Source organism: Pogona vitticeps, chromosome 2, assembly GCF_051106095.1.
Source record: "Pogona vitticeps strain Pit_001003342236 chromosome 2, PviZW2.1, whole genome shotgun sequence".
Classification (NCBI taxonomy): domain Eukaryota; kingdom Metazoa; phylum Chordata; class Lepidosauria; order Squamata; family Agamidae; genus Pogona; species Pogona vitticeps.
The window spans coordinates 78,113,838-78,185,926 of NC_135784.1; the positions used below are offsets into that span (position 1 = coordinate 78,113,838).

Here is a 72,089-nt window from a genome sequence, read left to right on the forward strand (position 1 = left end):
TGGCAGCATTTATGCAAGATTTCGCACAGGATTCTTCCCTAGTCTTACTTGGGAAGTCCTTGGGTATGGGACACTCCCAGCCAAGAACTAACCAGACTTTCATAATCAGACAAGAGTGATGTCTTCAGGGTGCCAAGAGGCCTTGATTTATTATACTGTATCTGATTCACAAAGCATATCTGTGTCAGGGTGCTGCATCCATGCCGAGGTTGGAGATGATGTACCTTTACAGACTGGTCATGCACACACTTGGTAAATTTTTATGGGGACATATCAAATACAGGTCCACACTATAGAATGTACGAAACCATCTTAAAGACCTATTCACTAAGGATCTATTAGTCATGATCAGCACATTTGGAGAAGAGCCACTGGCCCCCTCTGCTCTTTGTTATCTCCTTCTCCACAGGGACAGCTACCTGTCTCCTATTGATCCTATTGAAACTCCTGTTGATATGTAGGATCTCCACATGAAGAAGATCCCAAATTATCCAGGTAGTGAATGAACAAGGATTAAACCTCCAATGGATCAGAGAAGAAGATATCAACTTATGCCTTACTTAACAAGTGAACACCTTGAGAAAAACTGTGCCAGTTATATATTTACTGGAAATAACAGATATCAAAGTCTTTACGAAGTTTGTTTGTGTCATATATTGATTCCAAGAGCTTACTGTGATCATTCTTGTCTGAGAGTAAAGCCCTGTTAAGACATTTCTCTGAAACGATGCAGAAGGATTGTGCCCCACATGAGTTTAATGAAAGGACTGAAAGAGTGGCAGAGGAGAACTTAGGTTGTTAGTTTTATTTTTCCAGAATTTATACATTTTATTATGTTTGGAATAGAATAATAACAATGATGGAAATTGTGATTCTAAATGGGGAGAAAGTGAAATTGGCAAGTTTGCTCATCTGGGCTCATAGCTTTCACTGCTTAACCTTTAAAAGTCTGAGTTTGATTCCCTGTGCCTTCAACCAGGCTAATGCAAAATGGAGACTGCTGCTTATTTGGGGGGCAGGTTTAAAATGATTCTCTCTGTAGTGGCAATAGCTGCACCTACTGGAATTGAGCCATTGCTAATGGGGGATGATATTTTTCAGTTCATTGTGTAAGAATTTACCAAAATTCTCAGATCACACTTTTGGGAAGGAACGTATATGAGTTTTTAAAAAGATGGCTTGGAAGAGCAAGTGAAACTGACTGATTTCCCTTACTGTATCCTACCTCACCCCTGTGCTATAATGGCACAAGGGCGGGGCCAGCAAGTGTGATCCTTAACCTGTTTCCCTTTAGATGCGCTGAGAAGTATATCTGGACAGGGCATGAGGGGCAGGTCCACAATGACACAGTCAGAACCTGTGGGAGAGGTTGCAATTCCAGCCCCTCTATCCAGGCTCAGATGTGTGATGCTCAAGTCTCCCTGAGGAGCATATGGCATTTGGGCATGGAGTTCCACAGGCCACAAATCTGCCACTTTATGCTGAGGCACGTCCTCAACCTTCAGCAGTGCATAGCATCTGCACCTTGAACAAGCCTGACTCTTAAGGAACACTTTACTTTACTCAGTACTTTGCAAGTACTTCAACATGGGCTTTGTGATTCCTTAGAACTCACAACAGCTCATTTAAATAGGACTATGGTAGCTAATCAATGACCTTTCCCACTCTTCTGGATTTAGTCAAACCTTGCTGGTTCAAGAGACTAGTCCTCAGTAAGGATTTTTAATTATTTTTTATTAAGAAAATATAGTTTCATAGAAACAGTTTGTTTGCTTAAGCTTAGCAAAAAGACATGTTCAAAAGATTACCATAGTTAAATAAAACAATTACTCCCCATTAAAATAATAAACACTATGAAGCTGAGCTAAGATGGGATAACCCTACCTCCTTCTTTCTTACCATGCTATATTCTGTACCATTCAATCCATCAAGTTACATAACTCAATCCATCATGAATTTCTCTTAGGAAAAAAGTCCTCTCAAACATAACACATTGTCCATTTTTCTATATTCCTTGGACCTCCTTCTCCATGGCTATAAACCAATTAACTCAAAGAGGCATAACTGTCCACTCTGCCTCCAATTGTCATGGAGATTCAGGTGTGTTATCTCCATTCCAGTTAGACAGGAATTTGCTGGGTCTTCGCACTGGTGCCTCTTCGACCTTGCACTCTTATCAGGATTCACTCTGTACCAGCCTGGCTGTAAATTAAGGAAAACAGCCTCTCAGCCTTTACCACATTCCCATGTCTTCAACTCCTTTCATTTTGGAAACCTAGCTGACTCCATTTTCTCTCCTCCTCATTGACTACAAGTCCCACTCTCCTTCAATAATATCATAAGGTGAAGCTCTAAACAGGGCTGTTATGTTTTACCTCCCAAGAGTATAAAGCAGGTTCTACAACGTATATGGCCCTCCAAAGGATGCTGGACTGCCACTCTGGCTGCTCTCCGTTGACTATATTGGCTAGGTCTCATGGGAGCTGTAGTCCAGCGACACCTAGGACTCTACATTTTCCACACTTGGCATAAAGCTTTGCTTCTTAGGCAAAGACTAAAATCATTCAGCATGTGGTTTTCCCCCCTTTCTCTGCTGCCTGCCTGGAGATGCTGTGTCTTCACTTTTAGAAAGCTGAACGCTGCTAAGAACAAAAGAGCAAGAAGAATAGCGTGGAGAAGCAGAAGTTTCTAACTTACTAGATGCCTGCAAGCATTGTCCCCAGACATCTGTACTGGATTTAGAGATCGCTGAGCTACCCTCACCGTGTTATGGGTGATTAGAAACAAGGTGTTGGACTCTGTAACTATTTAGTCATTGACTGTCTGTTTACTAAAACACCTGTGAATCATTTATGCATGCTTTATCAATGATTTATAGAGGGAACCTTATGGAATTAAGTGGCAATGCCTAGGCTAACTAACATCTTCAGAATCCTTTTACACTTACCGAAGGTCTATGCTCAAAATGCAGTCCTCACAAAGATCTGTCTGTCATGATAAGCTTATTATGAAGGTACGAAAATATGGCTGCATTTAATCCATGTGCCATTTAAGCCAATTAAAAGAGTGGAGCAAGAAAACATCCAACAGAAGCAGATAAGATTGAAATCTAGTAAGATCTAACTAGGGTAATTTATTATTTATTGATTCATAAATCAAATAATCTCTGCCTTTCTTTCAAAACTAGGGCTTCCCAAGAAGATGAACTGGGAAAGGTACAAACACACACATTAGCATTTGGTTAGAGACATTGTAATAGTTAACACACTGACGAAGAACAATGTATAAGCACAATAGTAAAAGTTCTACAGCCCCACATGTTAAAAGCCCTGTGCTCAGCAACTGGTCAGTGGCTAAAAACCCAGTTAAATGTGGTAGTGGTGGGTGAGAGAAAGAAGGCCAGGGTCGTCTCCATGAGAAGGAATTTCCACAGTCTGAAAAGTAGCCACCAAGGTAAACCAGTACAGTGGACCCTTGACTTACAGACGGCTTGACTTACAGACTTTTTGAGTTACAGACTTCTCTGGTTGCAAAATTTAGGTTTGACTTGCAGACTGAGATTTGACTTACAGACCAGAAAAAAACCAAAATGGAACAAAAACGGCCAGTTACGGGATTAATCGGTTTTCAATGCACTGTAGGTCAATGGAGACTTGACCTACAGACTTTTTGACTTGAGAACCGCCTTCCAATACGGATTAAATTCTCGAGTCAAGACCCCACTGTACTAGTGCACTGCATGGGAGTTGTACATGACACCTTGCATGGTTTCATTTACAACCCAAAAGTGCAAGCAGAACCTTCAGAGCTGGAAGATAAGCCGAACTGCCTCCACTGCTGTTGTCCACTGGTGGATACAGGCAGTGTCACTGATCAGGTGACAACATTGTTTCCCCCTATAAAAAGGATACCACGGAATGCTCAGTGAAATTTTTTAAAAAAAATACATCAAAGGGTCTCAGTGCCCCACAGATAACTTAGTCTGGAGGCACACAGATAAGATGGAAGGGACACAAGAGTTATTTATTTGATGTTTATTAAATGACTGGCTTTTCCAGCAATAAAGTACTAGAAATAGCATACAATAAAAATCTGAAATTCAGCACATTAAAACTAAGCTAAAGCACTCATCTGAAATAAGTACACAAAAAATATTAATGAACCCAAATACAGCAGAGAATTAAACAGCCCCAAACCGCCAAGCTCAGCAAAACCCTTTGCAAACAGGAAGGTTTCCAAACAGCAGCAAAAATTAAAGGAAAAACGAAGAGCTAGAAGTTTGAAAGTCTGCCTAATACAACAGTGAACTCTCCAGTCTTTAGCTTCTCAGTTCTCATCACAGGGAAAGAAGTAGAGAACAAGACTTGTTCAAAAGAACTCAGCAAGTCAAGAGCAGAGAGATGTATATGTTATCGGCTACACATAGGGTACAGCTACATTAGTGACACCCCTCCCCTTCTCACCCCCCCACCTTCTGCTTTCTCTTTTCCAATAGCTCTTACCCAACTACTGCTTCTGTTTGCTTGCAAATGGGCCTTAATGCTGGGGTTTTATGCACACACAGAGGGAGGTGTGTGGAGTGCCATATTTCAGCCCCATGTTTCTCCTTCTTTTTTCTTTTTTAAAAAAATTATTTTTGGTAAGTCACTTACATAGCACTGCAGTGTTTTGTCACTGAAGAACCCCGAATGACCCTTTGGTTCTCTTCATTTCCGAAATAAATGTTCAACTTTTTTAAAAAAATTACTGCCTACTGTATTATTGTGTTATGTATTTTTCATTGACAAAAGTGGAGCAATGTCAACTTTGCAACTTTGCAATGCCAACTGGCAGGCAATAATGATGTGTAAAGTTGTAGCTGCACAGCCAAGATATTATCTTCAGCCCTGTGCATTATAGTGCTTAAGTAATGTAATGCAATAGCGGGAAAGTATCTTCTAAAAATAAAAAACATAAAACAAAAAAAATCCAAAATAAGGAGGGTGCCATCTCTAATCATAGCCAGACCACACTCACCTCTACACATCACTACTGACATGTAGGAAGAACATACTCCCACCCAATCCCACACCAGAGCAATCTAGGTAATCATACAGCAAAAAAAAGTGTGCTTATTTTGATTGATCGTGATCATTCCAAATAAACAGTAGGGTCCAACCCTAGACCAACCTGGGACACATTGGTTCCTGTTAGGGATGGGCTCGAACATTCTAACCAGAACATCATGTAGTCAATGTTTTTTAGAGCAATCTCAACTGTTCCCTTGGGAGCTACAAAGCAGGAGAACACTCCAGTGTAATCGGTTTCATAGAGACAGACCAGGGAAGTGTCCCTGTCTTGTTAATGATGGCAAAAAAGTAGAATGATATGGAACGAGAGAAGTTCATTCTACTGGATTACGCCACTAAATCATTAGTCAGCTGGGAGAAAAAGCAAATACTAAGTGGGGAAGATCTGTATCACAGCTGGCAGGTTAGGGTGAGGGTCAGACTAGGAATCCTCTTAAGGCATTTCAAGTAGAGATACTTTCTCAAGTCATGAAGGATGTCTGTCACAGCATGTGATTTTTCCCATCTCCATTTAGCATCCTTTCTCTAGTGGTTAGAAGTTAAAACACAGGTTTAATTTGCAAACTGTTGTGGCGCATCTCGTTGGGGAAATCCTGTTATGATGGGGGAAGCAGGTTAATCAGAAGAAATATACATTCCTCTTGGTGATTATTTTGGCATTCAGAGATAATGATTTGGGGAGCAGGGCTTGAATTCCCTGTCTCCCAAACCCAAGCACATCCATCTATCCACTGTTTCATTTCGTCCTTCCACAGATTCCAGCACAGCAGGATCACAGCACAGAAGAGTGGTTCCCAGGCCACTGCTGATACGTGTATGGCTAACCCAGGTTTATCTGAAAGAGTTGTACTAAGGCATAATAACCAGGTCTTTGTCTGTTCAGAAATATGGTCGAGAACCACAGTAAGTAAGTAAGTAAGTAAGTAAGTAAGTAAGTAAGTAAGTAAGTAAGTAAGTAAGTAAGTAAGTAAGTAAGTAAGTAAGTAAGTAAGTAAGTAAGTAAGTATCAGCTGCTGCTTTTCTTCTTAACCAGGGCACAAAATACAGTGGAACAGCAGCTGTGCACCATTAACTGAACTGATCATGAGAATGCTGTATGTTTATGGAAAGACAAGCACGACAACTCCTATGGGGTAGAGTCTCCACTTCCAGCAGAGAATTATACCTGATTTTGATCACGTGGGGAAGCCAGACAGTGGCACAATGGAATGGCTCAACTCAGCAAGTTAAAAAAAAAAGACATAGGAAAGAAAACCGAGTCAGCAAAACATGGGGTTGCAAAGTTTACAGACATTGAGTTTGGCTATTTTTAAAAAATATTATTTTATTCCACTTTGTAGGTCCTTATATGATGGACTTTCACTTCTTGCATTGACCCAGCCAGTCTTACCCATCCAGGGAATTGTAACTGGAGTATTTACAGTTTATTTCAATGTTGGAAATGGCAGCATTTCAAAAGTTTTCTTCAGGCAGAAAATAGGCCAGGAAAACACTGATCAAGGCAGAAAAAGGAGCGGTTTTAAAGAGAAAAGTCAGCTGAATTGAGGTGACAGATGGTTAAAAGTTGCAACAGGAAGAGGTAAAGACTGAAGAAAGCCAACAGAGAGGAAAATGAAGCTTTGATGGGGAATTAGTTGTGGTGGAAGTAGAAGCACCTGCCACCCACGGTGCCATGAATAGAGAGTGGCACCTCAGAGCTGAAACAGAATCAAGGGAAAGCTAATAAGCATGTCATACAAAATGGAGGTGGCAATAAATCTTCCAAGTGAGGACTCAAAATGGCAAGGTGGTTTGTGCTTAGCTGCAGTGCTCTCTGCTATCTAGAACTAGGGCTCTGAATTATGCTCACTTAGTGCTGTTCTTCTCACCATTCAAAGACCAAGTGTGGGCACACCAAAGGAAGAGAAAGAAAGAACGAACGAACGAAATGCTGTAAAATAAATAAGAGAACTCCTTGGCTCTTCAGGAAGAGGCTGTGCTTCAATAAAGGCAAGGCAATTACCTAATTAAAGGACACTGGGCATCTGTAATGGCTGTGAAATGAGACTTCTATGATGCGTTGATGTTCCGATAATAAAATCAGCCAGTATGTTCCACAGAGCTACGTTGTTGGGGAGGCCTCTTTTTCACCTACAATGTGGGACAAAGCCATTATCCTACCGGAGGAGGAAACATAATTTCTCGGTAGACGGTGTTCCTGCTGTCAGCTCCAGGGAAAGGAATGAAAAAGAAGAAATAGAGACTACATAGTAAACTGCTGGCTGTTCCAATAAACATCACTTTATATGTTACCCTCTGGAGGCAATACAGGGAACAGGGAGAGCAAGTAAGCTGGTTCTGAATTCTGGATTTCTTTGAATGCATATGTGTATGCAATTGTAAAGCTGTAGAATGAACGTGACCAATATATATGTATTCCTGGATACACAAGTCATATGGGTTCACAGGCTGCAGTAGCCAGGATGACCTCTCAACAACAGAGGCGATGGCAGACATAATGTACGCAACAATGCAGTAGAGTCCCTGTTCATAATACTTCCAATACAGTTTAGGGCAATCCCAAACATGGCACTGACGTCCAGAATGGAAAGAGAACTTGTGATGTTATAGGCTTTAGTCACATGCCTGACATAAATGCTTTCCTGACATATTTCCAGCTTGTTGGCAACAAGACAAGTCTTACACCAGTTTCATTAAGATGCAGTTTAAATTTAAGGTGAATAACAGAAACAAGTGGGTGTTTCCTCACGGAAATAGATCTCCCAGCCTCTGCTGCATTGGGTGGTATGCTCCCTGTGCTGTGTGTTAATGTGGGTTAGAACATGGACAGGACATGTTGAAATAAAAGCAGGGCAGATTTTGAACTCTGTAGTGAAATGTCATGTGTGAAGAACGCTTCTTAGTTAAATCTAAAACTGACCAGCGTTTGTCCCCTCAGCAGGAGCAATGGCAAGGCCCCTGACAGAGACCTCTTGACAGTATTGTGGCTCCCAACTCAGCCTCTTTGCACTCCCCTCCTCAGGGCCAAGCGACACATCGGGCAGGAGACTGGACATTCTCCCTTCATTCAAGCGCAGGTAGAGGCATGAGCATTATTTAACCTTTATCCTCACATAATTTCTTTCCCAGCCTAAAACTATTCCACCCACCCTTGCATCTGCTGTTAGCACCACAGGAAAACAACAGACAACAGTGCTGTTAACAGCATAATTTGTCCTTCAGTCCTGATAAAAACACATGCCGCCTTCCTTGCCTTATCCTTTCAGGGTCTCTCGGTCTCTCTCTCTCTCTCTCTCTCTTTGCCTCAGCTCATTGTCTCGGAGCTGATGACAAAACTGGCTGGCAATCGTTTGGCTGATCAAGCTGCTTGAGATGGAGAAGCTTCATCCTTCTCATTTTCTCTCTAGGCAGGGTATCCTCTTGCTCATCCTTAACAGCTGAAAATAGGAAACTTTATTGCTTTAAAAAAAAAAAAGAAGAAGGCTTTACACTGCAGTCAGAGCAAAAATGTGAATTGCTTCCAAGGGATTGGTTCACCAGCATGCCACTTAACTAGAGCTCTGGAAAAAAGTTCCTTTTCTGTACTACCACTTCCCAAATTCACTAAAGCTTAGCAAGATGTTGGCTTGGTTTTTAAGAATGACAGCTGCAGGGATTCTGCAGTCTGTATCATTAGTAGGCATGCTGACTCTAGGATCTTGCGAGCTATCATTAATTTAAATGTGATTTTTCTGTGCTGTGTTCAGATCTCAGTGCTAGAGATAATACTGAAAAATCTTGCTGCTCCGTAAAGACTAACAAATGTGTGATATACAAAATAAATGCAAGAAGCATATTGTTTAATTTTAGAATCACACTGCATATCATGCTCAAGCTATAAAACTCTTTTCTAGATATGATTAGGACAAGCAAGCATATTATGTGTCGACCTGCCAAGAGAAAGGCATCCTGTCAGTCTTTTGTTGTAAGCCCCAAATGTTCTTGAGACTGTCTCTGTCATTTCCTTCCTTCCTTCCTTCCTTCCTTCCTTCCTTCCTTCCTTCCTTCCTTCCTTCCTTCCTTCCTTCCTTCCTTCCTTCCTTCCTTCCTTCCTTCCTTCCTTCCTCTAGCTGGCTCTCCCTCAACAGAAATCTTTAGCAGAAGCTGGACAGCCAACTGTCGACGGGTGATCTAGGCCCAAATTTCTTCAGTCAAGGATTAGACAGCTGGATGGCTTGCTGCGCCTCCCCCCATCACAACTCCACATCTCTACTACCTTATTGTGAGGACTATGACTGCGTCATCTTTGTGAAGATGTATCATGTCCAGTAAATATGCAAAAATATGCAAAAGTGTCAACTGCTCCAAAATGGCTGCTTCTGAATTAGGTAGCAATTCAGTACAAACCAACAACTAGTGGTAACACAACAGTAAGAAAACAGTGCCATTTTTTTCAGTAGGTGGGCAGGCAGGTCTGAGATGGTAGTGTTGCCAAAGGTCTGGCTGTAAAGAGAAGGAGCTTATCAATTGTTGTGGGGAAATGCAGGCGTCAACATGCAGGCGTCAACATGGAGGAAGAAAAAAAGGTTTGTGCCCCATTGCAGGATGAGATACAAAGAGGGCCACTGAGTTAAAAAAAAAAAAGACAATCAAGCTAGCCAGAAGGCATGAAAGGAAAGTGATGGTGGTTACATGCAGAGACAAAGGAACTGTGCTGAATGGTTTTATAGGTGAAAGCTATCAGCAGCTCCTCTGCCTATATTGATGCAGGCAGGAGCCTGAGAGGGAGCAGCAGCAGCAGCTTTGGCTTCTATAAAGTCTGGAGCCACTAATGAAGGCACCTCAGTAGAAAATCTGGATAAGGGGGAAAGCTTTGCCTTAATGAAGATGACAGGTGGTAGTGCCCACAGCTTGCAACTTCCTGCCTTCTCCAGCACCTCTTAAGAAAGTGCGGAGGATGGAATCTGGGCTGGTCATTTATATCTCATTCGCAGCAGTCTTTAACAGGACCTTGGGTCATTGAAACCCAGGCCTGACAACCACCCCTCCCTGCTCTGTGCCTCCCTGTCACATGCCTGTCAAGGGAGCAGCAAATGATCTGCCCTGGCCTTAGCTGTAGCTCCTTTCAGACACCCAGGACGGATGGTGGCTGAAGCGAATCAATAGCGAGGAGAGAAAGCTCGGCTGGCTCATCGCTTTTCGTTAATGGTTGAGAGGCCGAATGGAGAGGCTGGAAGCCCAAGCAATTAACTTGCTTTTAATTGTGTCAGACCATGTGTTACTCGTTTCTCTCCAGCCTGAGACAGACATCAAGATGATGCAGAAGTTATGAATATAAGTGTCTGCAGGGATGAGCCCTCGTCTCAGACTCAGCTGACAGTGGTGTGCGTCTGGTTTCTGAGGGGGAAATGGCATGTCTGGAAATCTGAAGAAGGGCATGAAAGGAAGAAAACAGGCAGGAGCTACAGCCCTGCCCAACCTACATAGCTTACACTTACACACACACACACACACACACACACACACACACACACACACACACACACACACACACACACACACACACACACACACACACACACAAAATGTGGCTTGGGGAGGACTGTATATACATGAGAGATGTCACCTCAGATTTTCTCTATGTAGAGAGAGACTCATTGTTTCTAGCACATCGGCAGCTTGGCCTCTGCACCTGACCTGAGCCTTCTTGTCTTCCAATATGAGACATACTACTCAGTAAAGCAAAGGACAGACGCTTTCAAGTCACACCTGTGGTGTATAAAGCTTCCATCACAATACATGTGCTAGTCCTTTCAAGGGGCTACAAGACTTCTCATTAGTTCTGCTGCAGCAACACAGACTGATAGTCTGAAAATTGTTTCAAAGCACCAAATGTGTCCAAGACCTCAGGAGTCTCCTTTTTGGACCCACTGCCATGCTTCCACATTAGCTGCTGCATTACAGAGTTTCTGTGTCTCTATAGCAGATGGAGAAGGAGGGAGAACGAAAGTAGCATCATTCATTTCTTCAGTCCTCATAAAGGTATAAGTAGAATCTTTGATGTATGTCTACATAAAATATGAGTAACATCTATATGATCAAGCACTACAGTGTGAAAAAGGGACGTAGTGGCGCTGTGGGCTAAACCGCAGAAGCCTGTGCTGCAGGGTCAGAAGACCAAGCAGTCGTAAGATCGAATCCACGCGACGGAGTGAGTGCCCGTCGCTTGTCCCAGCTCCCGCCAACCTAGTGGTTCGAAAGCATGCAAATGCGAGTAGATAAATAGGGACCACCTCGGTGGGAAGGTAACAGCGTTCCGTGTCTAGTCATGCTGGCCACGTGACCACAGAGGATTGTCTGCGGACAAATGCTGGCTCTATGGCTTGGAAACGGGGATGAGCACCGGCCCCTAGAGTCGAACACGACTGGACAAAAATTGTCAAGGGGAACCTTTACCTTTACCTTACTATATTGTGATGTCACATTCCATTATTGGTGAGTCTCTATTGAGCACTATAAACATGACTAGCTATTATGGTATTGGTATGCCGTCGTACTCATGTATATATGGGATCAGTATCTGCTGATTCATTTATCAATGTTCTGAAAATATTAAAAATATCAAAAGAAAAATCCTAGAAATATATTTCTAAAGATGTAGTTACCAGAACTGGCCAGTAAAGGGAGAAAGAGATCACACTGTGTATAGTGTTCGCTATTCAAATAGTGTTTGTTATAATCCATGGAATATCACTCCATACAGTTTATTCCAAAGGATTACTGCCAAATTAGTGGGTGCATGCTGAGCTCAGCAGTAACTAGTTTCAAATAGTTAGTTACAAATGTATTCCTTAAAAAAAACCCTACAGTGTAATTATACAACTTTGCCGTTGTAACAAGGAGGACAACTCCCATTCTGCATAATTTTTTTAAAAAAATATTTTACAGATCTAAATGTGTGGCCTGAGTAAATGGAGGAGGAATAATTCATAGTTCAAACACTGGCTTGTACGGTGTTTTGTGTTGCTGCCTTGTGCTTTTTTGGGAGTGTTAGGACAATGACAAGATGGGCAGACAGGACGAGAGTCTGATTTCTACCATTGACTAGTGGCTTTTAGTATTTGCATTTTTTAAAAATAACTAAAGTAGTCATTAGGGGGAAAATCCACCTGGAGAAAAATCACATAGGGGAGGGCATTCACACAGTGTTTTTTCACTTCCTGCAGGCGCCCCTTCACACAATCAAGGGTGCAACTTGCTATGTGCTCACTTTGGTAAGCAATGTTCAGCATAGGCATGCAAAGGAGAACCTCTTAAGTAAGGAACCCTTACATGTGTTCTGCCCTTATGTGACTGCATAAGCAAATAAGTTGCTGGCCTTAGTTTCAAGAAATGGGAAGGATGATTGCACCACTAACAGTAATGATCCACTGGAGGGAGGGGGCTTGGAATTATACCTGTAAATTTTTCCTTTTGAACAGTTCTGGCATCATATTATGCCACGGCTGTATGTCACTTTGTGCCAAATAAGTGATATCTTCTCCACCCAACTGTGTGGGAGCAGTGCTGTTCCGTGGTCCTGGCTATACTGCTGCAGAGCTGCAAAGCTTCCCTGCCAGCTTTGCTTTTGGTGCAAGTACAATACAAATATCTACACTTTGCTGGTGATCCAGTTGGGCTCCGTCTTGAATATTTATATGCTAGGCAGGGGCTTTTTTTTTTTTTTTTTTTGCACATTTCCCCAAAGTCTATTTTCATTGCATTGTAATCGGAGGGCACATTAGTTCTGCAAAGAGATTTATAGGACTCTTGATAGTAGCTGGCTTTGATACATTATTCCCAGGGCTCATATCATGTTATTTTAACTGTTGTTCTTTCAGTTTGAGCATCTTTTGGCTTTGATTGTTTGTTTGGCTGGGTCACAAGGTCATTTAGTTCAGGCATCTGAAATATACAAGGGAATTCTATTTTTATTTTCTTTTTACTTGATCTTTGAATGATTTGTAGATCAGTGAGCACACTTCCTTTAAGGTGCCACTGGAAATCAAAGGCGGGGGTGGGGGGAAAGAGAAGGAATGGAAAACAAGATGTTTCTGAATTCCATCTCTGCAACTGCTGTTACAAAGATAATGTATACATCGATCATTTCTATTTCTTTGTAAAACTCCAAGTGTAAGAACTCAGTCTCTGTCTTGTACAAACATGCACAGATACACAGAGAGAAAAAGGGCGAGTCTCGTGCAATCAGTACCGACATTTGTTCCGGGCACGTGTCTTCCAGAGGTACCATGACCCATCTCTTGGGATCATTTTTGCCATTACTAACATGGCCACCCCTTCCGATTTCATGTCCGTGGCAGATGGTGGCATGACAGGCTATGTGGGCAAGACGAGAAAGAGTTATGAAAGCAGAGCTAGATCTTGAGGTAGTAGATCGGGTCTCAAGAAGTGGGAAGGTGTCCCTAGAAAAAGAACATAAATCTGATACTGAAGACAGAAACAAAATTAGTTATTAGTACATGCATACATACATACATACATACATACATACATACATACATACATACATACATACATACATACATACATACATACATACATACATAAATTATTTATTTATTTATTTATTTATTTATTTATTTATTTATTTATTTATTTATTTATTGAGTCCTTGGTCAGTTTTTATGATTTCAGTATAAATACAATAATATAACTGTAATACAAAGAAAACATGGTCTGTAAAGGATGCCGATATCACCAGATGCATCCCCACTGGAGTGGCTTTTATATGCCTTCCATATGGCTCCTTTCCCGTCTGACTGGTGTAATAATGTTCAAAGCGTCCAGCATCATGTAATTGAGGCAAACTGCACAAGTCTTCACTCTTGACTGGGTTGATTGTATGGGAAGATGTTCAAGCGTCCAACTGCAGCACCACGGGATGAAATTGTAGGAAAATGGCTCTTAGTCCTGCAATATATCTGGAACTTCTAAAAGGCGTTGATGAGGATGTATCAGGAGACCTTTTTTTTCTTCCCCTTTTTTGTTTGTATTCTGTTATTTACATGTGTAGGAGCCATTTTGAGATTTTTACTCCCCAGTGAAATGTGACTGAGGTACAAAAATATCTGTCTGCTCCTGAAACATAGAGAGAGAAGGAATGACTGACCACAACACAGAGAGAAATACAAGAAGTGAAAAGATGCAGAACTGGGAGTGTCCATCTGTATGCCTCTGCCATTAAACAGGCCAAGAAACAGGGAAAGCTATTCCTATCATTTCTTATTTCGTCCCATGTCTCATGAGATGGATGCAGCACTGGGGGTTAGTTGACCCCTGGGAGAACCAAGGGATAAGGGGAAAACTGGAAAGCTGGGGAGGAGAGGCAAAAGGAAAAAGCATAGCTCAGGTGATGGAGATAATGCCCTGCCTCTTCTCCCAATTTACCTGTACAATGGACTGGTAAATTAGCCACTTATTTAAGCCTTCTGAATCAGAAATAGAGAATCTGTGGTGCTTAACACACTTCCTATATTGTTATGCGCTGATGCTCACGTGATAAATCAGTCCCTAACTCCTCCATTAAATCTGCAGTTGGAATTTAAACTTCTGAGCAGGGATTCTTTCTCTTAGATTACCCCTATCAATGACTCAGGCGAACAGCCAGTGTTCCCTTTTACATGGCTGCTATAACTTTTCCTCAGCCAAGGGCTGAGTTTACACTGCCCTTTTATAACCAAAGATGCTTTTGATGAAACACAGCAAAAGTTGGTTTACTTTGACGAGACTACATAAACTTTCTGTACCAGTGTTGTCCAACAGTATATGTGAGTATAATATCTTGTGATTGGTATCTGTAAAGTAATAAGCAGAGTTTGTAACAGCAAAATATTTTTTTCTTTTTAAAAAATCAATTAAAAAGTTCAATGAAGTACTAAAAGAAAATATAAGAATCAATGTTTCAACTGTCTGTTTATTCAGTAGGGAATCATATTGAGTAAAACCTTTACTGTACTTTTAAATAAGTTTAATATTTTCTGTTCCTTATACACAGATACTCACTTTGACACAAATACTAATAAGACCACACTATTATTCAACAAAAAAAGAATTGATGCTTTTGAATTGTGGTGCTGGAGGAGACTCTTGAGAGTCCCCTGGACTGAAAGGAGATCTAGCCTATCCATTCTAAAGGAAATCAACCCTGAGTGTTCACTGGAAGGACAGATCCTGAAGCTGAGGCTCCAATACTTTGGGGCCTCTCATGAGAAGACTCCCTGGAAAAACCCCTGATACTGTATTGGGAAAGTGCGAGGGCAAGAGGAGAAGGGGATGACAGAGGACGAGATGGTTGGACAGGGTCACCGAAGCTACCAACATGAATTTGACCCAACTCTGGGAGGCAGCGGAAGACAGGAGGGCCTGGTGTGCTCTGGTCGATGGGGTCACGAAGAGCCGGACGCGACTAAACGACTAAACAATAAAAAAATGATTTTTCAGGATGCGCACAATATATAAGCCCTATCCCCCAAAAAGCCCTAGTTAAGTGAAAGCCTGCCCTCACCAGAAGATGACATGACTATATTTGAAAAAATGTAGATAGTTGTACATGAAAAAAAATTCCCTGAAAATAAGCCCTAATGCATTTTTGGAGCAAAAATTAATATAAGACCCTGTCTTATTTTCAGAGAAACACAGTATTTAGCTGATGATCAAGCCAGCTGAGTGAGTTTCCTTTTCAGAACTGCTACTGCATCTTCGCTGAATTCCTCAGGGTCACAAGTGAACGTGGAATTTGGAGCCCACTTGGTTCCACTGGTCTTCTGTCCACACACTGCCTAGATATTTTGCATTTATAACACCAGGTGAAATATGTGCATGAAGAAGTCAGGCATGTTGCAGATTCTGTATGATGACAGAACCTTCAGAGCTAACCAAATGGAATTTCAGCTTCTGAAAAGATAGAAAATAGGGTTTAAAACTGCACAGTGTCTGAAGCTATGTAAATGAAATACCAGTTCATGGATTTTCCTTAGAAAGGGGGTTTCTCTCCCACTCTGACCTGTTAAAATTGGATTCTGGTTCTCTAATAAGGGAGCCACAGTGCAGAATGAAACTCCCCTTTATAAATCAAGCCAGACATATATAATCAACAGTTCATGCACAATTCGATGGCCAAGCACAAGCAGTTTAGATCTGGTCCCCCTTTCTGAAAACCTAACACATTAATGTTCCCTCAGTGGGAATTGACTTGAGCTTCTTATCTTAAAACGAAGTTGCAGCATGATGGAGAGGATATATACAGCTGCAATGCTGATATTTTATTCATAGTTCCCCACTCTTCCTTTTGCTCTGGAAATTCCAGGTGCTCCCAGCAGCCACTGCAGGCAGCTCGGGGAGGAAAGCAAAATAGAAACCCTTTCAAAATTAAATTGTGTATGCAAGCCAGTTTAGTTCTCTGCGCAGCCCAGCGCTCAGATCCATAGCTGATGTAAATGTACGTGGGATTGGTCATTCTAATAGCACAACAGCAACTGGCACCCGGAAAGTTCTGTGTTCTTTCCCCCAATTAATGTCATTCTTCCTACTTCGTTATTTTTTTTTTTTTTTAAAGGAACCAAAATGTTTTTACACCGTTTCAGGAATAAGGGAAAGAAAGGCTGCTGGGCCAGAAATGCCTGCTGGAGTAACTTGAGTTTTGCTTCATGGGAGCTGTGTCAGTTTGTGCCATCTGAGGATGTGGCCCTGTCAGTCTAATTAAAACTACTGTCCAAATTAAAATCTTACTGAAACTTCACAGCTGTGTTTACAGATCCCCTGAGCTGGGTTTAGAATCTCATTGGTGCCAGTACATTAGTGCTGGAGGGCTGTAGTTAGTGGCTGTGAAGGAGGGGGGAGGGATGAGTGAGAGAAATGTATGCAGGGCAGTTTAGTAATCAGACCTTCAGCAAACCATTCGTCTGTCTCAAGATTTGGGTCGGGTGGTTTTTGTAAGCCTCGCTTCTCTTCCCTCTACTTGTTCTTCCTCTGAGCTACACCAGGATTTCCCCCCTCATGTCAGAAAGTGAAAGGCACTGTGATGCCCTTCAAAATATTATTATTAATTGATAGTAAAATATTATTAACATTAATTTAGCTTTGCCAGAGTGCACAGTGCATTATTAATAGAGCTAAGAGAAATCTGGCTGTTCTAAATACTTTATTGAAGCTAACTGGAACACAAAGCTGTCCCTTCTTGATGACATCACCAGAGGGGCAGAAAGTTCACCCAGTGGTCCAAAGTCCAAAATCCCTGCAGGGCAATTTACTCTTTGGAAGGACAATGTTGTTCAAATGCGGAAGACGGTCTCTAGACAAGGGCTTCTGTATCCTAGTCAACATTTTATTGCTTAAACTCAGACTGTGCATGACTTGAATTGTGAAGTGGGCTGAAAACCCAGCCTCATACAGTAATATTACGGCTAAACTCAGAGGTGGCAAATTTTGGAGAAATTTTTTTGGGGCAAACGAAGAGGTGGCTAATACACAGTGGTGGTAGGATCGACACTTTCACATTGCTGAAAAAGAGAAGGAACACAGCACCCTGGAAAGGCCAAAAGTGATTTATATAGTATTTTCAGGCTCTAACCTATAAGCGGAGACGCACATTTAGAAATAATTGTCGCATTTCGAATAAACCTAGGACACTTTGGGTCACAGGTAACTATCTGACCTATGTGCCTGGTTCAGGTGGTGCCTGTTGCTGGGCAACTTTAAGGCCACTCACTCCTTCCAGTTCTTCACCTTCAAAATGTGCTAACTTTGAGCAGCCCTTTAAACAGAGGTCACCATTAGACAAAGGGATGTCCCCAGGCAGCTCAGCAAATAGCAAATACTATCCTATGTAAAGGAGGGCAGGTGGCCACCCTAGAGCATGGAAGAAGAAGGAGGAGGGATAACAATAGGGTTGCCAATTGGCCAATGTTTTACTGGTGTCATGATCATGTTGTTTAAAATCATGTTGTGCTCGCTAACTGGCCCTTGGAGATAACAGGCTGTGTGTGTGTGTGTATGTGTGTGTGTGTGTGTGTGTGTGTGTGTGTGTGTGTGTGTGTGTGTGTGTGTGTGTGTGTGTGTGTGTGTGTGTGTGTGAGAGAGAGAGAGAGAGAGAGAGAGAGAGAGAGAGAGAGAGAGAGAGAGAGAGAGAGAGGCCAAATCTCATCCTGGCTCCATTCCTGGCTGGCCACCTTCTTCATCTCTTTGCTCCACGCTGTTCTCTCTCTTTGGGTAAACAATAGATCTTGTAGAAATATATATTTCTATGCCTCAAGTGTAGGCTTACCAAGGTGAACTTGGCGAACTGTGTTTTTCTGTTTCAAGCAACCAAAGAGGCTGGAGTGGAGTGGGACCTGAGGCAGAGCTTGGATGATGTCATTGAGATATAACTGAGGGAAAGCCTGTGTCACCTATGGAAGGTGTGAAGAAGCCCTCAAGGCCACATGCTGCTGTTTCATGACTGTGTCAGTATGCAACTTGTGAGCAGACAGTCATGCTTGCATGGCTACAAGGCACTGATATCAGTGGGTCACACCACGGAGAACCTAAGCAAGCTGGTTCTGCACAGTTCAGATACAACTGCCTCCTGCTTCAGTTGCCATTTTGGGGCTGCCTCTGGTGAGGATAAGGGGGCCCATACCCTTGGCTACTGATCAGCCCAGCAGAACCACGGCCTGCATGCTTCATAGTGTTTGGGTTGAGAACAGATCTAAAAAAAGAACAACATTTGTTCTTCCTGGATGCAAGATAGTATGTACAGTAGCTTTTTTCCTGACTGTACTTCAGATCCCTGGTATCCTCATCCTGTTTAGACTTACAACCTAATCCTATGCATGTTCATTCAGAAGTAAATCTCATTTAGTTAATTCTGACTGAACAACTAAGTGGCAGTAGTCTGAGGGTGAATCCAGTCAAAAACATTGTGCACCCCAAATGGCAAAAGACATCTGCTTGTCATAGCTTGTGTTCTTCCTTGCGAACCTATCTTACATTTTTTTTAAATGGATTATTGTGAGGGTTTTTAAAATCTGTTTTTAGTATTGATTTTATTGACCATTTTCAATATAGTTTCATTCTTTTAAAAATATTTGTACACCCACTGTTTTTAGCCCTTAAATGTTGTATTTCAATTGTTGTAAGTTGCCTTTGGTCCTTTTAAGGAGAAAGGCAGGGTAAGAATATTTTACATGAATAAATAAATAAATGAAATAAATTGTGTGCTTTGTTTTGTGATGGGTAATTGGAAGGTAGGCATGGACTTAATTTGAAAGCCTGATTACTGAAAGCACAAATCTTTAAGAAAATCCCGTTGTAAGACGGGGAAAATGGATCGGCTGTTTGGAATATGCCTTTCCATTAATATCTAGTTGGATGCTGGATTTTTAGCTGCACTTATTGTTTGTACTTGAGTTGCCTCATTAAACCAAGAAGCTACATAGGAGAAAGTGGACTGCTGATTGCAGCCCTTGCTGCCTATATCCACAACGGGGATAATAAAACTGTTCCCCTCTCTGGGAGGGATAATTCAAGCACTGTTGCAGCATCACCTTCATTAATTTTCATGGGACCCTTCTGTGGCCTCACTGAAATGAAATTGATTGCACAGCAGCCGTTATCTGCTGGATCACACCCTCCCCCCCCTCCATTTTTTTTCATCCCTTGAATGCTCTCTCTCTCTCTCTCTCTCTCTCTCTCATTCTCTCTCTCTCTCTGTTTGTCTCTACATCCAGCCAGCCACATGTTTGTACAGCACCTAGCACGGTGGGGTTCCCATCCCAGTTGAGTGCAAGCGGAATATTGTTAAGAACAAAAGGCTTGGCTCCTTTCCATGACTCAGACTGCAGCCATGAATTATCATGCTCCATCTTAAAGTGAAGACTCTTTTGCTGGCTTTCCTCTTCTCTCCCCGCTTTCCTTTTTTAGGAGCCAATGTAATCCAGATAATAACTTTCTGGATAAGTGCAGGTGGGGGACTGCCAAGAAGCCACACAGTGGTGTTCCAAGAGCTTAAGAGTAATAATCCCTGCATCCTGATTCCTGTTTCACACCTTTAATGTGTTTTTAATTGCAATGTGGTGGTTGCTGGGGTTTTTTTGGTTTTGTTTACAAACTGTTTATTCTATATTTAGCAGATCTCAGCACATTATGATGCATTTAATAATGTGCCGTTTTCTGTGACTGAACCAGATGCAGCAGGGTTTGGTGCCAAGGGATTTAAATTAGGATTTAAATTAGGCTGAGCAAGAAAATTGGAACAAGAACCAGGTGTAGTGGGAGCGTTTCCTTGCCTCACAGTGCAGCACACGGGTGTCTAGCAGGCAAACCTGATTCATTCACTGGAGTGAGTCTGTTTATTTCTACTGCCAGAGACAGTAATGTAGTCCCTTGCATCTGCTGTCTTATTTCAACCCTTGCTTTACCTCAGCCATGTCAACAGTAGCGCTTTGTGCAGATGGGATTTGGGAGGGGTTCTGCTCACCTTTTCAGCAGAAACCAAGTGTTGTGGGTTTACCACTTCACAGCAGTTTCATTCTGGCCAGCTCCGGCCCTGTCTGTGCGCCACAAGGGGACACAAATCGAGCCTCCCTGATAAGTGTGAAGGCAATGGTAGCATCTGTTGGCTGATCCATCCACTCCAGAAGCACCACTGGATTGCTTCTGACCTGAACAAAGAAAAAGAAGGGTACCACAGCAGCAGCAAATTCAGTTCTCATTGCTGTACAGAAGCAGTCATGCAGCAGGTCTGGATGCTGCTGGTCAGATGTACGCTACATATACACACGGCCTGGGGAAACCAACTACTGTACTACAAACAAACATCGAGCATCAAAGCAAGCATGTGAATACCTGTAGCTAGGTGGTGAGGCACACATTGTACTTCAACGGGTTCCACTATCACTCCTTTTAGAGCTGGAGAACAGCTGCCACCAGCCAAGCTCGATCAGCCTTCCCTAACAATATGGATCAGACTTTCCAACTGTTGTGGACTATAACCAACGGCCATGTTTCTTCAGTCCGCTGAGACTTGGGAGTTGGTGAAGAAGACAATAGCATATGTAAGTGGGGGAAAGGCAGCTTTCCATCTTCCTAAGTGAGGAAATTATGGAGGCACTTGCTGTCCAATTTCATCCCAAAGGCAGTTGTGTGAGACAAAGTCCTTAACTCCATCACTGTCAGATGGGAGACTTGAGGGTCGCTGCTGGAAACTCAGCTTCCTTGCACCAATAGACTGCAGTAGGTTGGGTGATATTCCCAAACTCCTGTAAAGCCATTGGGGCCAGTCTCTGTTGTTTCTTTGAGGGTCAGATCAATTATATAGTCAGTGCCTCTATAGAGATTTGTTAGCTAAGCAATGAGACTCACCAACAGGACAAATATTTACCTCTTAATCACCCATTGCATAACAAAGTCTGCTAATTTGGAAAATATGGGAGGTTAGAAAACCCATGCTTTGGCAATCTGGCATCTTTCAGTTCTTTAAGGAATATCTGAGGATGTGCTCTCTGTGCAGGGAAAACTATTTAACCCCTATCTCAGACCATCAGATACAACCATTCTACATCTGTCTGTTTCACTGTGTGCAAACTCACTCTGGGAAGCCACAACTGGATTTGGCATTCCCTACAAGTATACTTCATGTGCATGTACAGTGCAAAGACAGGTGAGGCACTTGTGTTACCATAATATCTGACCACCCACACACAGTTTTCACAAAAGAAGCACTCTCCAGCACAAAAAACAGAACCTTGCCTTTTAATTAGGCATCTCTCATCAGCATTCTGTAGTACTCGGCCATCCTTGGTAGTTATAGAATCATAGCATCATAGAATAATTCAGTTGGAAGGGCCCTATAAGGCCATCAATTGATCCCCTGCTCAATCCAGGAATCCAAATCAAAGCAGACCAGATAGATGGTTTCCAATTTTCTCTTGAATGCCTCCAGTGTTGGAGCCCTCACCACTCCCCGAGGTAATTGGTTCCATTGTTGTGCTGCTTTAGTAGTTCAGAATTTTTTCCTGACATTCTGCCTAAATCTGGCTTCCTATAACTCTAGCCCATTATCACAAGTCCTATGCTCTGGGATGACTGAGAACAGATTCTGCCCCTCCTCTGTATGCAATATTCCCTCTAATTTTTAGCCCTTCTGGGTCTGCCTCTGGTGCGCACAACTACGCTACTCCACATGGAGTTCTGCTGCGTCTGGAACCAAATGGGCTAGAAACACTCTTTGTGTTTGCACAGAGGAGGAGGAGGAGGAATGCTGTGTGGAGGGGGGGCACTGTGCTGCTTGCCTACACAGCCATGTAGTTTAAAGCAGGGGTCCCCAACCCCCGGGGCGTGCACCAGTACCGGTCTGTGGCCTTGGAAGCACTGGGCTGCTGAGAAAGATCTTTGAGGGCCAAAGGAATGTGTGTGTGCGCGTCTATGCATGTGCACATGCACTCCCCCCGTACACACACACAAACACATGCCCACCCACCCACCTTCCACCCGCACGAACGCCTGCCCGCCCCCACATGCATGCACAGATGCATGCAGACGCTCACCTGCATGCAACCCCCCATGCACACAGATGCATGCCCCCTGCACACACACACAAACTCACATATGCCCCCTCATAGATGCCCCATCCCCCAGTCCTTGGGAGAATGGTCTTCAACTAAACCGGTCCCTGGTGTTAGAAAGGTTGGGATCACTGGTTTAGAGGGAATCTTGTCTGTACAGTGTGTCTACCTTTCAAGCATTTGAAAAGTGCTCTCATATCTCCCCACTGCTTTCTCTTCTCAAGGCTAAACATGCCCAGTTCTTTCAGCCTTTCCTCGTAGGGCTTGCTTTTCAGTTATTCAGGAACAGAAGCAATGATTCCTGATATGACATTTTGGTAGCAGGGGAAGAGTTAATCTGGAAAAAGGGTTCCCAAAGATAAAACTTTTTTGTAATCATGAATTAAAAGTTGTCAGGCTAAATAGTCACTGATTCCTGACAGCCTGTTTAATGTACTGTGTCTGTCTCAGGCTGTTAATCTCTACACCAACAGTCCCCAACCTTTTTGGGACCGTGGACTGGCTGAGCCTCTGAGGAAGGCGGGGCACACCCCCGCGTGCTCTTGGGCGCATGCACTCTCTCTCTCAGGCACATGCACAAAGTGATGCAGGAGTGTGCACGCATGTGCTGGTGCCAGCGCGAGTGCTCCCCCACCCTTTCCACATGCGCAGTAGTGCCCACCCACCCCTTCAAATGGGCACTTTGGTGCATGTGTGAAAGGGTGGGGGAGCACTCACGCCGGCACTGGCACATGTGTGCGCAAAGTGGCTGTGGGGAGGGGAGTGCGTGCGGGTGGTGGGCGGTCTGTCTTTGTGGCCCGGTCCGGCTCAGGCCACGGACCAGCACCGGGCCATAGACTGGGGGGTTGACGACCTCTGCTCTACACCACCTACATGGAGGAGGTTCTAGAATCATATGCCCATCATTCACTTCACTCGTCATTGCCTTAGAAAGATGAAATACAACCTGGGCAAAACAGCAGTAGCACACATCAAGCACTGCATCCTTCTGCAAGGTTCTGGGGAAAGGGAAGACACATGTTGTTGTTGTTGTTGTTGTTGTTGTTGTTGTTGTTGTTGTTGTTGTTGTTGTTGTCATTTGATTTATATTCCACATTTCTCATCAAAAGAGAATGTGATGGGGCTCAGAACAAGACTTAATGAAATACAATTAGAATACATAAAGGTCCTGTATTAAAATAAGCTTAGCATAAAATATGATTCAGAATACTCGAGTGAGTATTTTTAAAAAGCCACTTTTGCCTTTTGCTAGACTTAATACATCATCCAGTTTTTGGAGCACATAAGTGCAGAGTTTGCTCCCTTGCCAGACTGTCAAAAATCTTTCCAGGACTAACTCAGGGCATAAATCCAGTGCAGCTAAGTTCTGCCTTTAAGTGCAGGCTTGCCGCAGCACCAAAGTAATAAAGCTCCACTAGTGTGCTGACTCAGAAGCCCCCATACGGCCACAGTTTTGACCAGGGATGGGGAACATGTGACCTTCCAGATGTTGCTGGACTGCCACTCCCATGTGGCTCATTATTCTCCATGCTGGCTGGCTGAGACTGACTGGAGTTGCAATGCAACAGAGTCTGGAGAATTCCCCTACCCTAAATATACCTCATTTTCAGCACCCCACACAAATGTTCTAGCATTCCAGAGAGGTTATGCCTGTGTCAACATTCCATTTAGCCCCATGAAGCTAAAACAAAAGTGTTCTGAAAAATGGATGGAATCCCATTAAGCTAAATCAATTCATATCCCAGAGGAATGGGTCGGAGCAGGTACTGAACCCTTCAGCTGAAATCCATGGAATTTTAACATACCTAACTTGGCTGGATTGCACTGACTATTTTAAATCAACTTACTTAATAAACCAGTTTATTTAATATATTTTCTTATTATGTGCCATCAAGTCAGAACTGACTAAGAAAGCGTTCAAGTGACATATTTAATGAGTGGTTTTGCCAGCTCCATACCCCTAGTGAGCTTCCATGGCTGAGTGGAGATTCAAAGCCAGGTCTCCTGAGTTCTAGTCCACCACTCTATCCTTTCACCCCATGGAGTATCCCAATATATTTTCTAATTATGAGTGAAACCAACTCATGAACTCCAGCTTAATATTTTCAGTTATCCCATGTGAGGCAGAATCATAGAATTTTAGAGTTAGAACTTAGCAGGAACCCTGGAGGTAACCTAGCCTGACTTCTTGCTTGATGCAAAAAATACTATAACGACTGTGTGGCTGACAGATCATATATGCACATCAGCTCTCTGCTTAAATGAAGCTAAACATACCAAGGTTGGAAGCAAGGACAGCACATGCTCTCCTGCGCTCCCCTTTTCTTTGTTCAACAAAATGTGTAGAAAATACTGCTAGCACTGCAGAGGAAAAACTCTGAGGGCTTCTGTTCTAGGTAGCACCCTGCTCTACATTCTTAGACTACTATCTTAAATTCCCCTCACATTATGTTCAGTCACCCAAAATCCAATGCAACATAAATAACAATAATAACAGTGCTGTGTCTTTCTTGCATTCAGGCAGCAATCTGAGTTCAATATTAAAAAGGCAAAAAAACAGGGATAGTGATGTGAAAGGAATCACATTCCAGTGTAAATCATGCCTCCCTGACAGACAGGCTCATACCAATCTACATTATGCTACAAGCCCAAATGTTGTTGAGTTCACCTCACTCTGCCCATTGGTTGGAATATTGTTCTTTTTGGTTTCTTAACCTGGCGATGGAAAAATTAGACCATAAGCTGCTAAAGACAAGCTCCTGAGCTGTAGAAGGATGTGTTCATGGCTTGGCATGCAAGCTACACCTGCTGAAATCCCTTCCTTCTGTGGAACAGGGCTCCTGTCTTCTTTTGGGGTGGTCATCTCCCCCATGCCCAAGTGAGAGACATCCCTAGCAATTTTGGCAGTCAGATGATGGTAGAGCAGGAAGTTGTTTGTATCTCGATTTGCCCATCACAACCCTTCCTGCACCAAACTTTATCACTGTTAATCTGATGTAGCCCATTTTAAAAGGAAGAAGCTGCCCTCCCCTGACATGAATCTCCTTGTGGCATTGGAATTAAATGTAGACTGTAATTTGGCATTTGAAAAGTGAAAGGGATGGTGGCCCTCAGGGAGAAGATAACAGCTTGGCTCTTTGTGTTAAATAGCTGTCTGCAAGCCTCACGCTGCAGAATGAGATTTGGACTGCTGCTGGGCAGGCTGCCAAGTCCGTGGACCTGGCTGCGGCCACAAGGAGGAGGACGTCTCATTTATAGAACGAAATTCTGACGGGGAGATGCAGCGCACCGCATGGATTTTTCGGCCGTATGTTGGATAAAATGGATCACTCGGCTTCCTGTTCTGTGACTAAATGAGGACGTGCTCAGCCAGCGCAGGCATCCCAGACAAAGCTTTCCATCCAAGCTAAGGCTTCAGAATGAGGTCTGTTTTTTCTGGTTTAAGGTGTGGGAAGGGGCTGGCTTTGATGAACCACTGCCCTTAGCTCCATGGGCATGCAGAAGTGAGATCTGACATTTTGTAAGATAGTATTTCTGCTTGCACCCTCGGGCGCATCCAAGTCATGTGTAGGGGAAGTAGGGCACCGTCTCGTCTGTCGTCAGAAGATGACAGGGTAGAGCCTAGGACATTGCGGGAAATGTGCCACCCAGGATAAGTTCCTGTTATGTTGGTGTCTGAGTCATCTCCTCCGTCCCCATCCCATTGGCCATATGGGCAAAGAAGAATGGCAGAGAATGCAGACCCTGCCCCCCAATTCCCGCTAGCAAAGGCAAGCCCCCCTCAGAAGACCTCACATTCCACGGCTGTTTAAGCAGTCCTGCTGTGAAGCGATTCTTGTTCAACAAAAGTACCAGTGAGTTAAGACCACCTTGGACAGCAAGTTCAGAATTCCTCCGGACTACCAGAAGAACCCAGAATGAGAGCCGCACCATCTGAAGCAAATGCACAAGTGAAGGGAGCCAATCTATATGGGAAAGTTGTGGTTTGTTATTGTTGTTATGTGCGATCAAGTTGCTTCCGCTGTATGGTAACTCTATGAATGAGAGATCTCCAAAATGTCCTGCCCTCAACAGCCCTGCTCAGCTCTTGCAAACTCAGCCTGTGGTTTCCTTTAGAGAGTCAGTCCATCCCACGTATGGCCTTCTTCTTTTCCTGCTGCCTTCGACCTTCCCCAGCATCATGGTCTTTTCCAGAGACTCCTGCCTTCTCGTGATGTGCCTGAAGAAGAACAGGCTTGGTTTCATCAGTTTTGCCTCCAGGGATAGTCGAGAATTTTTTTCTTTTTTCTTTTTTCTTTTTTCTTTTAACAACTAAGAATAGGGTAGGGAATACAGAGGGTAAAAGGAGATGGGGGGGAAAGGGTTAGGGTTAGGAGGGGCAGGAGAACACAAAGTATACAACCATCCAATCTATTCATGTTGCGATAATGAGTCGACGTTCCACCTTTCTACAATTTGATGACCCTCCAGCTTTCAACTTACTGTTACATCTTAGTTTAAATCTATGTTACTCCAGCACTATCTGGGGACTGAAACTATTTGTATAATAAATCCCATCATTCTGTTGCCTTTTGTATTGGACACTGGATAGTCGAGACTTGATGTGATCTAGGACGCACTTGTTCATCTTTCTGATGATCGAAGGTATCCATAAAGCTCTCCTCCAGCATCATGTTTCAAATTAATCTCTCTCTCTTTTTTCCCTTTCAGCTTTCTTTACTGTCCAGCTTTTACACACATGCATGGTGACTGGAAATACATGAGTATGGATGATCCTGGTCTTGGTCTCCTTGCACTTCATCATCTTTTCTAATTTCTTCATTGTTCTTCTAAGTTTCAGTCTTGTAATTTCTTAGCTGCAATTTCCATTTGGAAACTCATTCCAAGTCATTGCCGCTTTCTGCCAAAAAAAAAATGGTGTCATCTGCATATTTTAGATTACTGATGTTTCTTCCACTAATTTTTACTCCTCCTGAATCAAGTATGGCTTTCAATATACCATTTTCTCCATACAGATTAAACAGATAAGAGGATAAAATGCGCCCTTGTCGGACAACTTTGCCTATAGGAAACCATTCCATCTCTCCGTCTTCTGTCCTGATCGTGCTTCTGGTCCACTGTACAGTACAGTTTGTTCTATACATTAGAACAATCAATTACCAAGGCACCCATTTCTTTCAGAACACCCCATAGTCTCTAATGATCCACACAGTCAAAGGCTTTGATGTAGTCTATAAAGCACAGACTGATTCTCTGAAATTCTTTGGTGTGTTATAGTTAGGCATCCTTCAGTCTTAAGAGACTATGGTAACGTGCTCTGAATAGAGGTCTTGGAACAGCATCTAATGTGGCTCAGAAGGCCAATACGAGAATGACAATTCCTTCCACACTGAAGACAAATACAATCTCTCCCTGTCCAGCTTCCTGATTTTGCTGGTTGTGGGACTGCCTCTTTACCTCGGCCTGCTGGACAAGGGTCTCTTCAAAATGGGAGAGGCCATGATGCACCACCTGCCTCCAGGCTGAATGTTCAGATTTTAAGGTTTCCTATATGTTGAGTGCCATTCCTAAGGCCTTCAGATCCTGCTTGCAGGTATCCTTGGATTGCAGCTGTGATTTCCCTCTGGGGTGATTTCTCTGCACTAATTCTCCATACAGGAGATATTTTGGAATCCGACCATCAGCCATTTTTACAATATGCCCAAGCCAACGTAGACGTCATTGTTTCAGTAATGTATACATGCTAAAAATTCCAGCTCATTCTAGGATTACTCTATTTGGAACTTTGTCCTGCCAGGTGATACCAAAACTGCATCACAGACAACACATATGGAATGTGTTCAGCTTCCTCTCCTGCTGTGCACAAAGGGTCCAGGACTCACTGCAGTACAGGAGTGTGCTCAGGACACAGGCTCTATAGATCTGGATCATGGTATATGCCATCAGCCTCTTATTAAGCCATCCTCTCTTTGTGAGTCTACGGAACATGGTAGCTGCTTTCCCAATGCGTTTATCCAGCTTGACATCTAGGAAGAGTCAGAGATTGTTGAGCCAAGGGACACAAAGTCATGAACAACCTCCAATTCTTGTGTGGAGATGGTAAAGAGGGAGGTGAGTCCATGTCCTGGCCCATGACTTGTGTTTTCTTCAGGCTGACTGTTAATCCAAAGTCTTGGCAGGCCTTGCTAAAGTGATTTATGAGTTGTTGGAGGTCTTCAGCATAATGGGCAACAATGGCTGCATCATCGGCGAAGAGGAAGTCCCGCGTGCATTTCAGCTGGACTTTGGTCTTCACTCTCAATCTAGAGAGATTAAAGAGCTTTCCATCTGATTTAGTCCAGAGATAGACATCTTCTGTTGCAGTTCCAAAGGCGTGCTTCAGCATGACAGCAAAAAAGATCCCAAAAAGGGTCAACGTGAGGACATAGCCCTGTTTCACTCCGCTTTAGATGTCAAAGGGATCTGATGTTGAGCCGTCAAAAATTACAAATTATAAAGCTCTCCTCTTATCCTCGATGGCTGGAATCAACTCCTCCGATTTATTGTGGCATAAGTGTTTGCAGACGACAGAGCCTAACATCACTTAGAGCTCACCCACACTGAGCATTTGCCCTTGCACCTATGAGACTAGTGCTGCATCCTGGTCCTCTCAACACAGGGCTGAAGCTAATGTCAGCAGGGTCAAATCAAAACACTCCCCATTCCCCAAAAAACCTAATTTCCATACTGTTGTTTTTTCAGTACCACTGCCAGGCAGTATGGCATTTTGGTCTTTGCTCTGACTTGCTCCTGTGTATGGATCTGACCATGTGGACCCCAGGACCACATTGTGTCATTCTGACCCATATACTTTATGGGGGGAGGTACCTTTTGATGAAGTTTCCTTACGGACATTTTTCTGCCGGTCACTCCTCACTCCCCATACTCCATTGATGAGAAAAGGGAAGGCAGAAAAATTTTCAGTGTGAGATGCCAGGGAGCAAGTCTCAATGTGTGCTGACAGGTGCTATCAATAACAGCCCAGAGCATCTCAGTACATCCGGCAACAAATACCCTCCCCATGTGTGGATTCAAATACCAGGGTGAACTGTTTAAATCTGCAACAACAAAAATACCAGGTGACCCAATTCAATCCCAGAATGACCAGGGACAAGGCCACATTGGGGATGAGACCTTAGAGATGAGCAACTGTTTCCTAGGTGATGGAAGTGTCTTGGCCCTGTCAGTAGCACAGCAGGCAGGGTTCCTTCGTTGGTTCCATCTGCTCCTGTGATCTTTGCCAGCAGTGACCTTCTGTATTCAACACAGGGCCCACAAGGCCAACCTCTGTGCCCAAGAGAACAGACACACATCGCATATCAGGAATGGCAACACAGGAAAGCAAGGGTCAGAACATCCCACCTTCCCAAACTAGCTACAGTAGAAAAACAGAATCCCAAAGGGGCTGTTGCACAGGAGATGACCGGGTTGTGATATAATGATTTATATATGCATTTCATAACAGTTTTGTGTTAAAAGCAAAAAGTTGTGACCCCACCTTCACCCCCCACCAAAGACTTTGGCCTCAGCACAAGCAATTCTTTCTTGAGACCAGAACTCATTGCTTCGGCTCTTCAGAGATAAAAGACTAACAGGTACATGTGTTTAACATTAGCTAATTGCTCTACCTATTGCTAGGATGTCTAGGTAATTAATACTTTGGAAGTTCATTACCACTGTTAATCGTGCAATTGTCACCTTCCATTCCATTGCACTCTGTTGTCACCTCACCCCCAATCTTATCTGCTGTGGCCTGAATATTGTGCTCCATATATACAACAAAGTGGGTTATTATTATAATTTTAAAAAACCACACACATGCTAAAAGGAATCTTAGTCTGAAGCAAGCAAGCAAGCAAACAAACAAACCAACAAATAAGGTTGCTATAAGACTTTTGTTTTTTGCTTTTTGTTTATTGTCTTTATTATTTTCATTGTCACTCTTCTTTTATTTGTTGTTGTTAGATTTGTTGAAACTTATTGAGGATGAAGTTGTGGACTGGTACAGGGGGTGCATCACAGGGGTGCCCCTTGCACCAGCCACAAACTTGCTGTGGTATAATGTGGCTACCCTCCTTAAAAGTAGATGAAGTAGCAATGGCTGGATGGGTTATGTTAGGCCCAGGGCAACATTAGGAGACAGCCTAGCCTTTAGAAAATTATATCCATATGAACAAAAGTAACTACACTTCTCCTACGAATTGCATGGATTTGAGCAGCGTGGTTTTGGTTAGAGACTGTTCCTCAATAAATAAATACAGTGGTACCTCGACTTACAAACTTAATCCATATTGGAACGGCATTTGTACATCAAAAGGTTCGTAAGTCAAGGCAAACTTTTCCATAGGAATGCATTGAAAACCATTGAATCCATATCTGCTGTTTTTTGTTCTTATGTTGAGGCGCTGTTCGTAGATAGAGGCATTAGTTCCCATAGGAACTAATGCAAAGCCGGTTAATCCGTACTTTGCTTTTTTGACCTAAGATGGACTTGGGTCAAAAAAAAAAGGGCAGGAAAGGTTTTTTTTGTTTTCATTTTTTGTCCATAAGTCAAGGCTCCGTTTGCAAGTCGAAGCAACTTTTTGCGACCGGAGCCGTTCACAACTCGAATCGTTCGCAAGTGGAGATGTTCGTAAGCCAAGGTACCACTGTAAGTAAGTAAGTAAATAAATAAATGTTCCAATTACTATTTCAGTCAATAAATAAACATTCAATAAATACTGTGCTGCTATTCATCTTCTGGAAGTGGCCTGAGAAAAGTGGGTCTCGGACTTACCAAGGCCCCTGTTGTGGGTGGTGAGGTGACCCTTGGCCTGATGGTGGTGGCCCGGCTAAAACTCTTCTCCTGACATGGCAACTCCACATGGCAGCTGGGGTGGAGGATGCTGTGGCATGCTGCACAGTTAAATCAGTAAATTAAACCGTTATCTCTTTCTCTCTTTCTCTCTCTCTCTGTGCAGGTGTGCGTGTTGCGTATGTGTGTATTTGTGTGAATGAACTATTTATGCTTTGTAGTTACATTTTGGGGGGCATAAAAGTTATACATAGATTTTGAACTACATGAGAGAGGGTCCAGCACCCCTAAGCCCAGTGTTGTTGAAGGGAGAAGTGTACAGTAGAATTGGATTGCTGAATATTAACATTCAAAAGGCTACAGATTTTAAACTTTAAATTGATTTTGGGAGACAGCCAACAGGAACTGAGGAGCATCTGGTTTAGGCAACTCATTCCTTTCAGTTATCCCCATTTAATTGAGTTCGTGTCTATAGGATTTTTTTTTGCAAACAAGAGAACATCTGAATAGCTCTAGTGGTTTATTTACCTAACCATGACACAAACACAACAATTTGAAATCCTTGGTGTAAGTCAAAGAAACAATAATACAGCCTTCTGCAACTTGGTGCACACTACATGTGATGGACTAGAAGTCTAACACAGCATGAAACAATGCCATTTTATCAGTGGGGATGCGGGGAGTTGTAGTCTAGAACCTCTGGAACTGCTCGATTAATGTATGGAATCCATGGCAACAAGATGTGACGATCACCAGTAACTTATGGTAGTTTTGAAAAGATGAAAGACAAAGATGTGGAGTATACCAATGGTCTTTGGATAGCACAGAGGTCCCCAACCTTAAGTAACCCAGGTGTTTTTGGACTGTAGTTCCCAGAAGTTTCCAGAAGCCTTCCCCACCAGCTGTGCTGGCTGGGGTTTTTGGCATTTGCTGTCCAGGAACACCTGGGTTACCCAAGGTTGGGAACCACTGGCATGGCGGATGGAACCTCTGGGTTCAGAGGCTGGTCCAGATACTATTTGCTGAGGACAAGGCAATGCAGAAGCTGCCGGCAGCATGGTCCATGATCTGAGCAAGTACCTCACCAGACCGCTATGGGATGACCAAAGGCCTCCCCAGTTCTAGGCGCAAGCTGAAATGTGCATGACACCCAGTGGGATCTAAGCTGAGTATCTGCAGTCTTCTCTCACATTAAATAACAAAAAAGCTCCAAAATGGTAACTCAAGGCCTTAATGAGAAAAGTATTTTTCTTTTTCTCTCTCTCCCCCCTCCCTCATCTTGGTCCCACTCCATACAACATCTACCCTGATGAAGGACAGATTCAAAGATTTTCACACAATGGTTTGAGTCATTCTGGTTGACTTAATAAAGGCCCTGCCTTGATCAGGGGCCTGAAAGCAGCCCATGTTGCCGAAGCCTAAAAGACTGACATGGGGTTCATGTGTTTGTTTTAAACCTTAATGGAAAATTTAACTCGCAGAGTGGCAGCCCAATTTTCTGGTGACAGCTGTTACTGCTGCTCTGTTTATTTCCAATGTGAGGTTTCATTTGTCCTTTAAAAAAAATTAATGAAAAGAAAGAATCTTCACTTCACTATGATTGTTGCACTTCCAAGGGAAGAAAAAACCATTATTATTCGTCTAAGCGCTCTTTTTAAAGTGACTGTTTAAACATTGACTTTTTGACTGAACACATTTAGTCAGGTAGTTTAAAAATAAGAATTAGCTACCAGCAGTAGTGATGGTGGTTTAGAAGCAGACTTTGGAAAGCTACTTTTTAAAAGTAATTATTTACCATTCATAGCCTGATTAGCTATTCAGTTGCCATCATGGTTACAATGGCCAGAATCCTACTGGTTAGTTAAGTGCTCTGGCATAAACTGCAGTGGCAGCTCACCCCTAATAATAATAGTCTTGGAAAGGCTGGAAGAGACCCTATGGCTCATCAAGTTTAGTCCCTCTCAAGGAGGCACAGCAGGGAACTGAACTCCCAACCTTGGGCTCCACAGCCAGATGTCTAAACTACTGAGCTACTTGTAACTCTTGTTCACACAGCTGGCCTAGGATGAGGGATATAAGCTTGTTAAATTATGGCGACATGCCATTGCAATGTATACCATTGTAACCAGCTGGCAGAATTCTGACTAATTTCTAAAAAGTACACATGGCTTTACTATTTCTCAAAATTAACTATTAACTTGTACTTATTTTTAACTGAAAGCTACAAACTCCTGTGGTATAAAACACGCCTTCCTCGTGTCTTCCTCACCATTGCCTCAATACCCACAACAGAGCAGGAGGCAGCAACACAACAGATGCAGTTGCCTTGGCTTCCGGTCCCTTTGTCCATTTTGCTCGTCCTGACAAAATGGCTGACGGGACCCAGAGGCCAACACATCGGAAGGAACTGACCTGATTTTCCTACCTCTGCCTTTAGACATAATTGACTATTTCCTTGACTAGGACTGGAGCTGATTAAACACTGAAAGTCAATATGACTTTGTTTTGTGTTGGGAATTAAAAACCGACAGCTTCTGAATGAATAAACAAACAAACAAACAAATTAATTTGTTATTATTCTGTTTGAGATCTGGTATGTTACTGCAATAAGGAATAATAGAGAATAGTAAAAAGATTCTTCAGTTGTCAGAAATAATTTTGTGTATTCGCACATTGTAAATTACCTCCTTCAGTATCTTCAAAAGGCTGACATTGATACTGAATCGATGAATCCATCAATTACTAGTTAAAAGGCAGCTGATAAACAAATTAAAACATTTTAATCTGTTCGTAGCCTAGTAGCCTGTGGTTAGAGCAGAGCTCCATATTGTATTCAAGCATTTCTGTGAAGATCCTCGAGCAGAAGAGGCTGCTGTGCATTTTTATCATTGCTTCTGGTCTAGAAACTGGAACTGAGCTGAGATTTCACGGTGATACTGAAAATGGAAGAGGCATATTCGGAGGCACTCCTCTATCCTGGCAGCAAAAGGAGGTGAGAGGAACTAAGTTAATAAAGCTAGATGCATTTGTTCTGCCTTTTTTTTTAACCTTGTGGTGAGGAGTCTGGGAACAGTGGAAGCTGAAAATACCATGCAGAGGCTTAAAGTCCAAAGCCCTATTGTCACACAATTGGCTTGAAAAGCATTTTTCACAGACATTGTGCGAACACAGTGCTGGAGAGGCAGAGTTCCTGGCGGGGAGTTCTCTGCAGAATTTGGCACATGGTGTTTTTTAATCTTTCCAGTGTGATTGTGCTCCGTCCCCAGAACAGCAGGGGAGAACATCAATGCGGTATTTTCGTTGCTGGTCAAGGCAAGCAACAAGCTATTCCCATTCCTTAATCAAGGGCATTGCAAGTACAAGCGTGTGTTAAGCCTGTATGTGAGTGTGTGCGTATGTACACACACACACACACACACACACACACACACACACACACACACACAGGTTCACTCACCTGTGATTATGTCTCATGTCTTTTAAAATCAGTATACAGATCTAGGCGAATGCTAACAGTTGCAATAACACATCTACTTGTAATATTATTCATCAGCCATTAGATGTCTCCGAATGCTGTATCCAGTAGCAATCAAAAAATGTCCAGTTGCAAACAAACAGTAGACCAAAGCAGAATCCCTAAGGTGGCAGCTGAAGCAGAGACAGGGAATCTCTAGTGGTGTACTGGCGACAGAGCTCTTAGGTAAGAGGGACAACCATGTTACCTGCAACCCCTACTCCAACTTCCCTATTCCCTCTGTGCATAGCTCAGAGGAGTTGGGCAAGAAAGGGATTCCCCCAGGAATTGTATATTGCTGAAAACTATCCCTGGTTAAAAAGAGAGACAGACAGACAGACAGACAGACAGACAGACAGACAGACAGACAGAGAATGGGCTATTAAGATCCATTAGCTTTACAAAAGACCTAAAACAATAACGGGTCATGCCATGTCAATTGCCTACTAGTGAAACTACAAATACAAAAACAAACAAACAAAAAAGAATGGCTGTTTTGACTGTATATAGACTATTGTTGATACACTGCATCAGTTATAATTTTTTTTAAAAAAACTTTTCTTTGTCTTCTCTTAAATGGCAGGTTGAGAAATAGCCATTTGCAAGCCTGAAAATTATTCAGATTTTGAGAGACATGGAGCCTTTTCAAAGAGGAGGTAACTCCCATGGAATCATCTTGGAAGGAAGTTCATCTCTACCAGGTAGACTTGTGGGGACTCTTAGATGATTAAGTCAGCTGATACCTCCAGCTAAGTTTAGAGCTATTCCATTTTTGCCCTTCCCTCCTCCCTGCTTCCCTTCCTTCATTCTCTGTGCCCCCTTTCTCTCCCCTCCCCTGGAAACTCTAGCCAGAATGGCAGAGGTTGCTGGAAGCTGCTATCTCCAGGCTATACAGTGTGCCAAAAAGAATGCATGCCCAACTGCTCGGCCAGAAGGATGTGCAACAGCTCATAAAGGGGAAGGATGAATTGTTCTAAGGAGAAAGACTTGTGGATGAGGTCTTTTCCCCCAATCTAAACTGTGCCATCAGCAAACCATATACTGTATCGTATCTGTATGCCAGTGTGGCCAGGCCCCAAGTCTAGAGTTTGTATCAAATGTCAGAGAAACAGGACAGCTACGCATGCATAGCTTAGATGGAGGCACCAGCCAACTTAAACATCTGGGAAGCCCCACAAGTCTGCCTGGTAGAGATGAACTTCCTTCCAAGCTGATTCTAGGGGAGTTGCTTCTTGTATATAAAAAAACTCCATGCCTCTCGGATTCTGACTAACTTTCAGGCTTGCTCTGTTTCACTCATGCGAATAGCTGTCCCTAGCACTAAGAATGAAGGCACTGTCTTTTTTAGTTCCCCTCCTTCCCTCTTTGACATTTCACAGGAATAAAGCTAATGCAATATTTGCCCTCCTCTTCCAACATTTCACCTTCCCTACCCCCTCACTGTCTGTGTATCATTCTGCTCGATGCCCCCCTTTGATTAGCATTTTAATTATTTTAATTACCTTGTTTGCCGGCTTATCTTGCAGTTCAAACCCAACCACATAAGCACACACAAACACACAGACTTTTTATCTCAGGCCCTGGCAGATGCCATTAGCATTTTTTACTCTGGTGTCTCATGGCGGAAAAGGAGAAATTAGCATTTGTTCATCTCTGTCTGTTTTGATTCTGGCAGGCATTGTGCTCCAGGAACAATAGCTAGTCTCCCCTGCTTGCCTCTGTTCAGGGTCATTGCATTCTCCCTAGAAGAATAGGGATAATTTATCTCTATTTTTTCCCCCTTACATATTGGAGAGATTAAATAAATAAATAAATAACTAGAAAGCTTATGCCAAGGCCAGGAGCCCCCACTCAAGCTGGTCTGAATGCCCCTTCTTGCCTTCAGCCCATGAACTTGGCAGAGGTGGCGAGATTTGGCACCTTCTCTTGACATGCTGGGTAATTCTGGGAAGAAAGGGAGGATGGCGGCTGAACAGACTGTGGTGGTGCTTAAGCTCATGATCGCTTCTCTCAGGAAAGACAGGTGGGCAGAATGGGGGAGGAAGGACTGAGCCTCAGGCAGAAAAATATCTTGAGCCTGACCTTCATGTTGTTTGCATTTTTCCCTGCAGAGGCTTGTGGCTGTTACAGCTTTCCAGTCCAAAAGGGAAAGAAGGAACAAATATATCAACATTTCCTCCTGTGTTTGAAGCACAAGAAATGTATTTCTCACCAGGCTTTCCTGGCTTTAGAAAGTTCTCCCCACGGTTGTTGTGATAATAACACAATGGCCGTATTCATGGTACTGTACTTTCCCATGCCAACATGTGCACCTTTTCCTGGGGGGGGGGGGACTCCCACAAAGCAGACTCTTCCCATGTATCCTAGGGCTTCTCAGATTATTCTGACCATACAGCAATAATCTATGCTGTAGCCATATGAACAGAGCCAACGAAAGGGGACCAAAGTCATTCGCAGCCAATTCATGCAGGATTGGATGTGGTGCTGACTAGCTTCCCGAAGGCCGGCTCTCAAGTCATTCTGATAAAATAAGCTGATATGGAGAAGAGGCTGGAATGGAGTGATTCATCTCTGTGTTACCAGAAAGTGGGTCCGGCCATATAGTTAAGCAGGGTGAGGCGCTTGCCTCAGGTGGCCTGAGACCGTTGCTGGGGCTTGTGGAAAGCTCACCTCCAAGCCCATGTGGGAGCCTTCCTCCACCCATCCCATATACTACTTTTCGCCAGGGCTTGGGCAACAAATTGCACCACACATACTTCACTGCCACCGCTGCTCTAAATGGTATAAAGGGCACAAATGTGTGCGCCCACCAGTTCTCCTCTCACTCCTCTCATGGTGTAGCCTATCCCAATATAGTAAGAACACCTTCCCACTGAGTTGGTGAGAGCCGTGGGCCATGTGGGAATAGGTGGACGTTGCTGCCCAGACCCCAAAGCTAGCTCGGACTTTTTCATCCTCCAGTATTGCTGACCTTGAGATGTCTCCCAGTTTGGAGAACCAAAGCAGGAAAGCATTTCCCTAAGATTTGGACTGACACCCAGAGGCCAAGCAATTGTAGGCCATGCCCAGTTAGAAACTGTTTACACAAAGCAATGATTGAAAGCATGTATGGCCCTTGCCCTGGCAGAATTCTATGCCAGACAACGAAAAAGCCCATGTTGAGATGTTTTCTTCCTTTTACTTTAAAATATTATACAAATTCTGGTTTTCTTCAGAATACATTCAGTGTCGACTTTTTAACTGTGTATTGCACCATGAGGGGTTTCAGCCCCTCTCTGTCCATGTCATTGCCCAGTCACTAGAGACCAAGACCAAGATTATTCACACCAGAGTATTACCATGTATGGGTGTGATAAAGCTGACCGGGGGGGGGGGAATGATTTGTTTGAAATGTGGTACTGGAGGAGAGCTTTCCGGATTCCCTGGTCTGCCAGAAAGATGAACAAGTGGGTCCTAGATCAAATCAAGCCTGAACTATCTCTGGAGGCAAAAATGATGACACCGAGGGTGTCCTATTTTGGGCACATCATGAGAAAGCAGGATTCTCTGGGAAAGGCCATAATGCTGGGAAAGGTGGAAGGCAGCAGGAAAAGAGGAGGACCCAATATGAGGTTTGAGTTTATGAGAGCCGAGTACGGCTGGTGAGGAACAGACATGTTGGAGATATCTCTTATTCATAAGATTGCCTAAGCTGGAGGTGACTTGACAGCACATAGCAGCAGCAGCAGCAGCAACAACATGCTAACCAGGTTTTCTTTCTAGATTCTAGTGACGTGCTTTTCATAAAAGGTATTTGAAAAGCCATTCTAGCAATCTGGAAGACCTGCACAATAATGGCCTACTGTACAATGTGCTGTTAATTCTGATGCTTTGGAGTCAAATAAACTTGTGGCCAGAATTCCAGCCATCCCCACCCCTTCCAGAGGAGGCAATTTTATTCTTATGCTGGTCCCATAACAATTCAGTGCATCAAATATCCTAGTGGTACACTTGATTTTTAAGTAGGAATCATGTTTGAGTTCTTGAATGGGACCAAATTAAAGGCAAGTAAAAGCAGCCGTTTCCTCTGCGGGCAACAGCAGGCCTCATGCATGACACAAAGCTTGGGCCACAAGCAGAGAGTCTGTCTTCAGTTCTTCTCTCTCCCTACAGGATGCTGAACTCACGCCCCAAAGCCTGGCAGTGGGATCCAGATTTAGCCAAATGCAGAGGAGATTAAATGTCATGTCAGTTCCTCTCCCTGCCTTAGCCTGCACCTGCCCATCAGCCATGGACCCCCTTCCCAGCTGCCTTTCTTGCTTCATATAAAATGTCCTGTCCTGATCTGCTGCTGAAAGTTGGAAATGTGCTTTGCCATCAAAACTAGTCCCTCTCTGTCCATGTCATTGCCAAGGAAAGATTCTGAAACTGGCTTCTCTGTGTTGTCATTTCTGATGTCAGATTTGTGCCAATTTTTTCTCCTAGGTACAGATTATCCTATTAACATTTGAGGAACTTCAGAGTCTCTTTTTTAAAACTGAAAATATAATGCTAACTAACTTCTTTTCAGGGCTCTTGCCCATAACAATAACTAATTGCCATTTTTAAGTAATTTGCCAAGTTCTGTATGTCATGCTAACCTTGTGGTGTTGAATCCTCTTGTACCACCTTATATGGGCTGGTGTCATGGTGGACCAGAGAGCCGCACCGCTAAAAGGACCAACTCGTTACCTGGCTTCTGTGAAAACATAGTGGCTGAGACTAAAACTTCAGACAGGGCCAGCCTGAGAATCACAAAGCGCTTCTGTGGTACAGGAGAATAAGGAGTCAGAGATGCAGAGAGTAAAAGGAAATGTTGCAGGAAAATAAGGCTAGGAATTAAAAACAGGAAAGACAATCAACTGGGGTCAAACTAGATCATATAAATACAAGAAAGGTGGTACCTTTACTGGAGCCCTAAACAACAACAACAACACCAAAAACCCAGCTAGTTTTCAATTGTAATTCATCTTTCAAGCTGGGCACCAAGTTCTTGCGTATGGTTCCAAAATTATATGCTTTTACTAAAGTCCCGAATCTCATGGTTGTTGTTGGGGCCAGCTTTAGCTTCTTAGATGGAAATAGCTGCAGCCTGCCAGAGGCCTGAGGCAGGAGGTTGTGGCTTCATATAGCTAAACACTTAAATACCGTATATCCTTAACAGCTTCCCACTTTTCCCACTTCCTGTATCTTGAAAATTAGCTTGATTTTCATCAGAAAATAAATATGGTCTTGATATGCAAGTGTGGATTCTCTAGCTCACATTTATCAGGGAATCACATCCTTGGCAATTCATATCCTATGCACTTCTGAATGCAAAACTGATGTAATTTTATAGCCCAGGACAGCAGTTTGTAGCATTCAGGTTCTTAAAAGTAAACCAATTAATCTATTTTAGTTACTTTTGAGAATGGGAATGTGTTAAATTTAAAAACTGGCTGGAATAGTAATTAACTACTTTTGGTGGCCTTGGAAATGAGCCTGGAATCCTGTTCAGCACTTGTGGAGCACATAATTTCACCAGTGCAGTAATATAAAATCTCCTGCTTGCACTGGTGGTGCCCTTGCACAAGTTATGTTATGGTTGGAGCTGCTGGCTGTCTCCTTGCACAAACCCCCAAAATGTGCAATCATTGCACAAGTTGTTGTCTGTTGTTTAGTCGTGAAGTTGTGTCCGACCCTTCATGACTCCATGGACCAGAGCACACCAGGCCCTCCTGTCTTCCATTGTCTTCTGGAGTTCAGTCATATTCATGTTGGTAGTTTCGGTGACACTGTCCAACCATCTTGTCCTCTGTCATCCCCTTCTCCTCTTCCCCTCACACTTTCCCAACATCAGGGTCTTTTCAAGGGAGTCTTCTCTTCCCATGAGATGGCCGAAGTATTGAAGCCTCAGCTTCAGGATCTGTCCTTCCAGTGAGCACTCAGGGTTGATTTCCTTCAGAATGGATACGTTTGATCTCTTTGCAGTCCAGGGGACTCTCAAGAGTCTCCTCCAGCACCACAATTCAAAAGCATCAATTCTTCAGCGGTCAGCTTTCTTTATGGTCCAGCTCTCACTTCCATACATCGCTACCGGAAAAGCCATAGATTTGACTATGCGGTCCTTTGTCAGCAAGGTGAGGTCTCTGCTTTTGAAGATGCTGTAGAGGTTTGTCATCGCTTTCCTCCCAAGAAGCAGGTGTCTTTTAATTTCATGGTTGCTGTCACCATCTGCAGTGATCACGGAGCCAAGGAAAGTAAAATCTGTCACTGCCTCCATTGCACAAGTGGTGTGATCCAAACAGGAACCTGGCGTAAAACTGTAATGAATTGTTTTGAAAAGTAAATTTCCAACCTCCGGACTGAATGGAATGTTACTAGGTTTTCAGTTCCAGTAACTCAGTAGCTTGTAGGAATGAATCTGAGCTGTAGGGCTTGGCTTCCCCAGTTGAGAATGGGGCTATCCCATGGTGGAGGTGTGGGGAACAAAGGCAGAAGCTACTACCGGCTGTGTTTATCCTTGAACAAAACCTTGAGAAAGGCAGATTAAAAGTAGGGCAGAGGAAGGATCAAGCCCACCTGCAGAGTCTCTTAAAGTCACTGGTGTGTGGACTCCACTGAAGCATGAGCTGTTCTCTGTCCTTTTGGCTCCCACCAGCATGGACCTTCAGGATCCAGCTTAAGTCACAAGCGGTGGGAGGATTGCGAAAGAGGAGGCTGAGACCCTTATTTATGTCAGGGAAAAATAGCTCAACGAGAGGCCTATAATCACGTCAGAAAAACCATCTGTTCTTTCCTTAGCAAGTGATTTGGCTTTTCTTTGAGGAGATTTATTTATTTATTTATTTAACATGTACACCTCACCAATTAAACACTACCCTGGGTGGTTTACATCCAATATAAAACAAAATAACAAAAAATCAAAATGAATAATAAGTAATACACTAAATACTGACTCCCCATATTGAAACAAATAAGGCATTTGACAGAAAACTCACAAAGGTAAAACTTTTTTTTTAATGGTAGCACAAAAGATGATGTAAAAAATGAATGTTGACCTTTGGTAGCTAACTGAGGCAATTGAACCAACAGGGCCGGCCCAACCACTGGGCAAAGTGAGGCAGCCATCTGCCTCCGGGACTTCTCCTTTTGCCTGAGGTACTGGGCACATTCATGGTCCCCCTCTGCCTCAAGCAGTTGGTAATGGGTACTAGGATGTGGTGCCAAGGGGCTGGAGGACAGTGTTGTATGTGTTACACAGACTGCCTTGCACTGTCTATGCACGTAGTCCACCATATATTCTCCTTTGATCAGCTTTAACTATTGGAGGAGAAGGAGATGCTCTGAACTAAATCTCTAGTGTAGATTTTTTGAGGGAAGAAATAGATAAATGCCCCCTTAATGCTTAACTCAAGTATTGCACGGAATGCAGTTGCCAGATGAGAAAGTGAAGAAGTTAACTAGTATATATTTCATGTTCAAGCACTGGAATACAAAGCAGAGAGAGGAAGAGACAATTCAGAAATTAAGGGGAAATAAATACCTTTGCAAATTATCTGTATCGAATTATGCCAGTTGACAATGCTTCTGGGTGCCTTCAGCACCTTTATTATGCTTTGTTTCTCTCTTCATGCTAGGAATTAACATTTTCATTTTGTTTCACATTCTTGCAATAAGCCAATTTCATGGATTTATAAAAAGAGAAGGTTGCTTGATACAAGATTATTTTACAAATCCATGCTAAACAATGCAAAAGTTTCAACCAGGAGCCAAACAAGATACTCCAACTATAGTCACCTGGATATTTTACCTTGGGCGAAGACCATTATCTCTCAGACAGCCCATCTCAGAGCTGGGAAATAATTTCTTGTAAATTAATTCATTACCCCTCATTTGTTAAGAGTTTCAACAATTTTTTGCACTTATTTTAATTGCGAAATGCCAACAATGTTAAGTTTCATTGAGTAATGACTCACCTTTCGCCTTATTGTATTTTGTTGCTTTCAGGGTAATTTGACAGGTTTGGGTTGTATTGGGCTATTTTCAGGAATTTAAATTGGTTCATTCTTAACACATTAATGTCTTCATAATGATTCATGTGCTGAACTAAAATTAAATTGTTTCCCTTATTGGTGAAATATTAATGAACAGAAAATGTTCCATATCTATCTATCTATCTATCTATCTATCTATCTATCTATCTATCTATCTATCTATCTATCTATCTATCTATCTATCTATCTATCTATCTATCTATCTATCTATCTATCTATCTATCTATCTATCTATCTATCTATCTATCTATCTATCTATCTATCTATCTATCTATCTATCTATCTATTTCTTGGGCTTCATTTTGCACTCCTCATTTCATGAAGACATTGTCTGAGCCAAGGAAGTACGACTAGGCTGAGTAAGTGAGTCTTACTCTATGTAAGCTTGATGCCCAAGAGGGGATTTGAACTACATTATCCCAAGCCCTAGTCCAACAGACGGGCTACTACACCAACCAACCCTTTTCCTCTTTCCCTAACCAATATCTGTAGTAGGAACTGGGACATCTGAAGTTTCCGCAGAGTGGCAGTTCCACATTAATGTGAAGTCGGTGATGCTAATGACTTTGATTAGAACCATGAAGACCATTTGGGATTAAAGGGGGAAGAGGAGATGTTCTGAACTTTAAGTTAATTGAACTGCTTGCAGAGTGAAGGAAAAAAAAGAGAGAGCAGAAATAACAAATGACCCTTTTACAAATCTCCCAAACACACAGGGAGTTTTTCCATTAGAGGACCGGTGGGACAGACTGGACTTCTCCATAGTTTTCAATCAGCACAGCTTACTTTACAAGTCAATACTGGCAATTACAGCTTATTAGGAAACTGAGATAAAGCAGTGGGGCTATAATATTTAATCAAAGCAGTTTATTACTAACACACTCCATCAAGAGATAGATAGGGCATGGTCTTAGCTTCCTTAAACCTCTTTCAGAAGAACTCAAGTATATGCCTCACACGATTCATCATTAACTTCTAAAATTTACTGCCACATGATGGGACAACTCTATGGGATTGGTGTCTGTTTACAGATGAAGGGTGTGAATCCACTTCTGAAGTTTGGTGTGAAGAATGGGCTGGTTGCAGACCACTTAGTCTTTCCCCTTCTAGCCATTTATCAGCTCAAAATTGTCCCACTTCATTTTTTTTTTTACTCCAATGTGGAAGGCTATCTGGTACTCTGTATTTATTCACTTGCAGGTATGAAAGCAGTGTTAGAGTTGAGTTTTGAGTGCCAAGCAGGAAGAAGCACAGAATTAAGCAGTATTGTCTGTTGCTTCCTGGGGCTTGAAACCCATTTCCCAAATAAGCATCCAGTTCCTATGTTTTTTTTTAAGTTAAGCACCTTTATGGGAAACTGTGTAGCCTTGGGAAAGCTGTACAGTCACATGGCACTCAAGAAGAAGTGAATGGTAAACCATGTGTGTGTATTCTGTACTTAGAAACCCCTGGAAAGTGTCAGCATAAGTCAGAATTGACTTGATGTCACAATATTCTTCTTCTTCTTCTTCTTCTTCTTCTTCTTCTTCTTCTTCTTCTTCTTCTTCTTCAATACCAGACACAATCAATCAAAATTATAAAAACATTGATTGGCATTATATAACAGATACAAATTTAAAGCAAAAACCTAAGTATCTGTTAAATATCACAGTATGTATGCTGTTCCTAATATTGCCGGTTTTTGTAGCTCTGATGGTGCTATCTCTGCAACTGCTAATAATATTGTGTTAAGTCTCTTTATATTGCTCCTAAAGCCCTGATGACTATGGAGACCACTGAAGTGTGTTTCATCCACAAGTGAAATATTTAAATTGCCAGATCTCTCTATTTTGTTAGCTTTTCCAATTCTTTATCTTCAACTCTGGCATCCTGTGGAATTGCAATGTCAATGATGCAGACATTTCTTCATTCTGCTACTACTGTATCTCTACCTGATGTTCCCATGAGTTTTTGGAGGCTGGCAAGTTACATTTTTGTATCATGACCAATGCACTAATTTTGCCACTCTATCATTTTGGAATCTGTCTGTGCAGTCTTTGAACATTCACATATAAGCTGTGATGCAGTTTAATCTTTTTCTTGGCAGAGTCAACATTTGTTGGTAGCACTAATTCCATGAATCTTAGCATGCATTACATTGATTTGGGTGCTTGTTCATGTGCAGCAAAAAACAAGCATTTGGTTTCTTTCATAATGCCCCCAATTTTAGCCAAGCACATGTTGAATTATTATCACACTTATCAATATTTCTTAGGTGTTGTCCATGTGGTGGTTTATTTTTCCAACTGTTTAATTGATTTTCAAATTGTTGTTTCTCATATTGAATATATTCTTATATTCTTGTATCTCTTGTTTTCAAAATATTCTCCATTTTTACCAGCTTCTTCTTCCTCCTCCTCCTCCTCCTCCTCTTTCTCCTCTTCTTCATATTATATCCCTGGATGGTTTTCAAAAATTGTGGGGTGGGTTCATAGAGGTTCAACCCATCGCCTTCTCTACTTCCGATGTTCAGAGGTGAGTGCTGCTATTTTTATAGCTAAGGGAGCACTGAAGTAGGTTTGGGAAAAGCCCAGGGTTTACAAAAGTTCAAAAAGTCTCAGAGCCCTCCTCCAAAAAAAAAAAAAAAAAAAAAGTAAGGGAGAACCTCCCTCCTCCAGAGAGCTTATGGGGACTGATCATGCTTGGTAGCCACAAAATTAATATTTACTGACATTATTAGGGGACAGCCCAGAAAAGTAAGACGGTGAAGGAGAATGGATAATCCTTAACTGGTGTAACTGCAATATCTTGCTGGAGATCTCACTTGCCAGTGACTACTAGGCATAGTAACTAAAAGGGGCTTCTTTCTTTGGAGAGTTTTGAAATAAGTAGCCATGTTAGTCTGTCTCATAAATTTGTCAAAATGAAAGGGAAAAAAGAAAAGTAGAACAGGGGGAGGGCAAAATACTGTAGTGCTTTAAAGAAGAGCGGATTTATTTCAGTGTGAGCTTTTGTGGATCAAAATCCACCTCTTTGAACACAAGGGATGCTGCTAATATATGTCCCATATATTTATAATTGCTACGCATCAAGTAGATTCCAACTTATGCTAAGTTTTTTTCACAGGGTTTCCAAGGTATACTCAGAAATTGTTTACCATTCGCTTCTTCTGGACATGTGCTCTGGGACCAACGCAGCATGCCCAAAGTGACACAGGCTGGCTCTTCTCCTGGGAGGTATAGTGGGGAATTGAACTGCAAAACCTTGGCTCTGTAAGCAGGGGATCAGACTCACCGCACTGACCAGCAAGCTATGTACAAAAACAGAGGCATGCGTTTACATTCCTTTGTCTTGAGAAGTAGAATTTTGATTCACAAAAGCTCACAATGAAATAATTCTGCTTGCCTTCAAAGCAATTTGCTTCTCTCTTTCTCTCTCTCCCTTTTCCCTCCCTCCCTCCCTCCCAGCTTTTTTCCCGAGACCCTTTAGTGGGAACGGTTTTGACTACTGCGGCTGGAAGATGCATTTTGCTGCTTGCCCAGCTGCCAAAAATGATTCCTCTACCTCAGATGTCAATGCCATACTACATGCTTAGAGAGCATTTACAGTATTTGGATTCTGGAGCCATCAACATGGATCCCTTTTGTGCCCATTCCACAAGTCAGCTGACCCCAAAGTAGTTTCAGTCGCCCCCTTTCAACACTCAACTGTCCTACTTCTGTTACAGGGACCTATCCTGACTGCCATCACTGGTTTCAGGCTTTGGCCTTGAGATCCCAAGGAACTGGATCCTGTTCATCTCGAACACTTCTGCTTGTGAGATCCATGGCGAAGAATTGTGAGATGTGACGACAGATCCTAAGACTCAATTGTACTGTTTGGCTGGCTGGATCTGTAGAAGGCCAGTGTAACCCATCTCTTCATGTGACTGGGTCTGTAGAAGCTGGTGCCTGGATCGCTTTCCACAACTGTCGGCCTAGTCAGATGCCAATGACTCTGGAGAGCCGGTCTGAGAAACAGCTGCCCCTCACTCTCTTTCTCTGTTACTTGAAGGGTGTGGATTGGCACACTTCAGTCTGAACAGAAGGCAACTGATTAGTACTGCTCCACAGTCTGGGGGGCAGGGTGCCCATGGTGGTAAAGTCCCAAGAGTAGCATGGGTAGCAATGCATTACCTGGCAGGAGGCTACCTGGGCCATTGGAGAACATGGTCAGGCACCTCCTGCCAGTGGTGGAAAGCTTAAGCAGCGGAGGTGATGCTTCATTGCAGCGAGACCAGTTGAGTTTCAGGAGGCTCCTGACACTGAACAAGACCATTCAGTTTTGACCCCTCCAAACTTGGGGTTGGGAAATGACTTTTACTAGGAGAAGTGAAACTCTGAAGCAACAGAATCTGACTGAGAAGGGAGTAGGGCCTGGGAGATGCATGGATTGGCCTCTCTTTGAAGTTGCAATCTGGAAGCAGAAATTGAGTGGGCACCCTCTTTGGCACAGAGCTGTGAATGCCCCAAGACGGAGAGCAGAAAAGTACAGAAGGATTTTGGAAAAATAATCTTGACCAAACTTGAAGTGGCTTGTTTTACATATGGAACTGTTAAGGACCTAAACAATAAAGAGAGTGGGTATAATCTGTCAGACAAAGTGACTAGACCTATGTCTGGCCAGACGGGTGAACCCTCCCCTCCCCTTCATCTGAGGTTTGGCTGAGAGAAACAGAAAGAAAGGAGGAGGAAGGGGGAGGGAGAAACAACAACAACTTTGCTTCTATTGCAGCAATAAAACTAGCTCCTGCAGGACAATATAACTATAAACTACTGATGGATTTAAATCTGTGAAGCAGCCAGAAACAGTCTTGGGAAAAGCCCTTCCTCCTGTCAACCTTCTGCCCCAAGCTACTATTGTGAATAACTATTGTGGTCAGTACCTGCTGGAAAGAAATCCAGATAATACCTCCCATTATGGGACAACAAGGCATCCTTAAGAATATTCAAAACATTATACTTGATGGACTTCACCAGATGAAAACAGAGATTGATCAGCTATTTGAACAAATTAGAGATGTGGGGATACAAACGGAATTTACAGTCAAGAGGAGAAAGAAGTGAAACTATGACAGGGGATCAATTTTTTTAAACCACAGAGACAGACAATTTTATTGTTAAAACCCTGAAAGTTCTAGAAGACAAAAAGTGAAGATACAATGCAGCGGAGGGCCAATTTCTTAAACCCCTCCCCCCTTATGGAGATGTGAATGGCGGAAGTGCAGCAAACGGCAAAGTTTACTATGAACTTCAATATGAAAGGGAGAAGAATCGAGATGATGGGACACCTGCTGTGGCAGATGAAACAAGGGAGACAATCCCTGGAGTGGATGGAGCTCTTGAGAAAGGATGTGTGGGCCATAAGATGGAAAATGAAAGACGACATGATAAGAGGGGCACAAAATATTGGTTAGAATATGGAGGTAGAACAGTGAAGATAAACATTAAATCTAAGAAGATATTTTGTGGTGGAAGAATATACGATAAAATAAACACAAATTAATGATTATAAGAGTGATTTAGAGCAACAGAGCAATTTAGAATAATACATATAAGATGGCAGAATAATATTACACCTATAAATATTACACCTAGTAAACTTAAAGATAAAAAGAAAGAGAAAATCCAAGAAAATGCAAGATTAGTATTGATAAATATTATGGAAAATTGTTATAATGTTTTTTTTTTCTCTTTGTAAGATTTCCATCTTTAATACAATTGCATAAGCGGAAGAAAGAATACTTTTCAATCTCTGGAATTTTACTCTTTCTTACCCATCCCCTCCTTTTACCTGGCCCCCTATTTGTACCATAACCCATATCCCTATAAAAATGAATAAAATATATACTGTATTACAATGGAAAGAAGCCACTCAATATGCCAGCAAGTTTGGAAAAATCAGCAGTGGTCAAAGGACTGGAAAATTTCAGTCAGCATCCCAATCCCAAAGAAGGGCAGTGCCAAAGAATGCTCCAACTACTGTAGAGTTGCACGCATTTCACACGTTAGCAAGGTTATGCTCAAAATCCCCCAAGGTAGGCTCCAGCAGTATGTGGACCAAGAACTCCCAGAAGTACAAGCTGGATTCCGAAGGGGCAGAGGAACTCGAGACCAAATTGCTAACATGCTCTGGATTATGGAGAAAGCCAGAGAGTTCCAGAAAAACATCTACTTCTGATTCATTGACTATGCAAAAGCCTTTGACTGTGTGGACCACAGCAAACTATGGCAAGTTCTTAAAGAAATGGGAGTGCCTGACCACCTTATCTATCTCCTGAGAAACCTATACATGGGACAGGAAGTAACAGTTAAAACTGGATATGGAACAACTGATTGGTTCAAAACTGGGAAAGTATGACAAGGCTATACTGTATATTGTCCCCCTGCTTATTTAACTTATATGCAGAATACATCATGCAAAAGCAGGACTGGATGAATCCCAAGCCAAAATTAAGATTGCTGGAAGAAATACTGTATCAACAACCTCCGATATGCAGTTGATACCACTCTGATGGCAGAAAGTGAGGAGGAATTAAAGAACCTCTTAATGAGGGTGAAAGAGGAGAGCGAAAAAATGGTCTGCTCAACATCAAAGAAACTAAGATCATGGCCACTGGTCCCCTCACCTCCTGGCAAATAGAAGGGGAAGATATGGAGGCAGTGACAGATTTTACTTTCTTGGGCTCCATGATCACTGCAGACTGTGACAGCAGCCACAAAATCAAAAGATGCCTGCTTCTTAGGAGGAAAGCGATGACAAACCTAGACAGCTTCTTAAAAAGCAGAGACATCACCTTGCCAACAAAAGTCCGAATAGTCAAAGCTATGGTTTTTCCTGTCGTGATGTATGGTAGTGAGAGCTGGATCATAAAGAAAGCAGACCACCGAAGAATTGATGCTTTTGAATTGTGGTGCTGGAGGAGAGTCTTGAGAGTCCCCTGGACTGCAAAGAGAACAAACCTATCCATTTTGCTCACTGGGAGGACAGATCCTGAAGCTGAGGCTCTTCTCATGAGATACTTTGGCCCTCTCATGAGAAGCGAAAACTCCCTGGAAAAGACCCTGATGTTGGGAAAGAGTGAAGGCAAGAGGAGAAGGGGACGACAGAGGACGAGATGGTTGGACAGTGTCACCGAAACTACCAGCATGAATCTGACCCAACTCCGGGAGGCAGTAGAAGACAGGAGGGCCTGGCATGCTCTGGCCCATGGGGTCATGAAGAGTCGGACACGACTTAACGACTAAACAACAAGTGTGGCCACACAGGCTCGGGCAAGTGAACCATGGGAGCTTTTCTGCTGTCTCTCCCCATCCATTGGCTAAGACTAGTGGCTCCATGTATCTCACAGGAGAGTGTGACCTAGTTCATTCCATGGGGGGCTGGTGAATTTCTCAGGACCACCTGGTTGGCAAGCATTGACTGGAAAAGAGAATGTTTGCCTGAATGGAGCTTTGCTCTCCTCTGATTTCAGGGGGCATTTCTTAGGCTGATAAGGAGATGGAAAATTCGTACCATTTGGGAGAGTTCGTTTATTTGATTCCTTAACACAAAGGCTGCCTAATGAAGATAAGTGACAGCTGATCCTGGCAGAAAAGAAGTAATGTAGATGAAAGAGTTATGGGACAAGGCAGGCAGCTCTGAGGAAGCAGAAGGGGGTCCTCTGCCTTCCGGTGGCTTGTGACAGAAGTGAGCTTGACAAGGCGGCATTACATTGACATTTCTGAATCTCCAGCTGCCAAAGGACTTGCATTAAACTGCTCGGCCAGAATGTAAAGAACCTGAACATGCAGCTAACTGGGGATGGGCCAGGGCTCAGGGATAATGTCCCTGCTTGGCCCAGGAGAGGACCTGGGGGTCAAGTTCCAGCCTTTCCAGGTAGGGCTGGGAGAGTCTTTCCGTTGAAACCCTGGACAGATGCTGCCCACAAGCATCAACAGTACTGTAGTATTGCTGACGCTTGTGGGCAGCACCTCTCCAGGCAATATCAGGACCTCTCACGCAATATCAGGACCAGGGGACAGCCACTCAAATTGAGTGTTATGAGAGTGAGAAGAGACAAAAGAAAATATTTCTTTATTCAACATATTATTAGTTTGTGGAACTCCTTGCCACAGGATGTGGTGATGGTGTCTGGCCTAGATGCCTTGAAAAGGGGATTAGACAGATTCCTTGAGGAAAAGTCCATCGCAGGTTACAAGCCATAATGGGGATGTATAATCACCAGGCTTAAAAGGAAGGTACCTCAAAATATCATATGCAGGGGAGGGATATCAGGAGACAGGTCCCTAGTTGCTTCTTGTGTTCCCAGAGGCATCTGGTGGGGCCACTGTGAGATACAGGAAGCTGGACTAGATGGGCCATTGGCCTGATCCAGCAGGGCTCTTCTTATGTTCTTATGCAATTTTGCTCTGATTATTTGGTCAAACCACACATTAAAGACAGCATGTTGTTGTAGGTGTAACTATAGTTGTAGTTCTGTGCTGTCAAATAACCTTTAACTTATGGTGGCCCCATGGATGAGCAATCTCCAAAATGCCCTGTCCTCAACAGTCCTGCTCAGCTCTTGCAATCATAAGGTTGTTGTTTCCTTGAGGGAGTCAATCCATCTTGTATTTGGTCTTCCTCTTTTCCTACTGCCTTCCACCTTCCCCAGCATTATTATATTTTCCAGAGAATCTTGCCTTCTCATGATGTTCCCAAAGCAGGAAAAACTCAAGTTTTATCATTTTTGCCTGGTAGCTCTCTAGCTGCTAGAGAGAATTCAGGCTCAGTTTGATCTAGGATACAGTTGTTTGTCTTTCTAGTGGTCCAGTGTATCTATAAGGCTCTCCTCTAGAACTGTATTTCAAATGAATCTCTCTCTCTCTCTCTCTCTCTCTCTCTCTCTCTCTCTCTTTGACTTTGGTCAACTTTCTTCACTATCCAGCTTTCACAGCCATACTTAGGTACAAACTGGCATTCCTGTGCTATAACTGTTCAGTTTTACTTCGAGGGATAGTTCAGGCTTGGTATGCAGATACCTTAGTTTAATCTTAATTTGTAACCCAGAAAAGCTATTGTTTACCACCCTCTATGGTTGCATTGTTTTGAATCCCCACATTTCTGCTTTCTGTTATTGGCATGTCCTTGCTAAGCTCATCGTGCTGACAACATCTCTGTTTGTTTTTCCCACCCACCCCAGTCCCCCTCTAGTTCATTATTTCCTTAAGTAGATTTATTAAACAATACCGTGCAGCATATTACCTTTCCAGGGTTCCCCCCGCCCCCCAGGCTGATTACCTCCAATTGCTTCTCATTTCATTGCTTTTGTAGCATTATATCCTCGTCTTAATGCTATTTTAATAGAGTTCTTGTATCTAATTTCCTTGTCATTAAGTTATTGCTGTCTAACTCATTGAAGCTGTTGTCTGATGTTTCCCATTGGGGGCATCAACAAAATGTCTCTGGAATTATTGTGTAAAACAGCAGAAGGGAAGCAGATCTCTCCAGCCAGTAGCTCTCTGGCTGCTAGAGAACTGCCACAATTCCACTGCAATTCCTCCAGCCTTTTGAACTCACCTTCTCCTTTCGAAAAGTATTCCAACTCTACTGCACCCTAACTTAACTACCATCTGTTCCACCGATAAAAAGGACAGAGATCAATGGAGTCATGCATGGAAGCACTGCTGCTGTCCATTTCCAAGTACTACAAAATTCAAAAATCAGCACTATACAGTATGTAAGTCTTTCTTTTCTTTTCACTTGGAGGACACTGAACTGTTACAGGATTGTGTACAATAGCTTGCTGGTCTCCGCAGTCTCCAGAGTATATGTGTGTGTGGTGGTAATGGGGTTGGAGTCACTGGTGGAATGAAGATGACCATGCTTCCCCCCATGCCCTCTTGGCTATTTCAATCTGAAACCACATCACAGTCCAGGGGTTCTGTACAGTCAATACCCCGTCTTCCTCCAGGGCAGAAAACACAGGGTCCCCCTCTTCTGTCACTCTCTCTACTCCTCAGCTGCAGACGCTATGAAAGGAGAAGAGCCCTCCCTGCTTCTTCTTCTCTTAAAACAGACTTTCTCCAACGGGCCCGGCCTGCTCCACCTCGACCAGGTGTGGCTCATCTGCTTCCTGCTTCTTTTCCCCACCTGGACCCTCTGTCTCCCTCTCTGCACCCTCCTGGTGCCCAGCTGCCAAAGTCTCTACTGGGGGCTCAGGGCAAGGGCAGGTGGCCTGCTAAAGGCATCCTGAATATCCTTCCCATAGCATGGCATTTACACCTTTGACAACCTGGATTATTATTTTTCATTAGCGTTTCTAGTGAGTCCCACATGTACAATTTCTGTTACACTTACAAGCCCAGACATCCATTCAAAAATCCTTCTTAGAGAATCCCACAAAAAAACTCTGTCTGGAATTGTTTTGATATTACCTGTTTTCTCTGAGGTTGACACTGTATTTTGTTGCAAACTGCTATATTCTAGTGCCTTTCCTATCATTCCGGAACTTTCTGTCCACTGCCTTGATATCTCTGACTCCCTTGACTAAATACAAACCCAGTTTATATATGTTTAGAGACGGGCACTTATTGTGGTGTGACAGTTCGGCGCGTTTCATTGGATGGGACCACAGGCATTGGATGGCAGCTCCAGGTTCTGTGCCCCACTTCCTCCTGAGGGCATCTCCGGAGAGAAGGAGGCAGGGCAAGGAAGCCCATGGTGCTGCTTTGGACAAGGTGGCTGCAGGAGGAGGCAGGGCTTGGAAACCAGGGTGACTAAGCAATTCTTGTGGGCCTGATCTGGCAAACCATGGCGAACCATCAAAGCACGGTAAGTGCCCATCTATAACGATGTTGTGAATGCCTTTACCCTCCTCTGCTTTCCATTTGCTAGGGCTACTGCATGCAGCTTTGGTATGGCTACTGGTTCTTTTAACTGGAGAAACTCTGATGTCTTTGACCCACCTTTCTCCCACTCCAGTACTATGTACATAAAGGAGTAAGACATTGTTCTTACTTTTATCAGAGCAGGCTGAGAGGGAAAGACATGTGCAATCTATGGTTTATTTAGCACACTCCTAATTATCATGCAGCCTGAGTGGATGGCAAGTTGGAATGGAGCTGTGGAGTGTAGGCATCCTTCAGTCTCGAGAGACTATGGTATCATACTCTGTATGGAGGTCTTGGAACAGTGTCTTGTGTGGCTGAGAAGGCCAATTCGAGAGTGACAGTCCCTTCCACACTGAAGACAAATCCAATCTGTCCCCTGTCCAGCTCCCTGGTTTTGCTTGTTTCGGGACTGCCTCTTTGCCTCAGTCTGCTGTACAAGTGTCTCTTCAAATTGGGAGAGGCCATGATGCACCGCCTGCCTCCAGGCTGAACGCTCAAACGTCAAGGTTTCCCATCTGTTGAGGTCCATTCCTAAGGCCTTCAGATCCCGCTTGCAGATGTCCTTGTAACGTAGCTGTGGTCTCCCTTGGGGGCGGCTTCCCTGCACTAATTCTCCATACAGGAGATCTTTTGGAATCCGACCATCAGCCATTCTCACGACGTGCCCCAGCCAACGTAGACGGCACTGTTTCAATATTGTATACATGCTGAAAATTCCAGCTCGTTCTAGGACTACTCTATTTGAAACTTTGTCCTGCCAGGTGATACAAAAAATGCGTCGGAGACAACGCGTATGGAAGATGTTCAGCTTCCTCTCCTGCCGTGCACAAAGGGTCCAGGACTCGCTGCAGTACAGGAGTGTGCTCAGGACACAGGCTCTATAGACCTGGATCTTGGTATGTGTTGTCAGTTTCTTATTGAGCCATACTCTCTTTGTGAGTCTAGAGAACATGGTAGCTGCTTTCCCAATGCATTTATCCAGCTCGACATCTAGGGAGAGAGTGTCAGAGATTGTTGAGCCAAGGTACACAAATTCATGAACAACCTCCAGTTCTTGCATGGAGATAGTAATAGAGGGAGGTGAGTCCACGCCCTGGCACATGACTTGTCTTTTCTTCAGGCTGATAGTTAGTCCAAAGTCTTGGCAGGCCTTGCTAAAATGATTTATGAGTTGTTGGAGGTCTTCAGCAGAGTGGGCAACAATGGCTGCATCATCAGCAAAGAGGAAGTCCCGCATGCATTTCAGTTGGATTTTGGTCTTCGCTCTCAATCTAGTGAGATTAAAGAGCTTTCCATCTGATCTAGTCTGGAAATAGACACCTTCTGTTGCAGTTCCAAAGGCCTGCTTCACCATGACAGCAAAGAAGATCCCAAACAGGGTCGGTGCAAGGACACAGCCTTGTTTTACTCCGCTTCGGATGTCAAAGGGATCTGATGTTGAGCCATCAAAAACTACAGTGCCCTTCATTTCCTCATGAAACGACCTGATGATATTAAGGAGTTGAGGTGGACATCCAATCTTGGGAAGTATTTTAAAAAGTCCGCCCCTGCTAACCAAGTCAAAGGCCTTTGTGAGATCTATGAAGGCCACAAAGAGTGGCTGTTGTTGTTCCCTGCATTTCTCCTGCAACTGTCTGAGGGAAAATACCATGTCGGTGGTGGATCTATTAGCTTGAAAACCACACTGTGATTCTGGATACACTCTGTCTGCAAGCACCTGGAGTCTCTTCAGCACAACACGGGCCAGCAGCTTCCCTACAACGCTGAGAAGAGAAGTACCATGGTAGTTATTGCAGTCACCCCTGTCGCCTTTTTTCTTATACAATGTGACGATGTTTGCGTCCTTCATGTCCTGTGGTACTCCACCTTCTCTCCAGCAAAGACAAAACACTTCATACAGCTCAGTGGTGATGATCTCTTTACAGCATTTCAAAACTTCAACGGGGATGTTGTCCTTTCCAGGTGCCTTGCCAGAGGCAAGGGAATCCAAGGCTGCTTTTATTTCTGCTAAAGTTGGTTCACTGTCCAGCTCTTCCAAAAGAGGCAGGCACTCAATGATATTTAGTGCCTCTTCCATTACTACATTCTCTTTAGAATATAGCTCAGAGTAGTGCTGCACCCAGCGTTCCATCTGCTGTGCTCGGTCCTGGATGATCACGCCTGTAGTAGACTTCAAGGGAGCAGATTTCTTCTGTATTGGACCTAGAGCCTGCTTGATACCGTCATACATTCCCTTGATGTTACCTGTGTCTGCTGCTATCTGTATCTGAGAGCAGAACTGAAGCCAATAATCATTGGAACATCTCCTGGCAGTCTGTTGGACTTGGCTACGAGCAGCTCGAAGAGCCTGCAAGTTGTACTCACTAGGACAGGCTTTGTATGCTGCTAGAGCTCTCCTCTTATCCTCGATGGCTGGAATCAGCTCCTCCGAATGGGCTTCGAACCAGTCAGCCATCTTTTTGGTCTTCTTGCCAAATGTGGACAAGACAGTGTTATAAACAGCGTTCTTGAAGTGTTCCCATCGTTCAGGTGCATTCACATCAGCTGGGCCTGGAAGGGTTTCCTGAAGTGCTTGGGCAAATTCCTCCACTTTTCTTTGATTGCGAATCTTGTTGATGTCTATACGTGGTCTTCCTTCCTTTTTAGTGTGATACAATCTCTTTGTTCACAGTTTTATTCTGCTACACACCAGGGAATGATCAGTATCACAATCAGCACTCTGGTAACTGCATGTGATCATAATACTAGATAGGCTAGAACGTCTAGTGAGGATCAAATCAAGCTGATGCCAATGCTTCGATCTTGGATATCTCCAGGAAACTTTGTGTTGAGGCTTTGTATTAAAGAACGTGTTGGTGACACAAAGACCATAATAACAGCAAAACTCCAGCAAGCTTTGGCCATTTTCATTCATCTTCCCAATGCCAAAACGGCCTAGACTGGTGGGCCAAGAGTTGTGATCAGCACCAACTCTAGCGTTAAAGTCTCCGAGAATGAACAGCGGCTCTCTCTCAGGGACTTTTTTGATAGCAGCTGCCAAATCATCATAGAATTTGTCTTTGACTTCTGTTGTGGATGACAGTGTTGGTGCATATGCACTGATGAGGGTGACCAGTCCCGCTGATGACTGGAGCTGCAGAGACAGGATTCTTTCACTCCCCACAGTAGGTGGAACAATGGATCTCAGCAGAGTATTTCTGACCGCAAAGCCAACACCATATTCCCTGTTCTCGTTCAATGGTTTTCCCTGCCAGAAGAATGAGAAGTTTTTTTTCTTTGACAGATCCCATGTCTGGCAATCCCGTCTCTTGCAGGGCAACAATGTCCATCCGCAGTCTACTCAGTTCAATGTCGATGACAGCTGTCTTGCGCACGTCGTCTATTTCCTGCAGGTTGTCAGAAAAGCCAGGGGTCATTGTCCGAACATTCCAGGTGCCCAACTTTAGGGCAGATGTTTTCTTCTGATTGTTGCATAGTGTAGGGTTATTGATCTGCTTTTCGGCTCTCCTACCATCAGAAGTAGCCCCTGGCATCATGCTCTACGCCAATCGAGCAAAATGTATAACCAGTAACTGCTAGTTCCTGTGTTATTTCGACACTGTATGCAAAGCTGGAGTGTCCCCTCCAGAGCATGAAGCCTGGGTAGAATAATATGGAAGGTAGGCTGTTACCCAAGCAGCAAATCCCCCCTCTCCACATCACTGAAATAGTCGAATGGAGAGGCAAGAGCCAATACAACTGGTTCCAGCGATGTCGCAGGAGTTGGCAGAACAACACGAACTGTCTACGGGACTCCGGCTCCGGATTTTGCCTCAAGGTTAACTCCTGAAGCCTTTTCCATGAGGGGATATAGCCACAAGGCAGTGGAGGTTTGAAATCAGAGTTTTCCTTCTCCTAGACAGGCTGCCTTACATGGCTGACGAGTCCCACCTACCCGGTCTGCTCCCTAATAGTGCGGAAGTATGATCCTACTCCTGAAACATTCCTGCCCCCAGGTGTATGAAATACTATTTGGCTATCCTATTTAGCAGATTAGAGTCAAAAATAGAATCAGAGGATTTTGCGCGCCATCAGGCGCGCGCTTCTGCAGGCACTAATTTAAAGCCAAAGCCCTGCCCCCTCAAACCATGCGGTCAAAGGGTCAGCCTACCAGGAAGATCTCACCAATTAAAATATCCCCCAAACACAGCTCCCTCCTGCCTCTGCTTCCTCTTCAGAAAAAGGGACTGCTGTGGAGTAGTGATGATGTTAAAGGGGAGGATGGAGGAAGCCCATCCTTTATTTTTGTCCTCTTTTAAAAAATATTTCCCGAACTGACACAGGGAAATTCCAATACCATACTAGGTTGATGCATTACTATTTCAATATGCCACTTACTTTATTTAACAAACACACAAACAAAAAGGAAAGTTCCCACAACCTGCTGAATGATGGCCATGAGGAAGGACAGGAAAGCAGACAATGTTGACTCCATGATAAGGCAGTGCAGTCCCGGCAGAGCCCTGGCTGAGGAGAAAGGCGGGAAGGAGGGGAGGTTACCTGCCTTCCGCCTCCCCAACTTTCACCCCAATGTTTTCCTTTCATGCAACCTCAGCTGGTGCCGCCTTATTCATAAGTAAACTAAGTAAACTTTGCTTGTGAGTAAACCAGAGATCCAAAGTCCTATGTGGATCCTTCTCACAGGAGAATAAACCTCTCCAGTGTGAACAAAGGATCACAAAAATTAAAGATAAAATAGATTTCAATGAAGCTAAGAACCTTTTAAGCGTCAACCAGATCACTCCAAATTTCTCTGGACAGCTCTCTTTGTTGGAAAAATGGTGGCAGCCCACTGAGGCCCCAATGAAAATGGGGTTTCAGAAGCTTTTAAAAAACTGGTATCGAAAGCAGGCCATTTTCTTACATCTCTTTCCCTCTTGAAAGCCATTCAGGGTTTAGCTAAAAGTCCCCCTTGGAATACTTTTTGTCCAGCGTTCTTCGCCTTCCCCCTTTTCTCTGCCGTGCACAGCTAATAAAAGCTCACAATAGAAAAAGAGGTGTAAAATGTCTATCCACTTTATCCACCCCCTGCATCATTTTGTACATCTCAGTCATGTCCCCCCCTCAGGCGCCTTCTCTCTAGACTAAAGAGCCCCAAACACTGTAGCCTTTCCTCATACGGGAGATGCCCCAGCCCAGTCATCATTTTAGTCGCTCTCTTCTGCACCTTTTCTAGTTCCACTATGCCTTTTTTGAGGTGTGGTGACCAGAACTGTATGTGGTAAATCCTCCAGGTGCAGCCTTACCAGCATTTTGTACAATGGCATTATAATGTTGGCTGTTTTATTTTAAATTCCCTTTTTAATGATACCTAGCATGGAATTGGCCTTCTTCACTGCCGCCGCACAGTGGGTTGACACTTTCATCCAGGTGTCCACCAGTACTCCAAGATCTCTTTTCTGATCTGTCACGGACAGCTCAGAACCCATCAACTGATAACTAAAGTTTTGAATTTTTTTTGCCACAATATGCAATATGTGATAGCCTCCCTTCTGTCACTAGCTCCACATGTGCTCTAGGCACTGCTCCAGGGCCACTTGATGGGATCATTCAGTAATCTCCACAGCCCTCTTTTAATATAAGGCTTGGCCCCACAGCCTTCCAAAGACCCTGATTTACAAACTGCTTCTGAAAGAAACAGCAGATAGCAGTTCTGTATGTGCGTATTAGCAGAACAGCTCAGTGACAGGATATGATGGCAAGAAGCAGGAGGCCTTCAGTCTGCTGTTGGTCATGGAGAGGGGTTCAATCACAACAGGTTGCAAAGAATTGCAGCAGTAGGGACTGAAGGCTGTCGCTCCACACCAGACATGTCCTCTCAGGTTTTATTTGCAGTTTCTAAAAACCTGCCATCAAGGGAAAATGTAAAGGAAATGAGACATTTTCATGTCTCTGGAAGAACAAAATGAGAAGGAAAAGCTGCAGAATAAATCTGTTCCCAAAGAATTCTGAAATGGCAACTTAGAGTCCAATCACCTCCAACTTATGGTGACCCCATGAAGGAGCTATCTCCAAAATGTCCTGTCCTCAACAGCCCTGCTCACCTCTTGCAATCTCAAACCTGTGGTTCCTTTAGGGAATCAATCCATCTCATATTTGGTCTTCCTCTTTTCCTGCTGTCTTCCATCTTCCCCAGAATTATGGTATTTTCCAGACAATCTTGCCTACTTATGATGGGCCCAAAGTAGGAACACTTCCCTTTCATCTATTTCCACCACCACCCAGAGATAATTTAGGCTTGATTCGATCCAGGACCCACTTATTCATCTTTCTGGCAGTTCAAGTTATCAGGAAAACTCTCCTCCAGCACCACTTTTCAAACAAATCATTTTTTTCCCTGTCAGCTTTCCCTACTGTACAACTTTCACATGGACAAGAATGTGGATGATCTTGGTCTTGGTCTCCATTGACACATCCTTACACGTGATTATCTTTTCTAGTTTCTTCATTGTTGCTCTTCCAAGTCTCAGCGTTCTTCTGATTTCTTGGCTACACTCTCTACTTGGATTGATGATTAAACCAAGGTATACAAAATCTCTTAACTATTTATTTAGAGTGCTTTATAGAACTACAAGTACTATAAAGTTCTTGATGTAATTGCTTTATATTGTTGAGATGACAGGCTTACGTTTTCTCACTTAGTTGTAATGATTTCTCTTTTCAACACCAGAAAAATCTCTCTCTGTGAGAACATAAAACAACCTGCCCAAATCAATTCTGGAATCTTGAAGAGTTCTGAATTAAAATTAGGATGACGTCGGTTCTAGTTGAATGTTTTTACAAAACATTTAGAAAATTGTATAAAAGGCTGAAAAGTTCTAACTAGTTTCCATTAATAGTTTTTGAACAGGTGGTTGTGTTAGCAGGCCAACAGATTTAGTTCAGTGGGTGCTTTTGTGGTTACAATCTGCTTGGGTTGGACTCGATGGCCTTATTAGCCCCTTCTGATTCAATTAGCTTCTGATTCCTCAGATACATGGAGCATAACATTAGGTCACAGGTTTTTGTGCATAGAACACATGGTAGAGGAGTGGGAACCAGTAATGACTAGTGTGAATGATAACATTGTCAACTTGAAAGTTCATTACCAAGGCAATTCTCACCCTTTTTCCCCATCCCACTTAGTCTCCACCACTCCACCATGTACTAGGGTGGGAAAGGCCAAGGAAAAGTACACTATCCAATTACAGTTATGTACTGTGACGGCTGCGATGATGTCACCTGCATATCAATGTTATGCTGGAGCTCATCTGCCTATAGCAGGGCAGGAGGTGGGACTCCAGGAGGTGGAGCTATGTATATAAGGGGGGAGTGAATGATGTGAGAGAGGAGCTAAGAGGAGAAGAGAGAGAGAGGAACGAGAGAAGGAGAGTTTCAGTTAGAGTTAGGGCATGTATGTTATGAAGTACTGTGTTAGACAAGGTCTGAGTGATAGAGTGACTGAAGGGATTCTTTATTTTAATGATTGACTTATTCAGTTCATAAATTGATTTACCATATATTAAGTTGTACCAATAAACAATAATTTTTATTTTTAAAATCCATACCTTTGTGTGAGGAGTCAGATATATGTGTGTGGTTGGTGGCAGCGTGTTAAGAGAAAGAAAGTGTGAAGTGGCGTCCCCTCTGTGACGTATGAGGAGGCGGCCACATATACCATGTTGTATATGTATGTAATGATCAGAAAAAACAGAGCTAAAACCAATTGTTACTCCCAATTAGAAAAGAGCTATTGAATTAAAGGGACTTAATTAAAGCAAAAAGCAAAAGCAAAGCGTGCTGCTTATATACCGCCCCATAGTGCTTCAAGCACTCTCTGGGTGGTTTACAAGTTAATTATGCAGGCTACACATTGCCCCCCAGTGAGCTGGGTACTCATTTCACCGACCTCGGAAAGATAGAAGGCTGAGTAAACCTTGAGCCGGCTACCTGGGATTGAACCCCAGGTCGTGAGCACAGTTTTGGCTGCGGTACAGTGGTTTAACCACTGTGCCACGAGGCTCTGTGTATTTCAATTAAGTATTAAAAGTTTATTCAGTGGATCTACTGTAGTTTGGATTATCAACTGGATTTAGCCTGTTGATAGGGATGTGGACCTTGGCACTCCAGATGTTTTAGAGTATAACTCCCAAAATCCCCCACCTGTATTACCAATGATAAGGGCCTGTGGGAATTCAAGTCCAAAACATCTGGGGTACCAAGGGTTCACCACCCCTCTATCATCTTCATATGTGCATGTTATGTGATGTCAAGTCACCTTCAACTTATAGTGACCCTCATAGATAGTGAAGGGGTGGCTTTACCAGTGCCACTTCCCCCTCCCCAGTGAGCTTTCATAGCTAAACAGGGATTCACCCACTGGTTTTCTAAGTCCTAGACTTTATCCATTAAGTGCTCACTGGAAGGACAGATCCTGAAGCTGACGCTCCAATACTTTGGCCATCTGATGAGAAGAGAAGATTCCCTGAAAAAGACCCTGATGTTGGGAAAATGTGAAGGCAAGAGGAGAAGGGGACAACAGAGGATGAGATGGTTGGACAGTGTCATCAAAGCTATGAACATGAATCTGACCAAACTCTGGGAGGCAGTGGAAGACACGAGGGCTTGGCGTGCTCTGGTCCATGGGGTCATAAAGAGTCGGACACGACTAAACGGCTAAACAACAACAACACACCACACTGGGCAGGGATGTGGTGGCGCTGTGGGTTAAACCACTGAAGCCTCTGTGCTGCAAGGTCAGAAGACCTGCAGTTGTAAGATAAAATCCATGCGATGGAGTGAGCCCCCATCGCTTGTCCCAGCTCCCACCAACCTAGCACTTCGGAAGCATGCAAAAATGCAAGTAGATAAATAGGTACCTTCTTCATGGATTGCTGCCTTGTCGTGGCGAAGGGGCTTGAGTAACTCAGAGAAACTATGGGCTATGCCATGCAGGGACACCCAAGACGGACAGGACATAGTGGAGAGTTCCGACTAAACGCAATCCACCTGGAGTAGGAAATGGCAAGCCACTGCAGTATCTTTGCCAAGAACGCCCCATGATCAGAAACAAAAGGCTAAAAGATATGACGCTGGAAGATGGGCCCCTCAGGTCGGAAGGCGTCCAACATGCTACTGAGGAAGAGCGGAGGACAAGTACAAGTAGCTCCAGAGCTAATGAAGTGGTTGGGCCAAAGCCGAAAGGACGCTCAGCTGTGGACGCGCCTGGAAGTGAAAGGAAAATCCAATGCTGAAAAGAAAAATACTGCATAGGAACCTGGAATGTAAGATCTATGAACATTGGGAAGCTGGAGGTGGTCAAACAGGAGATGGCAAGAATAAACATCGACATCCTGGGCATCAGTGAACTAAAATGGACAGGAATGGGCGAATTCAGCTCAGATGATTATCATATCTACTATTGTGGACAAGAATCCCGTAGAAGGAATGGAGTAGCCCTCATAGTCAACAAAAGAGTGGGAAAAGCTGTAATGGGATACAATCTCAAAAATGATAGAATGATGTCAATACGAATCCAAGGCAGACCATTCAACATCACAATAATCCAAGTTTATGCACCAACCAGCATTGCTGAGGAGACTGAAATTGAACAATTCTATGAAGATTTACAACACCTTCTAGAACTGACACCAAAGAAAGATGTTCTTCTCATTCTAGGGGACTGGAATGCTAAAGTAGGGAGCCAAGAGATAAAAGGAACAACAGGGAAGTTTGGCCTTGGAGTTCAGAACGAAGCAGGACAAAGGCTAATAGAGTTTTGTCAAGAGAATAAGCTGGTCATCACAAACACTCTTTTCCAACAACACAAGAGGCGACTCTATACATGGAAATCACCAGATGGGCAATATCGAAATCAGATTGATTATATTCTCTGCAGCCAAAGATGGAGAAGCTCTATACAGTCAGCAAAAACAAGACCTGGAGCTGACTGCGGTTCTGATCATCAGCTTCTCATAGCAAAATTCAAGCTTAGACTGAAGAGATTAGGAAAAACCACTGGGCCACTCAGGTATAATCTAAACCAAATCCCTTATGAATACACAGTGGAAGTAAAGAACAGATTTAAGGAACTAGATTTGGTGGACAGAGTGCCTGAAGAACTTTGGATAGAGGCTCGTAACATTGTCCAGGAGGCAGCAACGAAAACCATCCCAAAGAAAAGGAAATGCAAGAAAGCAAAGTGGCTGTCCAACGAGGCCATAGAAATAGCAGAGAGGAGAAGGGAAGCAAAATGCAAGGGAGATAGGGAAAGTTACAGAAAATTGAATTCAGACTTCCAAAGAAGAGCAAGGAGAGACAAGAGGGCCTTCTTAAATGAACAATGCAAAGAAATAGAGGAAGATAACAGAAAAGGAAAGACCAGAGATCTGTTCAGGAAAATTGGACATATTAGAGGAACATTTTGTGCAAAGATGAACATGATAAAAGACAAAAATGGGAGGGACCTAACAGAAGCAGAAGACGTCAAGAAGAGGTGGCAAGAATACACAGAGGAATTATATCAGAAAGATGTGGATATCCCGGACAACCCAGACAATGTAGTTGCTGACCTTGAGCCAGACATCCTGGAGAGCGAAGTCAAGTGGGCCTTAGAAAGCCTGGCTAACAACAAGGCCAGTGGAGGTGATGGCATTCCAGTTGAACTATTTAAAATCTTGAAAGATGATGCTGTTAAGGTGCTACATTCAATATGCCAGCAAGTTTGGAAAACTCAACAGTGGCCAGAGGATTGGAAAAGATCAGTCTACATCCCAATCCCAAAGAAAGGCAGTGCCAAAGAATGCTCCAACTACCGTACAATTGCACTCATTTCGCACGCTAGCAAGGTTATGCTCAAAATCCTCCAAGGTAGGCTTCAGCAGTATGTGGACCGAGAACTCCCAGAAGTACAAGCTGGATTCCGAAGAGGCAGAGGAACTCGAGACCAAATTGCTAACTTGCGCTGGATTATGGAGAAAGCCAGAGAGTTCCAGAAAAATATCTACTTCTGCTTCATTGACTATGCGAAAGCCTTTGACTGTGTGGACCACAGCAAACTATGGCAAGTTCTTAAAGAAATGGGAGTGCCTGACCACTTTATCTGTCTCCTGAGAAACCTATATGTGGGACAGGAAGCAACAGTTAGAACTGGTCATGGAACAACTGAGTGGTTCAAAATTGGGAAAGGAGTACGGCAAGGCTGTATATTGTCCCCCAGCTTATTTAACTTATATGCAGAATACATCATGCGGAAGGCTGGACTGGAAGAAACCCAAGCCGGAATTAAGATTGCCGGAAGAAATATCAACAACCTCCGATATGCAGATGATACCACTCTGATGGCAGAAAGTGAGGAGGAATTAAAGAACCTTGTAATGAGAGTGAAAGAGGAGAGTGCAAAAAACGGTCTGAAACTCAACATCAAAAAAACTAAGATCATGGCCACTGGTCCCATCACCTCCTGGGAAATAGAAGGGGAAGATATGGAGGCAGTGTCAAATTTTATCTTCCTGGGCTCCATGATTACTTCAGATGGAGACAGCAGCCCTGAAATTAAAAGGCGCCTTCTTCTTGGGAGGAAAGCGATGACAAATCTTGACAGCATCTTGAAAAGCAGAGACATCACCTTGCCAACAAAAGTCCGAATAGTCAAAGCTATGGTTTTTCCTGTCGTGATGTATGGAAGTGAGAGCTGGACCATAAAGAAAGCAGACCGCCGAAGAATTGATGCCTTTGAATTGTGGTGCTGGAGGAGGCTCTTGAGAATCCCCTGGACTGCAAGGAGAACAAACCTATCCATTCTGAAGGAAATCAATCCTGAGTGCTCCCTGGAAGGACAGATCCTGAAGCTGAGGCTCCAGTACTTTGGCCATCTCATGAGAAGAAAAGACTCCCTGGAAAAGACCCTGATGTTGGGAAAGTGTGATGGCAAGAGGAGAAGGGGACGACCGAGGATGAGATGGCTGGACAGTGTCTGCGAAGCAACCAACATGAACCTGACACAACTCCGGGAGGCAGTAGAAGACAGGAGGGCCTGGCGTGCTCTGGTCCATGGGGTCACGAAGAGTCGGACACGACTAAACGACTAAACACACACACACAAATAGGTACCACCTCAGTGGGAAGGTAAACGGCATTCCGTGTCTAGTCACGCTGGCCATGTGACCACAGAGAATTGTCTGCAGACAAATGCTAGCTCTATAGGTTGGAAACGGAGATGAGCACCGCCCCCTAGAGTCAGACATGACTGGACAAAATTGTCAAGGGGAACCTTTACCTTTACCTTACACCACACTGGATACCATCTATACTTGATTAGAATTTGATAACACATTTAACTGATTTTCATATAGGAAATAAAGAGAAACCATTGCCATAATATTACATTTTTTAAAAGGAAGGAACATCCTTGATGGCTGCACATGCTCAGTTGGTTTGTAGGCAACCAGAGTCAACCAGATCAATCCATTGCTTTTTAATTGGTTGGTCTGGAGACTTCTGATTATGTGCTATACATGATTTCCCCACAGTATGCATTTGCTGAAGATCAAAGGTGTCCACCGGAGGGCAAAGCTGCATAGTGGTGTGGTGTGTTAGGTGGTGTGGTGTGTTAGTATGCTTCCCAACATAGCATGGATCATGACAACACCGTGCCTCTGCTTCTGTACATCAAAATAACAAATACATTTAGGATTTTAACACCCATGCTGAAGAAGGCCTCTAAGATCAGAAATCCTTAGCAAGTGTGGTGAAGAAGCAGGTGTTAGGAATGATCAGTGGTCTCCTGTGGGGAAATCTTCAGCAACTATTTTAAAATAATCTCATCTAGCCTGATCACATCTCTTCTAACAAATTTTACTTTATTTTGAGTGTTTTAGGGGAAACATTCAGTGGTGCTGTACAATATATCAAGAATGTTGTCACTGTGTTTCTTTTACATTAATATTGATGGATGAAGATGCCAAAAAGGTCCAGAGATGCTGTCAATTCTTTTCTCCCAAAGACTCACACAGACCACTCAACCATGCACATAAAGATCAGGTGAGTTAATATCTAATGATCTGCTGACATTTAGAGGATATTAAAATATTATAAACAGATATAGTCAGGGTAAAAGTGGGTGCTTGGCTGCTTGATGAGTTGCTTAGAAAATAAATTTTTAAACACAGTTAGTCGGAATTAGGATTCCAACACCACCCAAAACTAGCTAGTTTTTAAGACTTGTTCCCATTGCTCTACAGTTACTAAACCAATTTAATTCTGTTGCTTTTATTAAAACCTCTGAATGCTGTGAGCCACTGCCTCTCGTCCTATGCATCTGATTGTAACCTCAACATTCACTACCAAGATGAATCAGCAGCATGAAGTCCAGCGCTTGAATCTGGTAGTAGTAATTCCTCACCATTTAGTTCACTGAGTTCACACCCTCATGACTGAAAATACCAATTACCTCTCAAAAAACCTAGTGTTATTCCTCATTGACAACTGTAATGGAACTTAGCTATGTATAGGAGTATGTGGACAGTGAAGCTGTAGAGCACTAAAGAAAATCTTAAATCCTTCACAAAATAATGAATTTGTCTTTAAAAAGTCTTTTTTTTTTCTTTTTAAACACTCACAGATCTTTGTGTCCTCCGGATAAGCTTTGCAGTTACAGCTTCAAACTTTCTTTTTTCCTTTGCCAGATTGAAAAATGTCTTCCTGTTAAAAAATAAATAGGATGGGTATTCTTGCAGCATCATTATGAGGTACAAACTTTTAACCTTAGGATGGTCAAATCTCAAAAGACTGTGCAAGCATGACATAACCACAGCAGCAATTTTTACCCAAGACAAAATCATTGTCTGAGATTTCTATTCCACTCTCAGGTCCTTGTAAAAACATGTTCCTTATGACTAATGGGAATTTGGTAAGAAACTGGAATATACTACCTTGGAAGAATTTATTGCAGACTTTATTTACAACACATTTAATTCTGGACCAGGACATTTTGGTTTGCTTTAATTAAGTCTGAGGAGACATCCTGTCAATCTGGACATATTTAGTGAAATTAAATTTGTCACTGGAGTGTAAAAAAAAATACCAAGGTCTTGAGGCTACCTTATCATCCTTCCCATTTTTGTTGTTTCCTCAGCAGATTTTTTGTCCTAACAATGGAGATACATTTCCAGTTTGATCAGGGCCACCCTGATCTCCTCCATAATTTGTTCCAAAACTACAGGGTCACACACATGCTCTATTTGCAACCAGATCACGATATTTGCTGCTCCACATCTGATGGAAAGTGTGAAGAGTTTGATCTATAATTTACACAGATGTTAGTCTGGGGGTGGTATGATCTGCAGGAGAATATAGATGATGCCAGCTTGGCTCTGTCTTCTCTTTTAATTTTGAAAGCCTTTGCATCAAGGAAGAGTATTGATGATAATATATGACAGGAATGATTGCCCTCACCATCTACCCGCCTGCCCGCCCACCAACCGACCTTCCTCTTCTCTTTTCCTCTAGAGGAAATTCTGTGATGACTTCTCTCTGCAGAAGTTATTTGATCAAGGAGTAAAAGTGAAAGGTGTCCCAGGATTATCTGCCCCATGTTCTAGTACTACCACTCATTCTGCTCTCCACTTTCTCCACCAACCTGCTGTGCGGCCTTTCAATAAACGATGCTCAACATTTTGGCATCTGACAATCCTTTGGGCAAAAACTTGAGCTACTGGCTCTGTTTCAAGATACCCCAGTTCAATTTTGTGAATGGAAATGGAGAACTGATGGGTAGCTGCCACAAAAGCAGGAGTAGACTACCAGGATCATTGTCATTCCATTTGGCAACTGGGGTTGTTCGCTGCCTGTGTGGGCTGAAATAAAAATTGAGCTTTGTGGTGCAAAAACTATTAATCAGGACAGGAAACTGGTGCCTCCTAGTTCAGAGCAGGTATCCCTTTAAATATCAGCTGCTGAGGAGATCTATAGCAGAGGAAAATGTTTGCCCTCAGGGCATCCATATGAGCCTTCTACAGGCCTTCGAATGGCCGCCACTTCACTTATAGAAAAATTTAAAAATATTTCCTTTGCTTTATCTGAAGGCATGGATTCAACAGCAGGCAGTCTTTCAATTAGCCCTTTAAAAGAAAAAAAAAGTACCAGCCCCTAACTGTGGGTCAGAAAGATGCAAGTAGTAATGCTCTGGGGACAATTTGGTTCATTTCAGCTCTTTTCCCGAAAGATAGTCTATGACCCTCCAGGCAAACGTAAAGTACAAAGGGAGGGGACAGGACTTCAGCTTCAGACTGATAAACAAATAGTCAAGGAATATCTTATTATTTTGAATGAGTTCAAATCCCCAGGGTGGGATGAACAGCATCCAAGGATATTGAAGGAACTCCCTAATGGGATCTCAGAATCACTGTCTACTATTAATTTTTAAATCATGGAAGATGGGTGAAGTGCCAGATGATTGGAGGAGGGGCAACATTGTCCCTATCTTCAAAAAAAGGGCCAAAAAGAAGAACCTGGGAACTATAGACCAGTCAGGCTAACATCAATTCCAGGAAAAATTCTGGAGCAAATTATAAAGCAGTCATTCTGCAGGCACCTTGAAATCAATGTACAGTAGTACAGTAATAACTGTGGATTTGTCAAGAACAAATTCTGCCAAACTAATTTTATCTCATGTTTTGATCAGCTAACCTCCTTGGTAGATAATGGGAATGCTGGAGACTTAAGATATCTTGATTTCAGCAAAGCATTGACAAATTGGCCAATGATATTCTGATTAGCAAGCTAACTAGGTTTGGATAGATCAAGTGTCAAATGGATACACAGTTGGATACAGAATTGTACTCAGAGAGTGCTTATCAATGGCTCCTTCTCAAACTGGGAGGAAGTATCACAAGGCTCAGTCCTTGCCCTGGTGCTCCTAAACATTTTTATTAATAACTTGGATGAGGGAGTGCTGAGATTACTTACCAAATTTGTGGAAGACAGAACATTGGGTGGAATAGCTAATGCCTTGGAAGACAGGAGCAAAATTCAAAAAGACCTTGATAGGCTTGAGCACTGGGCTGAAATGACAGAATGAAATTTAACAGGGAGAAGTACAAAGTTCTGGCCAGATTGCCCAATTTCATCCCTACCTTGACACCTGGTCCCTCACCTCTCTGGTTTATGCACTGGTAGTCTCAAGATTCCACTATTGTAATGCTCTCTATGTGGGGCTGCCCTTGGGGCTGTTATGGAGACTTCAGCAGGTCTAGAGCTTGGCAGCCAGATTATTGAGTAGGATAAGGAGACATCAACACATCTCCTCCACTCTGGACACCCTGCACTGGTTACCTATCCATTTCCATGCCAGCTTCAAGGTAATGGTGTTCACCTATAAGCACCTAAATGATTTAGGACCTTGATATCTGGCAGAATGCCTCCTTCCAACTAGATCTGCCCATCCTTGTAAGATCTTCTCAGGCCAGGTGGTTGAGAGCCCTGACCCCGAGAGAGACCCAGAAAATGCCGACCAGAAATTGGGCCTTCTCGGTGGTCACTCCGCAACTTTGGAATAGTCTTCCAACCGAAATTCACCTAGCCCCTTCATTGGGAATTTTTGAAAGATTATTAAAAACATGGTTATTTAGACAGGTTTTCCCAGACTCTAGAACATGCTGATACAGTGGTGCTTTGAATAACTATACATTCAACCCTTCGCCATGCTTTTATCATTTTATTTTCGTTACTTTCACATGTTGTTTTAAGTTGTTCTTGATTATTTCTGTATTATTGTTTTGTGTTATTGTATTTGTGAACTGCCCAGAGTGGCCTTGGTAGCTAGATGGGCAGTATAAAAATATGATAGCACTTTTCAAATACTTGAAAGACAGTCAGAAAAAGGAGAAGCAGGATCTATTCTCAGTCATCCCAAAGTGCAGGACACATAATAATGGGCTCAAGTTACAGGAAGCCAGATTTCAGATGAATATCAGGACAAACATCCTAACTGTTTGAACAGTATGGCAATGGAACCAATTGCCTCAGAAGGTGGCGAACACTGCAATGCTGAAGGCATTCAAGAGAAATTTAGACAATTATCTATCAGATTTACTTTGATTTGGAACTGTAAAAGTTAGTCTTTAAGGTGCCACAATGTTTTTGTCTTTTTAAACTTTTTATTTCTATTTTGCTTTTACCTATAACACATGGGACATGGTGGCACTGTGGGTTAAACCACAGAAGCCTCTGTGCTACAAGGTCAGAAGACCAGCAGTTGTAAGATCGAATCCATGTGATGGAATGAGCTCCTGTCGTTTGTCCCAGCTCCTGCCAACCCAGCAGTTCGAAAGCATGTAAATGCAAGTAGATAAATAGGTTTAACCTCAGTGGGAAGGTAACAGTGTTCCGTGTCTAGTCACGCTGGCCACGTGACCACGGAAACTGTCTACGGATGAACGCTGGCTCTATGGCTTGGAAACGGGGATGAGCACCGCACCCTAGAGTCAGACAACAGGACTAAATGTCAAGGGGAACCTTTACCTTTACCTGTAACACAAGTTTTGAAACAATGATAAAGCTTAATTTTTAAATATTCAGAGATATGTACCCCCAGGGTATGCTCTGCAGTTATATCTTCAAACCTTTCTTTTGCCCTAGCTAGATTTAGAAATGCATTTTTTTTTTAAGAAAACAGAAACAAAAGTGCACAGTTTGTGCAGCATCTTTCTGAAATTCAGACTTCTGACATTGACTGATGGAGGGTTACAGACAAAATGTCAGCAACGGAGCTGTCAGGTTTGTGACTGAGAGAAGATTCCACCTGAAATGGGGGGAGGCAGGCATAAATGCAGAAGAGGTGTGTCAGTCTGGCTTTGGTTGATGTTGTTACAGCACAGTTGTTTTGTGACATGTATTCCTTTCCTCACATATGGGCTCCCCCCCCCATGTCCACATGGGTTTGCTTGTTTGAACTGCCAGACAGGATGCATTGGCGGGGATTGCTTATCTGTCCCCAGAGTTAATTTCTACTTCTCAGAGAAGAATTTTCATCATAATTATAGCCCCGTATATTTGAGCAGTCCGAACAGTGCAATCTTGCACAATCCTAGCAAGAGAAAAACAAGGCCAGATAGGTGAGGCAGAACGGACG

At 43.2% G+C, this 72,089-nt stretch overlaps 1 long non-coding RNA gene across 1 annotated transcript; it reads right to left on the reverse strand.

Moving 5' to 3' along the window:
• Positions 1–14,966: 14,966 nt before the first annotated feature.
• LOC144586731 (uncharacterized) lies at positions 14,967–20,746 on the reverse strand. Its single transcript, XR_013541742.1, has 2 exons — positions 20,563–20,746; positions 14,967–16,001 (listed from the first exon to the last, which is right to left on the reverse strand). It is a non-coding gene; the product is annotated as an uncharacterized LOC144586731 (long non-coding RNA).
• Positions 20,747–72,089: the final 51,343 nt, after the last annotated feature.